This window comes from Pholis gunnellus (genome assembly GCF_910591455.1).
Source record: "Pholis gunnellus genome assembly, chromosome: 19".
Lineage (NCBI taxonomy): Eukaryota > Metazoa > Chordata > Actinopteri > Perciformes > Pholidae > Pholis > Pholis gunnellus.
In genome coordinates, this window is record NC_136546.1 from 2877839 (window position 1) to 2941162 (window position 63324).

At 42.7% G+C, this 63324-nt stretch overlaps 4 protein-coding genes across 5 annotated transcripts; 2 read left to right on the forward strand and 2 right to left on the reverse strand.

Annotated features, from left to right (window-relative positions):
- Positions 1-8056: 8056 nt before the first annotated feature.
- Positions 8057-9733, reverse strand: LOC306711526 (E3 ubiquitin/ISG15 ligase TRIM25-like; the record flags this gene model as incomplete). Its single annotated transcript, XM_079180499.1, has 2 exons — positions 8057-8270; positions 8405-9733. The coding sequence occupies 2 exons, from the start codon at positions 9731-9733 to the stop codon at positions 8163-8165; spliced, it is 1437 nt and encodes a 478-aa protein (XP_079036625.1). The 3' UTR covers positions 8057-8162.
- Positions 9734-15471: 5738 nt separating this feature from the next.
- LOC306711393 (uncharacterized protein) lies at positions 15472-20473 on the forward strand. Its single transcript, XM_079180331.1, has 5 exons — positions 15472-15603; positions 15845-15981; positions 17394-17433; positions 18806-18863; positions 18948-20473. The coding sequence occupies exons 2-5, from the start codon at positions 15857-15859 to the stop codon at positions 19028-19030; spliced, it is 306 nt and encodes a 101-aa protein (XP_079036457.1). The 5' UTR covers positions 15472-15603; positions 15845-15856; the 3' UTR covers positions 19031-20473.
- Positions 20474-23054: 2581 nt separating this feature from the next.
- Positions 23055-36712, forward strand: znf395b (zinc finger protein 395b). Of its 2 annotated transcripts, none has more exons than XM_079180462.1 (10): positions 23055-23157; positions 25301-25485; positions 26001-26191; positions 26282-26394; positions 27760-27959; positions 28104-28204; positions 29501-29867; positions 32908-33003; positions 33215-33321; positions 34490-36712. In XM_079180462.1, the coding sequence occupies exons 2-10, from the start codon at positions 25360-25362 to the stop codon at positions 34599-34601; spliced, it is 1413 nt and encodes a 470-aa protein (XP_079036588.1). In that variant the 5' UTR covers positions 23055-23157; positions 25301-25359; the 3' UTR covers positions 34602-36712. The 2 variants fall into 2 exon arrangements, with proteins under 2 accessions (XP_079036588.1, XP_079036589.1); XM_079180463.1 differs by having other exon boundaries at positions 26013-26191.
- A 2954-nt stretch (positions 36713-39666) lies between these two features.
- pnocb (prepronociceptin b) lies at positions 39667-46684 on the reverse strand (the record flags this gene model as incomplete). The annotated part of the gene is made up of 2 exons (XM_079180937.1): positions 39667-40323; positions 46547-46684. 2 exons carry the CDS (start codon positions 46682-46684, stop codon positions 39667-39669), a joined length of 795 nt encoding a protein of 264 aa, XP_079037063.1.
- Positions 46685-63324: the final 16640 nt, after the last annotated feature.

Consider the following 63324-nt stretch of genomic DNA (forward strand, 5'->3'; position numbering starts at 1 on the left):
AGAGTTTACAAAGTGCTTTGACAGACAAAGCAGCAAAAGCAAGGCAATAGTAACACTATACTGACCTCTTAAGGCATCTACAGACTGTCTGGTCTTCTTCAGGTATGTCCTCTTCTTTTTTCTCTTTGATCCTTCCTGATCATCATCGGCGGCGGCCTTCCTCTTACCGACTCTCACATCCTCCACAGATGTACTGCAGCTTTCTACAAAGGAGAAAAACACCCAGAGGAACATCAACTGTATGGTAATGTTGTGTTAGCTTTTTGTAAAGAAATATCATTTCTGTTGATGCTAATGAGTTCAGTTAAACTGGTCTGGGAGAAATTATCCAAACTATCTGCATAAATAGATACCATTAGACGGAAGGGATAATTTGTTTTCCTTGTAATTTAAGTGAACTGAAGTCTATTTAGATCAATCTACCAACACCCCAGTTGATGTACATTTCTGTAAGAGATCTGAGTACATCTTCCACCACTGTCTGAACCCCGTGTTTAGTAAACTGATGATTGGATACACTCCCAACAGCAGATTCACATGATCAGCTTACCTTTCTCAGAGTCCTTTGAGGAGGATGCCGACTCCTTGCCAAACAGGTTGAGGTCAAGTCTTCCCTCTTTCTCCTTCTTCTTCATTGGTGCTCCCTCTCCATCTTCTGTGGCTTTCCTCTTCACTCCTCTCGCACTGAAGCATTCCTTGGAGGTGGATGGGTAGTCACTTTGTGAAAGCCTTTTCCTTTTGTTGGGGGTTAAACTATCCGGACGGGTCTTTCTTTTAACCCCCCTAGTCGTGTCATCGTTTCCGTGAGCTGAACTTGTTGACGACATGCTGATATAGTTGTGAACTAATTATATGTAGAGATATATATATACGATAACTTCAGAGCAACCAGTGTGTCGAACCAATGCTTGAATCTAACTGAAAGAATGTGCCAATGTGTGTGTTCTTAATCCGTGGTGAATAGAATGTGGAACATGATGAGTTGTTCTAGCATGAAGAAAGTCAAAGTTCTATATGCAAATGAGTGTTTCGTGCTTTTATTTGAATTGTGTGTATATTCTTATCCACTGAAACAATGCATACAATGCATAAAATACACAAGCGTACAATGCTTGATATTGACTCCCTCTCAGTCAACTGGATGACTTTACCTATTGAAATGCCCTTAGGTTGTTTTTATGAACCATTCATATTGATCTAAAGTCAAACATTTTAAGGAATAAATGCAAAACTATTCTTTGCTTTCTGGTTGGCAATGTTGTTCAGTCTGTCAAGCCACCATTTTGGTCCAGACTGAAATATCTCAACAACTGTTGGATGGATTGAACTTTGGTTCTATCTATCCTACTGACTTTAGGTGATCACCTCATTTTTATCGAGCAACGCCAAGCGGTTGACATCTGTGGTTTTTGCATGTGAAGAAATACATTCCTGCCAATGTTATAACATTGATCTCTGATCATTAGATAACATTAATATGCCAAAACAATTATAAAGCTGCACTGTGCCAGCAAAAGGCAGGGAACAACACAGCTAGCAAGTGAAAATAAATAAAATTTAACAATGCATTTAAAAAAATATATATATATATAAAAGGGACATTTTTGTCCAGAGTGAGCTCTTGTCTGTAACTATTGCCAACTAGCTGGCCTTACTGTTTGCCCAAAACAACAAAGAAACATGAAATGCATCATTTCTGTGTGCCAAAAGGAAACATTTGAAATGAACACCAAAATGGAAAGTTTTCATTAAGTTTTTATTCATCTTTTTTCTTTCACATGAACTCAGCAACAGAGTGCATTTAAAATAAACGTTTGTTCCCCTAGTGGGGTCTGAGGATGGTCGTGTTAGCTGGTTGGTCAGTTTCTTTTTTAGCATATTCCTTATGGACATCAATTATCGTTGCAATAAAAACATTAAGCTAACAAAACGGACATTCAGACACACACACACACTTTTGTCCTGTATCTACATTGGCGTTTGGGAACAACATGTACTCAGTCCCAGCAGAGCGTGAATGTGTTCTCCGTCCTGCCCAGTCACAGATCATGCTGGTTGTCTGTGAGGAAAACAAAGCTTGAGACCCAAGATGAAGGCAGAGAAGGAGGCTCCTTCAAAAGCTAAAATAATTTCCAAGATGTTGATGCTCATGTGTCTCGGTTCCTTCAATTCAGGTCGGTCACATTTTCTGTTTCAGGATTTGCTAAAGGTTTGCCTGACAATGGTCACTTGCAGGTTTATGTAATTGGAAAAGCTTTAACTTTGTAAACGTTTACATTGTAGTAAATAAGGAACAGCATGAAGTCTGCTTTTTGTTTGTTGGTTTCAGAATGAGGGAATAAAAAAATGACAAGCTGCAGATATGTTAGTTATGCAATGTGAATCAACACCAACTTGCTGGATGAAACAATCCGAGGGTCCTTCCAGTAGCATATGCAACTAAACACTCACTCAGAGAACATGCTGGCAGCTTTTGTGGATGCATAAACCCAAAATATGTGTTGTTGTTGATGTGCAAATGAGTATATTTAATTAAGTGTGATCTTTGCTTTTCTTTTAAAATGTTTCCATGAGAGAAAACACCAAGAACGTGCAACTGCATTGCCTTAATATTGTAACCCCTGAAGTCTTTCAATTCTAGTATTTATTTGTGTTTCTTTCTAGGTCTTCTTGGTGCAGTTTGGGCATGGCTTGTTGCTTTATTTGACAAGATGATTTATGCTTTTGTGTTATTAATTTTTCTTGAATAGGTTAAAGACAGAGCTACAGATGTGATGAGGCCTTAAAATGCAGTAATAATTGATAGTTCTCATTAAGGCTTGAGATTTCCACATTTGAAACCCTTCGTTCTTGTGTTTGAAAAAGTTGTCATTTACACTTATATATATATATATATATATATATATATATATATATATATATATATATATATATATATATATATATATATATATTACTCTGAACCTAGATGAATCCACTTTTTGAGTTCCATTTTAACTGACCTTCATAATTCTGCCCCGTCAGTGGTGTTTTTACCTGGTAGTTAGAGATTTTAGACCATCATGAGACACGATTAGAAACCAAGCTAATGAAAGAGCTGAAGGTGAGTTAGTGGCGGGACAGTTTCATTACCTAAAAAGACTGAACCTGTAGAATAAATACAACATCTTGAGCTCCACTGTCAGTAGCTGGCTTTAGTTACATCACTCTAACACACACACACACACACACACACACACAGAGGCTCTGCCTGCCAATGCCCAATAGGCCCGGTCAGTAATGCATCCATGATTACAGTGAAAAGAAATCCAGTGAGGTGTTGAGTTGTGTTGAGCTTGAGTGTTTTCTCTGTGTGTGGCTGCGTATGTGACTGTTTTGCAGATGAGTGAATCCCTCGCTGGACCGTAGAATGGCTTCGGGACATGGCTTTGGGAAAAGGTACTGATTTACGAGTCAAGTCTTATTCAGCGTAGTAGGACCCGAGGGCCATAAAAGGACCTGTGATAATACAGGCGCGATGCATTTGAAAGTCTCTACTTGTATCCCGTGTCAGAGGTCCCGGTCAGCTACAGTTCTCTGGGAGCTGACGAGGCGAGGATTCGTTTTTCTCAAGGTGAGGCTTCGTTTGCTCAAGGACACTTCAGCACGGTGGACGCCGGCCAACGCGCAGCTTAATCCTGGAACGGCCGGTCTCCCATTCAAAAATAGCTTCACTCAGCTGTTTAAACACATCACTGACAGTGGCAGTCCATTTCAACAAAAGCCTTCAAAACCAACCATACAGAGCTTATAAAAAAAAAAAATCCAGAATTACCCAAGGCTTGCCTGTAATGTGTTGTTTTCCACACACTAATGTGTTGCACTATGCCCCCCTCCCCCCCCGGATTGTGTGCGCATGAATCTGAGCTGCAAACGAAGCCCATTTTTCCTCTTCTTTATTCTATTTTGTGTTTGTAACAAATGATGGACAGCAAGAGGTACAGGCCAGCTGTGAGGGATTTTGTCTTCTACGTTGTTACGTTTCTGCCGACTCCAGCAGCTTCAGCATCACAGCTCAGACTCTGCAGCTGTCAGTCCTGCACAAGCACCACCGGCCATACCGGAGGAAGAAAGTGAAACAACATATATCACACACACACACACACACACACACACACACACACAACTTGGGCAGGTAATCAAAGTCTTATTTATGCTCACTACTTCCCAAACACATACATTTTGGCTAAAACCTTACTATTTAAAGCACGTATGCATAGTAATGTGTAGCGTGCCTGTACACGCGCAAGACTGTTTAAGCAGAAGTGTTTTAAAAAGTAATCAGACGGCAACCTCCGGTTCTGAAAAGGGAAGCGAATGTGTAAGTGCCTTAAACTTGCATTCTCTCAAATGGCCAGGTCCTCTGGTTGCAAAAATAATCATTATGGAGGTGAGGTATTCCTTCAAGTGAAGGCATTCACACCTGCAGAAGTTCCAATGTACTTTCTAGTCTTGCGTTCATTTGTTCTCAACTGATTTGAGTGTGTGTGTGTGTGTGTGTGTGTGTGTGTGTGTGTGTGTGTGTGTGTGTGTGTGTGTGTGTGTGTGTGTGTGTGTGTGTGTGTGACTTTAACCAGATTTTGAAATCCTTTGTTTTCCACAACGGAGAATGGCCTCATGTCTGCGGCAATAAAGACCCCAATATATGTTGTCATAGCTTTAGCCCGGTCTGATTCTGCCACAAACTCTTTCTGAAATGCCTCGGTGGTTGTGGTGCGCCTTGGCCCCCATCACTGACAGACCGGGTTGGTGTCTCTTCATGTGTGTGGACATGCTCGATGTACTGTCGTTGTCGTCTTTCTCTATAAACAACGCCTATAGACAGTAACGCTTTCGTCCACCACCCTCATCCCGTCATTCTAAGTTACAGGCAAGACAAACGTGACTTTTTAAAATGACGCCAGAGCTTCTGAAGCGCCTCCGCGCGCCATGACTTTCACCGTTAAATGCTTTTAAGCTGCTCCGTTCACGTGAACACACTACTGCTTTATATCTGTCAGACTCACCCTGTGCTTCCATGTGCGGTTTAAGTTGAATGGGGACGATATTGTTGATTGACATTGTCTTCAACCAATCAGATCTTTAGTTTGAGATTCATGGACGCACCAGAGCGGTTTGCAGGCCTAGTTACGTCAGCATTACTGCAGCTCAGAGTCCAGATGCCTCTCTGCCGCAAGGGTGCAGAGTGTGCTGTGATTGGTCAGTGGGCGGGCACGTGACTATGTGCCCGTGAAACATATGCTTGCTAGCAGAGCTTTGGTTGTAGCAGACAGAGTTCAAGTGGAAATATTTGAAAGACATTTTACCTAGCTTTGTTTTTTTAATATGAAATGGCGGAAGGAGGAGAAACGGATTTAGTGGCGGAGTTACTGGGAACGCTTTTCTCAAGAAGGACATTTCTGAACAAACTGGTCAGTAAGAAACGACCCCACAGCTAGCAGCCCTGACCAGCCAGGAAAAGGATTTGTATGCAGCGTCGGAGAAGCGTTGCACATGTTATGGCTGTGAATGTGTTTCATTTTAACTGAGCGTCGGTACTTTTGGAGAGACTCGAGTGGATCTACAACTCAACGACCATGTTCGCAGGAAAACAGCTCCACAACCGCGGCCCGCCCTTCGTCGGTCCACGGCCGAAGACGACCACTGGTGGTGGAAGACTGATGAATCGAGAAGGACTTCTTACTGGAGCTGATGTACTGGGATTAAACTCTTTGTCAACAAAGAAAGGAGGATAGACAGCATTTGGTAAGTGAGCTTCGTTTGTTTACCTCTACCCAGTGAGCATTTTTCCGTTTTAAAAGACGTCTACGCCCACCGTTGAAAAGACGTTCAGAATTGGTTCAAAAGTGAAAGTTTTTTCGCCAACTATTCATAGATGGTGATTGAACGTTCATGCTTAGACCAGATTTCAACGGGATTTGCAATACTACAATTTATCGTCCTCTACATTGTGCTAATAGTATATCCTCATTTTAGATGCTTACTAAGAAACCACATCCACATTTATCAGTTGAAAGCCAGTATTGCAAATCCCGTTGAAATCTGGTCTAAACCTGAACGTTTAAACAACGACTATAAATAGTCGGCGAATAAACTTTCACTTTTGAACCAGTTTTAACATGATTTCACCTCGAAATGCTCTCAGATCAATATGTAGCAACTAAATACTTAAACATAGTAACACATCAGTTTATTGACAGGACAAAAGACCAAGTGAGACAGGCAACCGTTCATTTGTATTTATTAACTTCTTGCACCCGAGAGCCCCCTATAAATACACACAATATAATGCACAATATAAATAACGTTCTTTATATATATACAACCATCGTCTCCTTTTCCTGATTTAAATGTCGTTGTCAAAGCCGCACAGGAGCCGGTTTCAGAAGGTCTGCCGTATTTTCAACTTGGACATCTGTAAATAAAACAAGTATTAGAAAAACATATTGACTTTCAGACCAGTTGTGACATTGCTTTGTTTTACTCACGTCCTCCTCATCTAAACTGTGTACAGCCCCACTCGCTGTCCACCGTGTATTTTACATGTAAAATGTCCTAAATAATAATTGTATAACGCTGGGCTACAGCGACAGTCCACAAAGAGTCTTCAACGTTTACTAACACATGTTGCTAACGCTAACGCTACTCGCTAACATGCTAACGCTAGCTAGCCGTCTCGCCCGCATGGTCAGCATAACTTATTGTTGGTATTGTAATGATATTTAGGTTTACAATATTGGAATACAGTAGTTAAAGTACTTACAGAGTATGTCGTTGGCGTGAAGCATCGTTTATTCCGTCAGCTCGTTCACTTCACTCATCAACTCAGTAAGAGCTGCTCAAATCGTGGCGTGTCTCCAGACTTATTGTCTCCAACAAAAATAAACAGAGTCCGTGCGCATGCGTGTTACAGCACGTATTTTGCATGAACATACAAGACAGAATGTGCTCTTCTCTCATTACGACGTCCTGGGAGCTTCTTGTTGACAGCACAGAGTCTATAGTTCCATATTTATGACGTTTTATATGAAACATTGAATGTGTTGAAATCACGTCTTCCTGTAGACCACATATCAACGGCCAGCGTAATATCATTTTGGAGAAATAGGTTTAAAGTAACCAAAATCGCGTCTCTTTCAACCTACGACTGAACAAACCATCAATATTTTAAAAGAAATTGGTGTTTTGTGACGGTGAAAATAGGTCTAAGACGTTCAGACCCGATTTCAACGCGATTTAAACCAAATATCAACGTTGAAATCCGGGTTAGTGCTCACTGGGACTAGTGATGCAGAGAGGTGACAACAATAGCTTTGAACAAAGTTAATGTAATAACTTGTGTTTGATATTTGTCTTTGTTATTTTCTTTTAAAGTTTGATCTTTGATAGAGTAATGTGGGTTTATTAACCCTAAATTAAAATGATTTGTTATAATAACAGAAATGTGCTTTAACATTTATTTAACTGCATGTACAATATTTTTACACTTGAATAAACAATAATCAAATGCAGAGACAGTTATTTAGCAATATGTTGGGAGTTACATTTATACAGTCTTACATCCCTTTGAGGGAAACATGATGCTGATGTGACCCAGAATGAGTTTGACTCCCCTGATGTAAACCTTCAGTTTGTAGAATAATGAATGATTTCCTTATTGATTATGATTATAATAATTAGTTATATAATACATCATAGTACCTCTTTTCTATAACGATTAAGAAAACAACAAGAACATTTAATCTGTTCTAGAAAATAAACATAATTTCACTTAGAGAAATCTTTACAAAGAGTACTGAGAACTAAATATCTTTGATAAAAGAAGCTCTGGTGATTTCTCTCTTTAAGAGCCATGCAGTGGAAGAGAAACAACAACTAACAAATACATCAATACTAATATTTATCAAACATTTAAACCTCAGAGCAGTTTACATTTTCATGAAGAGAAAAAGACAAAATGAGTTTAAGGAGTAAAACACAAAAATGAATTTGCTGTTCCTTGAATCACTTCTGACTATTTTAGTTTACAGAACTCAGCAGTGGATGCAACACGAAAAATCAAAAGTCCAGCATAGAGAGGCTGAGTGAATGTGGTCTGGACTCTGTGGAGGAGAGTCATGGTTTCAGAGACGCTGTAGAAAGACAGAATACCTGCTCTGTGATCCAGGTACACTCCTACTCTGGAGGACCGAGGACCTGAGACGGGAGTATGGGTCTTGTTGTACCGAAATGTAAAACGTTTTTTTTTACAACATAACGCCCAAGATTTGTCATTCAATCCAAACACACTTTCATTAAAGCTCCCTGTTCTGCTGATATTCTTGTATGCGACTGCTTCAAAAACTTCTTCTCCTCTCCACTCCACCTCCCAGTAACAGCGTCCAGTCAGACCTTCTCTACTCAGGACCTGACAACGTGAAGTGAATCTGTCTGAGTGACTAGAATAAGACTGTTGTTCACCCATAACTGTTGCTTTTCTGTTCCCCTCAGATAATAACAGATCTGTGTGTGCTGTGTTTGGATCTATTGTGATTTCACGTGAATATCTTAAGAACTCAGCTCTGGTCTTGGGCTCTGCTTGTGAATGTGACAATAAAACGTCCACTTCAGTCACTGCCAGTGAGACGTTTGTCCACTTCTCTCTCAGAACGTCCTGTAGTTTATCTCTGACTTCTGACACAGCCGCCGTCACGTCCTCAAAGTAGCTCAGAGGACGGATATCGATGCCGGACGAGTCTGTAGATTCTCTGAGTGGTGACAGTGAGGGGTAGTTGTGTAGAAACTGGTTGTGATCCTCTGTGTGTGAGAGCAGCTTCAGCTCAGCTTCTTTCCTCTTCAGCTCAGAGATCTCCTGCTCCAGCTCCTCCTGAAGCTCTTTGACTCGACTCACTTCACTTTTCTGCTGGGATCTGACCTGCTGCTTCACATCGGAGCTTCTTTTCTCCATGAGACGGATCAGCTCAGTGAAGATCTTCTCGCTGTCCTTCACCGCTTCGTCGGCAGAGCGATTGACGGCCTCCACCTCCTGTTGAAGCAGCTTCACGTCTTTCTCTCTGTCCTGGATTCTCTGCTGGATGTTCAGTCGACTCACCTCCAGATCTCTCTGCCTCTCAGTGATTTCTGCTGCAGCTGAGACTGTGTCGTGGCCTTTGTGTTCATCCATTAAGCAGAGGTAACAGATACACTGCTGATCAGTACGGCAGAAAATCTTCATCACCTCATCGTGACGAGAGCAGATGTTCTCCTGGAGCTTCTTGGAGGGGTCCACCAGCTTGTGTTTTGTTAATGGAGTCGCGTCATAATGAGGCTGGAGGTGTTTCTCACAATAAGAGGCCAGACAGACGAGACAGGACTTGAAGGCTTTCCGTTTCCTCCCAGTGCAGACATCACAGGACACATCTTCAGGTCCAGCATAGCAGTGATCAGCAGGAGCAGCTTGGAGTCCAGTCTTCTTCAGCTCCTCCACTAAAACTGCTAACATGGTGTTTTTCAGCAGGACAGGCCTCGGTGTGAAGGTCTGCCTACACTGAGGGCAGCTGTGGAGTTTCTTCACATCCTCTTCATCCCAGAAGCTTTTAATACAGTTCATGCAGTAGCTGTGTCCACAGGGAGTAGTCACCGGATCCTTCAGTAGATCCAGACAGATGGAACAAGAGAAGGTTTCCCGATCCAGCTGAACTCCTTTCTGCGCCATTTCACCTCTCAGTAACGACTGTCTGAGTTTCACTTGACTAGAAGCGACTCTGCTTTGACTTCTGATCTGAACAACAAGTGTTTGTTCAGTGAATGGAGCCTGTCAGCTCTATCGCTTCACCACCATGTTGGTTACACCCATCTTTAAAACTGTAGAACTGAAGGGGAGGGAACAAGGAGATATGTGGACAGAGTGGAGCCAGCTGTGTTTGAGAGCAGCAGGAAGAAGGAGGAGTTATCAAGCTGTGGTTCATTCCAGCAAGAGGAGCAGCGCTGTGAATGTGAACTTTGTTTCCTCATTTACAAACAGAGCCTCGGTGAAAACCTGCTCCACGTTTGAAAACATTTCATTTCTTGAGCTGTTAATTATTTCTTGTCTCCTCAGAGGAAGAGTTATAGACAAACATGAAGCCACCAAAAGACTAATTCTGTTCAGTTTTCTTTTACTGCTTAAAAACAGCTGGCTGACAAAAGAGTTATCAAATTAAACTAATATGAAACGTTTAAATTGTCGTATTATACGTTTCTCTCACATTTAATGATCAACTTTTAAACATTTTGACAAAATGCATACCAGCCTCATGTGGGAGTGGACGACGCCATCATCTACCTGCTGCAACGAGCTCAGTCACACCTGGATGGAACCGGTGGCTCTGTGAGAATCACTTTCTTTGATTTCTCCAGTGCATTCAACACCATCCAACCACTGCTGCTGAGTGAGAAGCTGCGGGTGGTGGAGGTTAACGCGTTCACCGTCTCCTGGATCACTGACTACCTCACAGGCAGACCACAGTGTGTCCGACTGGACCGAGTGTGCTGTGTGAAACGGTGATCAGTGATACTGGAGCCCCACAGGGAAACTGTTCTGTCTCCCTCCCTGTTCACCTTACACCACTGACTTCCAGTACAACTCAGGGTCATGCCATCTGCAGAAGTTCTCTGAACACTCTGCAGTGGTCGGGTGTATAAGGGACGGACGGGAGGAGTACAGGCAGTGCAGTAGTGGATGACTTTGTGGAGTGGGCCAGTAGAAATCACCTGCTTCTGAACGTGGCCCCAGACCAGAGAGATGAAGATGACTGCTCCACAACCGCTGAGAGTTCTGGGAGAGGATGTGGACACGGTGGAGGAGTACAAGTTCCTCAGTTTCTCCATCGACAACAGACTGAACTGGAAGGCCAACATCAACGCTGTGTACAAGAAGGGGATGAGTCGACTCTTTCTCTTGAGGAAACTTCGATCCTTCGATGTGTGCAACAAGATGTTAAAGATGTTCTACCGTTTTTTCCTCGTTCCATCTTTGCCTTTCTTGCAGCAATGGTTTGTATTCTTGTGTCCATTTTTTCCAAAACAGATCAGCCAAATACTGAGTCTGACTCCATCTCATTTTTATTTACAGATCCCTTGTTTTCAAAAAGTCCAGGTGGCAAAACTGGGTTTCCTTTCATCAAGAGAATGTGATTTGGCGTCAATGGCTCAAGGTTTTTAGTATGAAGGTATATTTGTGTCTTTATTACCTCAAATGTTTTTAGAGAAAATTTCTCGCACTGCAATCAAAAATTAAGTTTGTAAGTGAAGATATATAAACTGAGAATTTATTATTTGTTAGTTTTGCTCATGAAACTAGAATCTTTGTCTGCAAATCAAAGACCTACGCTTTCAAAACGAAAAACTACGAGTTGAGTTTGTATGTAGTGGGCGGGGCTTAGGCTGCTGAATGAACCGGGAGTTTCTATTGGTGGGTTCAAGTACAAATAGAAATCTGTGGCACAATAAAAACATAATAATAACAGCAACAATAACACGTTCATTAAAGACCTCCAACAGTTCATGTTCAGTACTAAACAGTCAGTTTACAACAACAAATGTATTTCTATCACATTATGTAATAAACAAAGAGGCTGACTGAAAATAACATAACATTTCAAACTTAAATACTAATTCATGCACTTTAAAGCACAAAGTGTGAAGTGTGATGTAAGTAATGCCAATGTGAACTACATAGTTTGGTTTAGAGCGGGATACAAAGTACAGTACAGCAGAAATGATGAAAATAAACAACATAAACATCAGATTCACTTCTTCAGAGGAAAGCAAACAGTTTGGTCCAATCAGCTTTCTTCTTCTGCATCTCTTCTGTGACAGCAAAGCCTGTGAATGAGGACGTCTGAGTCAAAACAAAAATCCCATCTTTGAGCACAGAATTGAATCCTTCTAATATTCTTCAAGTAATGAGTTCAACGTGGTTAAATCGTGGCAACTTGATCCGAAATGACGGAGCAGAGATTGAATGTCTGATCCTGACCAACAGGGTTCTTGTATCAGAGCCAACAGGAAAGTGCTCTGTGAGGATCTGCTGGGCATCAGCTGGGCGACTACATTATGATGGTGACGGTGGAGAGAGACACGTTGAAGGTGGTGTTCTGCTGCGGTACGCTGTGGGGATGATGGGCATCAGGTGGCAGCGGTCACTTGGATTAACCTGGAAATGCAGCAGAGCAGCGTGTTAACAGATTACTGACCGATTCTCTGATCAAAGCATCAAATCCTGATCAGAGTCCCGCCAAGGCCTGACCCCGGGGTCCCAAACAGGATGGCTGAAGTCGCAGAACTCTCGCGGCTTCAACCCAGTGGGGACCGGCCACTCCCTGACACAAAACACAAGAATTTCATCTGCAACGTTTACAAAGTGTGCTGCTACATGCTGCTACATCTTCTAACAGGCATTTTATGTTGTTCCAGTAAATATGAAACTAACTGCACATCAAAAGGTGTTTCTCCCCAAAGCTCACCTCATATTTTACAACCACCAATCCAACACAGACTGTGAGAAATGGTTAGTGAGTCAACTGGTCAACAAACTCAAATGGGCCGCCTGTTCATGGGAACGAGGCATCAACTAGACCCATGGTCCAGTAAGGTGACCCGACTACAGCGGGTCTCAGTGACCTTCAGTAAACCCAACGGGAGAACTCACCACATGTTGTAGACCTTGAAGAACTCGGTCACCAGGGTGGAGGCCGTGGCGTCCGGGTACACCTGGTCAATTCTGGCTACCAGTACAGCCCACGACACGCCGCCCAAGAAGCCCAGCATGTTGGAGTAGATGTTACGTCCTGAAGAGAAACGTGAGGATGAGAAAAACCAAGATGAAGACTCCCAGAGCACAATGTGACCTGATGTTAACAACGGCTCTGGTTTTTAAATGTGTTGAATACAGTTTATTTTCACATTACTACAACTTCAATCTTTTGCTGATAAAACGTGTCAAATCGGGGAATATAAATATGTGGTAAAACATATTAGATAATAACACAAATCATCAGGTCAGTGTTACAAAGCAGGATGTCAAAGATCCTGTGAGACAGGAGAGAAATCCGTCCTCAGCTCCTTGATGACTGAAGCTCTCAATTTTGACTTGAATACAGTGAGATCGATGTTGTCTCTGCGTTCTATGAAATGACTCTACGTAGACTACAGTTCTATACAGCTCAGTAAACCTGTGCATTGGTTATTTCATTATTTATTATTATAAAACAGAGATTGGGCCGTGGCTGCCTATTACCAACAGGACAAACTCCCATCCATCCATGGCAACAGGAGACACTGAGTCCTCCATCATCCTCCTCCTATTCAGAGTCTCTTGAGCGACTAGCGAGCTGAACCGTCTGAGTGTGTGTTGAACTTAGTTTGGCCCACAGCTTGATGAAGCGGATGTGGGAAATAACAGGAACACAAACCAGTGATTGAGACGTGTGCAGACAGAGCTTTAAATGAGAGGTACTGCAGACGGTGTAGCCAAATGACCTCAATTCAGCTTGTCAACGAAGGAGGTGAAGAAGTCTTTCTTCTCCACTAATCCCGGTCCGACACAGAGGGCATCGATGTCAGCACCTGATCAAGTCATCGTCTCTGCAGATCCTCGCTAATAGGAGCGCTGATCCAGAACCACTTCGGGGTGGATGAGGATGGTGGAGCTTTGCTCTTCATTGGAATGAAATGGGACATTTGCATTTGAATGAACTAGTAGCAGTCCTGACACAACAAGTATGTATGTAACACACACAGCTGTACCAGAGGAGCAGAGGATGGAAGCTAGGCTAAAGTTGTTGCTCAGTGACAAGACCACCGGAGGAGGAGACCATTCGAACACCTTCCTCTGTGGGATTCAAGATGGAAAGCATCGCCCCAGAGCTGTACTGTAGGACCTGGTGCAGGTCAGGATCCACAAACCGGTGGGTCACCTCAGAGTTTCTTAAGTCTGGGGGGGCCTGTGATGAAATGTAATTCATATCATTTCAAACTATGTATATATTAGCAGAATGTGTCAACAGCACATCTATGCCGTTAATCCACTTACAACTTTGGATAATGCAGTTTACCTTTGAGCCACCAGAGGACACCAAATCATTATGAATACCATTAAATAAATGTTGAAAGAAGCAAAGCTTCATGGTGTATTTAGGTGTTTTTGTTGCTATTCTTCTGTTGTAATCTTCTTGAATATCCCCCGGGATTAATAAAGTTCTACCTTATTTTATTTGATCTTAACTGATTGTTACACACACTCAAAAAAAAAAATAAAGATTTATTTTATTATCATTAATAGCATGAGGTACATTTAAATTCTCTATATCACACACACACTCGTCTCTCTCTCATTTACCTTACAGTTGCTTGACAGACACACAAGCCCACCACAGCTGCCTCTCTCTGAATACCTCGGTTCATTCCCCAACATAAAGTGTGCTGTCTAAAGAGAAGGCTGGCTGGCTGGCTGGCTGGCAGTGGGATGATAGAGAACTCCAGCTTGGTCTTCTTCTCCAAGCAGACGCTCCATGAACAGGGAGGTGAAACCAGACCTGGTACCACCTGTGGTCAAACCAGGAATCCCCGAAGAGCGCTGCACTGGTCAGACTGAGGACAGAATGTGATTATATAGTTTAGATGACGGGTATTAGTTCATTAACTTGTGATTATATCATAGTAGTACATTCTGTACATTCAAAGACACTCTGCACACTCACCCGATACTGTAAACTGAACAGAAGATGGAGTCAAAGCTACAACCCAAGCTAGAGCATATAAACCTATGAATATGATGACTTGTAGTGTCATCAGGTTCTCTAAAGAGACGTCTATTATGTTTTTTATTAAGGTTTTTATTTTATTATTTTGTCCATAGCCGATATGACAAGTTCTGCTGGCGGATTTAATCAACTATATTAAATCTGTGAGCTATAGCCTAAAATAAATAATAAGGACACCAGTGCATAATAGAATACAATAGCAATAAGAGTAAGGTAAATAAATAAATAGAAACCTTTTTTTTAAAACATAGAAAAAGTAAACAAAGATTAATTACAGGAATATAAATACAAGTTGAACAAGAAGTGACACTAATACCAGTTTCTAATGGAAACTAAAATAGAAAAGTAACATCGAGCAAGATATTGAGAGAGAGAAAGTTTGTCATTGAAACATGTGATAACGTGAATTCAAACGGTAAGAATAATGTGAACGAGCTTCTTGTCTGGTACAGTTATCAGTTAACATCTGAAATTCTTGAAAGGTTTAACCGCTGATTCACTCCCCAGTGAACCACCCTCCCATTGATCTGAGGAGAACGCTGATAAAGGAAGTTGATCTCAGACATGGACTACTGTCGCTGGTTTGTTTGCTAGTGACAAAAAAAACACACAATGGCCCGTTTATGGGCTTGTTGTCGGCGCACCTCCTTCTCAACAGACAGCACACCAATGAGACGAGTCCCTCCCTGAGTCACCTGCTGCGAGCCACATTGAGCAACGGCAGCTGAATGACTGACAGCAGTAAGTGACAGAGCTACCACTGAGTCAAGCAGCATACAATGTAAGTAATGAACCCCGTGGTTTCTTTTGTTGCTATATTGTCTTTTTGAAAGAACATGGTTTTCTGAAAAAATGTGAGATGCTGCATGTTCACTGGACATCACCAGATTGTGCCTTATTGAAGAAATACATGTTAATTCCACATATTCGATAGACACTTTGGTTGCTCATGAGTTTTGCTTTGACGATGTAATCCTGTACTTTGTTGACACCTTTTGCTGCGTTTTTCCCTTCTTTTTCAGAACTCCAGGACAATGGCTCCAGTAGGGATGGTAGGCGCACTGGGTTGGCTTTCATCCCCAGAGGTGGGCGTCATCTCCCTCATCGTCTTCCTCATCCTCAGCGCCACTCTACTCACCCTCTGCGCACGCTGTCAAAGGTGAGGTGAAACATGTTTATTCAGGAAAAGTGATAATTAATTTGAGTCCTCCTCGAGCATACTGTAGAACATAAGCCCTGTTTGATCGATTGCTCTTCTCTGTGCTGTCACTCAAAGGGAGTGAAAGGAGTTAAGAGCAGTGTCACCCATGTGTGAGTAATGGTGACCGACGCTGCCGCCCAGAATAAAACAAGTCTTCTCCTGTTTGCCTCACAATGCACCGGCTGATTCATTTCTTTCCTCCCCCGGACATAAAAAGCCTTTAATAACTATTCATCACTTTTCCAGCAGCACGGAGCCGAAGACTCGTTGGACTCGATGTTGAATAGTTTTGATGAAGGGCGTTGCCTGTTTGAAGAGGAGAGAAGTTGCTGTCAGATGTCATTTTAATTTGAGGGCGTTGAGGCCAAATGGGCTGGGCTTGGATCATTAACCTTCAACGGCGCTGCACTTCCCAATAAGATCTTTGTGTGTGTGTGTGTGTGTGTGTGTGTGTGTGTGTGTGTGTGTGTGTGTGTGTGTGTGTGTGTGTGTGTGTGTGTGTGGGTGTGGGTGTGGGTGTGGGTGTGTGTTTGCATGCCCATTACTGCTGTTGTCCCGCCGAACATACCAGTGTCTTATCTTCTGCAGCCTGTTTCTGTGCATTCCATTGCTGGTTTGTCACTCAGAGGAATGAAACTCAGACGGCAGTGATGGACAGGTTTCATAAATAACCTGTCCATCACATAAATTGTTTGTTTAATTCAAGGAGGGGAACACAGCGCTGTCAACGTGTGTTGATTGAGTTAAGACACATGTTGCATCAAGGAATTCTTCGGTACATATCTTTTTTTCCTGAGAGTTTTGCTTTGACGATGTAATCCCAGACTTTGTTGACGCCTTTGGTTCTTTACAGAGAAGGAGGCCAATGGCTCCAGTAGGGATGGTAGGCACGCTGGGTTGGCTTTCATCCCCAGAGATGGGCATCATCTTCAGAGTAATGCAATGAAGACTTTAAGGTGACGGTAGTCTGACTTGAGATCTCACAAGTTCAACCTATAAGTGCTGGACACTTCGTTATAAACGAATAAGGCCAATGATTTATTCAGTGTGGCATTTTTTGGAAATGCGCAGGAGATGTTTTCAAGTCCTTCGAGTGGCTGACGGCAGAACTATAGGCACAAAGAGTTGTTGTAGCTAGAGCAGGGGACTGAGACCAGAGGGCCTGGTGAACCAGGATGTTATTAAGGATACAATATAAAAAGCCAGAGAGAAAACAGGTGGCAGACGGACAGCATTTTAAGGGTCTTGAGCCATAAATCAAATCCACATATGTAAATAGAACTGTATGCACCTTTGTCCTCTTAACTGACAGATGTGGCACATCATCGTAACACTTGATAGCCTCTCATTTTCTTCTTTGTTATCCACAGGAACTCTGGCAACGCCTACGACGTGAACCTCGGAATGACGGTAACTGTTTCTCAACTCTCTCTCTCTCTCTGTTTCCACTTCTTTCTGTCCATAACGATCTGTCACTTAACAGCTTGCTCCATTCTTGCAACATCACCTTCAACCTTCAATATCACAATGTAGTATCTGTTGCAGTTCAGTCGCTGCCAAATAAGAGCGGCTGATAATCAGGAGGACAGCTGAGGCTGTGGTACCGTAGCCACTTCTGGCCTTCTTAGATTCAAACCATGCAAACCCGTGGGACTAATGGAAATAGATTAGGCCATCAATTAAAATGTCTAATTATGTGAAACATTAGAAAGAATTGTATCAGGCTATTATGACTACATCATGGCCATTATTTCCTGGATATGATCAGCCTGAATGAAAAACGTTTTGGGTATGACGTATGGAATCAGCAGTAACATATTTCATATTGTGATTATGATACTTTTACTATTCGATTATTAAAGTTGTCCAACCTGAAAAACTCAGTCCAGTTTTGCCAACTCTATTCCAGTAAAAGTAGCTAGCAGCACTAGCGCCAAAAGTTGCTAAATCTAGCAAGAAAGTCATCAACACTGACGGCCCGTCCCATCAGGCCTCCCTCTAAAGCCGCTCCCCCAAAACGATCACAATGAACTCAAACAACCAACAGGCAGGTAGCCCGTCCAATCATTTCATTCAAGCCGAATGTGATGATTGGATAACTACAGTCTTGCAACAGCCACAGATACCAGATTTCTGTTTTTCTGTCAAAGCATTTGATTCATTGATTCCTAACAGGATGTACTGAGAATTTCAACAAAAGAATATCCAACATTTTACAGAAGATTACCTACCCTGCCTTTAAAATGTTAGAAATAATATGCTGTAATGCAATATCATGCCACAGCATGCGGTTTGACTCGAGCGTTGTCTAACTCATGTAAATAGCAGGAGTGCAGAGGGACAAACAACGAGAGACAAAGGGCAAAACCACCAAATCAGTATCTGTTGAGTCACCCGAAACCTAATCAAAGCTGCAAATTGTAGCCCTTCATCTTGACGCAGCGACGTGGAGCATACTCCCACTCAGTGAGACATCTAGATTCCTGAGAGTCTTTCTGATGTTGAGGAAATCAATTTGAGAAACATTGTTGGTTTGTTCGACTTCAGTTGTTACTGTCCTTTGCTTTTGCCAGGGACCTCACTTTGAGAGTTTAATATGTACAACCACACATCATGCGTAAAGCAAGCTCCAAAACGCCCCAAACGTACTGTTAGCCCTTGTTTCTGGTCTATATGGACCGGCAGCTTTGTAACCGGCAGCTCCATATTTACCTTACGGTCATACTGTTCACAAACTATGTCCCTATTGTCCTTGAACCTTTTCTGTCTTTCTCTTTGACAGACTGATGGAGGAGGAGGACCCGCCGGGACCACCGACACAAAGACAGGAGGATACGCCGGTGAGTTCCCTGTAGTTGGAAAACAAAATGTTCAATCAAACGTTAACGCGTCACTTACGTTTTTTTTCTCATCGACGTTTCCAGACCCAGGGGTGACATCACCATGGAGGGACCATAAAAGCATGCCTCCCAGCACACTAGACAGACCCAAAGCTCTGACCACCTAACCAACCAGTTCCAGTCCTGAACACTAACACACAGCACCACATGACACACACACACACACACACACACACACACACACACACACACACACACACACACACACACACACACACTTTCCAATCTTGACATTGTCCCAAATGGATAGATGGACAGAAAGTTGGCCTTGTCCTCTGCCAGCTCGAGCCACCAACCCCACCATGTCTTCATCACATCAGGCTTCACTCATCTGTATACATTCCTCAAGGAAGAAGTCTCTCATTCATGGATTCTGAATTCATCTGGGAAGAACTTTTCCTCTAAAGACTTTCTATCTTCTCTTCTGAGTATTTTAGCTTTAAGAGAGTATGGATTCCAATTTTTAAAATGTTGTTTGTTAGATTCTGAATTTGCCATGGAGCTGAGTAGAATGCAGTAGAAAATGTTTAAGGACAGAAACTTTTTGCTTTAGTGGAAATCATGTTGACTGATTAGGTCCACATTTGAGGAAATATGCTAATCGGCTTTCTTTCTGAGAGTTAAACGAGAAGATCGATACCACCTTCTATTAAATATGAAGCTACAGCTAGGAAAGGGTTAACCCCCCCCCCCCTTCCTTTTCCAATCTTTATGCTAAGCTAACAGTACTCACTTTAGCTTCACATTTAATAAACAGATATAATAGTGGTATCAATTTTCTCATCTAACTCTCGGCAAGAAGGTGATTAAACATGTTACCTTGAATATTTTTGCCAGCCTTATTTAAACTACTGCATTACTGTGGAGTTAATGATTATGGGATGTATTATTGATGTCACTACTGGCAGCCACTGGTTTCCACTAATGTACCATATACAAATAAATGAGCGGATCCTTGCGCCTGGCTTGAAGTTTGTAATCCATCACATCAATTCACGTCACGAAACTTAAAGCGACACTTTGCCGATTTATGACCAGCTGTGAGTCAATGCAGTGCGTGTGCAGCTGAACGGTGTTTGGCTTCTTTACATGATGCCAGCGCCCCGCGGCTCCCCGCCCATCGGCTGGTGACTTTGGGGGGAGGCCGGGCTGCGTTCTGGTGTTGTTCGTCTGCACACAGTGCGATGACACAGAGCTAGTTGAAAATCAGCAAAGTGTCCCTTTGAGCAGGTTTCAAGAGTCTGCTAACTGATTTTTGATACTGTAGGGAAATCAATGGAAACCATGGGCTGAGACAGTGAAACGAATGCATCCACAACTCTGAAACACAACTCCCCGGTGAGCAAAGTGGTCGCCGGAAATGTGAGGTGTACAGGATTTGTAATATAGGGGATATGTGTTGATAAGTTGTAATAAGAGGGGACAGCGAATAACTTTTGGTGAACTTTCATCATCAATGACATTTGTATTTGTACTTTTATTTCTGACGGTGGTGCAGGTTAAGTCTATGCTTTATTAATTATTTTGTTGTAAACGTTTATGACTTCCTTGATACTTGTGGGTCTGTTTGTCCTGGACACAAAGACAGTCTAAAAGCCATCCTTGCTAGTAGAGATGGGAGTGGCCCCTGAGCATTGAAAGTGAACCAAAGGTTAAAAAAGCTTCAAAGTAGGGTGGAGTTGTCGTTCTTGTCATACCAGTTTGTCGTGCCATGCACTGCCATATCAAGCTGCTATGCAAAATGTGACTGTGTATATCAGATTTCTTATGAAATATGCTTCCTGTACCAGTACATATTCTTTTCAGTAACTAGCTGGTATAGGGGCTCTGACACTTTCTGTTTTAGGGATGGCAACATCAGTCGATCGATTACTTTGGACCAGACTGAATTCTTAACTATTGGATGGATTGCTTTGAAATGTTCAGGTTCCCAGAGGATGAACCAGACTGACTTTAGTGATCCCCTGATTGTCCTCTGGCTCCACCATGAGGTTGACAGAGTTGTTTTTTCGTCTCAACAATTATTGGATGAAATGTCGTCACATTTGGACCATGTACATATGTTCATGGTTCCCTGATGTGATGAATCTGGCTTGAATCTGCCTTTTTGTGATCCCTTGCCTTTGCCTCAAGCGCCACTGTGAGGTTTAAATATTTGGGTTTGATTGTAACATCTCAGCTACTGGACCAATTATCGTGGAATTGATACAAACATTCACATTCCCCTCAGGCTTAATTGAATCACTTTGGCAATCCACCGACTTCATCATCGTGTCAAATCTTTAATGTGTTCTCATACCGAGAAAACTAATGACAATCCCATCAGGAACAGCTGTACTTTGTTTTTAGGACTAATTAACACATGTTAGCACGCTAACATGCTAAACAAAGATGGTGAATATGGAAAACATGTCAGCAAAGTCATCCTGTAGTTTACACTGTATGGTACATCAAGACTCGACTCCACTCGCTTGGAACCATTTCTTTCGTGATTTCCATTAGCAAACGTTGTGAGTAGTACCGGGTATTTTTAGTTTGGTTTTCGGCTGGAGTTAAAACACTGCAGACCACTGATTGGGAATCACACTAGAATCCTCATTTGATTAGCAGGCCGCAACTTTTTTAAATTCACTCAACCCAGATTTTTTAAAATGTCAGCCCTCAAAACCACGGAGAAGTACGCTGCAGACGCTTGGCTGCCGATGAGAGGATCCAGTGAGCGAACCTGTTGTGTTTTTGTCACGTTTGTGTCGCGTTGAAGATGATCTTCTCCTTGCCTTGCTATGACGATCAGTTAAGAATCTCGCGTATACGTTGAGAGTAGGCGGGATTAATACCAATGAGAGAATATCTCAATTTGTACTGTCCTAAAATTTGACTCCATCTAAACTGTAGGCAACACTACCACCCATCTAAACCGACATTTGTCCGCTAACCACTAGTCTTAAAATCATTACACCTATTGTACAATGGCATATTAATGTCTTATCAAAACTGCTGCTGTGAACAATCATGATCTGTTTATCATTTCAATCTCAGTCTGTCTCACCAGTCAGCGCAGTTGCCAGAAGACCTGAGGAAAGCTTACATGGTGTCAGTAATGTATGAAATATTCTGACTGGTTTAGGAATCAGATTGGGACTAGGATTGGGTTACTGCCCGTCTCTCTCTGTGTCTGACTGTGTCGGTGCTCAGACCCTAAAATCCCTGCTGACTGGATGTCTGGTGGAGAGGGTTGCAGACAGCCGGCACTAATCCGGTCTCTCGAACACACACGGAAACACACACACACACAGGCACGGGCTATGCAACACACACACACACACACACACACACACACACACACACACACACACACACACACACACATTGGAATCACACATGCAAATTGTGTTTGATCTCCATGCAGGCATTTTATCATGTGATGTTGGGGGTTGATACACACTGTATAAACGGTGGTGTCAGCAGTTTTATTAGTTTTGAGCTATTGGATTAAAACTTGTAATGATGCATGAAAGGTTTTCATCACTCATCTGTGTTTTTTTTTATAAAATCATATAATATAGTTATTTCACTGCGTCATATTAGTAGCAGCATTACACTGCAGTTATTCCTTAGTATATACCACTATTATGATATTTCTATTGGCACTTCTACTGCTGAATGTCTGAGTGATCGTGTGGTAGTTTGTGGTATATTCTATATAAAACAAATAGAAATTGTGTGGGGGAAATAAATACACTGAACCCTTCTGTGTATTTTCAATACAATGCATTTCATGTTGAAATATTTAATTTTGCACACTTGTTTTTCTTATTAAGGACAGAATCCAAACCGTCAACCCAATTTCTAAAGCTCAGATTTGTATGTGCTTAAGGGAGACAGACAGACAGACAGACAGACAGAGAGACAGACCGAGAGTGAGGATGCTGTCTGCTGCTGCTGCTGCTCTGGTAACCCCTCACCTACATCATCCTTTTGTGCACGGCGCGCTCGTGGTTGATGTCTCTGCGCAGCTGCCACCGCGCCGGCATTGGTTCGCCAAACAGACGCACGTAAGGCGCGTATCCGACCGACCAACCCCCTTTTTCCTCCAACCCCCACCCACCCCCACCCCACCACCCCCAGGATAGACTGGAGAGCCGGCAAGCGGCGGGACAGCCAGCCAAGCAGCAACGACCGGCTTCTGTAGCTCAGTGACGGGACGGACAGAACCGAGGTCTCCACCGAACGAGTAAGAAAAAAGATACATTGTGGTTAATGTTCAAAGCGGATATGTTTTGGTGCGTTGCAGCGAAGCAGCGTACAAAATATTGTTTTCCTTCAGCGGCTGAGCTGGGGGAGGGAAGGGAGGGGGGGCGGGGGGAGGGGGGTTTCTCCTGATCTCAATCTGCGATGCCGGGTGGAGATCAGTGTTGTAGTTGACGGATGATAAAACTCGGACTTATATTCAAGTGAGTATCATAAAGCGCATCATAACCACCGCTATAGAAAAAATAACAAGGCTGTATTTGTTTGGGAAAGTGCAAATTGCGTCATTTAAAGCTCTGTCACCGCGTGCAACTCACAGCACATTTGCAATAACCCATGTTATAACGTCATTATTTTTAATCTTCTAATCTTAAAATGCGTGTAAGCTCTTATTACGCGTCCATAAATTGATCGCATCCGCCTCCACTGAATCAGTAGGAGGGGGTGACGTTATTGTTTTTGTGTTCATTTTAGCAGCACACTACATTTTCATCCCTTCTGTCGACCTCCTTCTCCTGTTGCATGATGGGTCGCGAGTGTAATTTGACCGTGCTGTGTTTTTATTTATTTTGTTTGACGTTCAAAAGTGCGGTTATTTGCAGCAGTGGTCCCCCGTCCGGCTCACAGTCCCCCCGGCGAAACTCGTGTCCGCACACGTTGTCAGAAAGGAGGTGTGTGCCTGAAACGCAGAGCTCAGCCAATGAGCGGCGGCTCCCCCGCCCAGACTGTGGCACTTGTTTACTACCGAAGCCCGACGCTGATTGGTGCAAATGTGGAGGGGGAAATCGGGCTTTGTGCTGCGTTCTTGTGCACAGAAGATAATGGGGTAGGTGAGCTTTACTCGTTGAAAACAGTCTGACGACGGTCTAATGAGAGGTAAACAACGTGCAGTGTATGAACATGAACGACTGTGTACACTATTCACTTTGTGACACGGCCACATTGATATAATATTACACAGTATCAGGACTATTTCAGAGTTATTTGACAGTGATATCGTCGTGTTTGGTGTTTTTTAATGTATTTTAATCATTACATTCATATTAATAACAAATACTGTAAGTATGTATAAATATTGAAAACAAACAGATAATCATGGTCATTTTCATAATCACCAAAATAAACATTATTATTTTTATTATCTGTATTATTATCTGTTAGTAGCAAGTCTGCAAAGTTTTTTGTTTTATATTTAATTCACAACAATATAAAACTGAAAAAGCCTCACGAGAAACCAAAACTATTTGGCATCTTTGCCAGGGATTGAATAATTACTTCATCTTTTCTTCCAATTTATTTGCTGTAACTTGAGCTCAAATGTGTCTCCAGTCATTGAGTTTGATAGCTTTAAAGTGACATAATACTCCATGCATAGTACATTTTTTAGTAAAAGTTTTGAGCCATTCAACCATTTCATCAGCATTATTCCAACGTGCCCTGAATGCAGCATTACCCCATTTTACCTCTCTGGGCTTCAGGTCACAGTGAAGCCTCCGGAACTCCTTATCAGTCGCATACTTTATCAGAATAGACAACAAAACTACAGCATCAGCTCAACACCCACAAGTCTGTGTTCACTTCAAATGTTTGCAATCATTTTCAAAATCAGTGTTTTTACTCTGCGCTGTCAGGCAGAGACATCCAAGACTCACTACTCACCTTCTAGATCAACATGTTCATTCATCAGAGAAGGCCTAACGGTTATCATTTGGTGCCGTGGTTCTTCCTGTTTGGAAAGAACCTTTAACCTTCAAGGCTTAATGCTTTTAAGAGGGAAGTTGTTCAAATATAAAGTGGATTTAAACACAGTTTAAAGGGGCACTTTCACACATGAATGTCACGTGGTGTGGGCTTCGAAAGAAGTGGACATCTAGGAGGCGGAGAGGTTTGAATGAAAGATGCTATGGAGTTGCATTGTGGGAAATGTAGGATCCAGTGATTTTGAAGCTAGTGGAGCCAGTCAGGATATCTCAACCTCTGCTGTGCATACTTTTTTAAAATCTGCCTTGAGTACCCGAACGTAATAGAAGTGCAACACTAACTTCAATAAAACATTTAATGCATATTGCAGTCAGATATTTTGCACTGGTTCTAATCTCATGTTGTACCTGGTGTCTCGTCTGCAGGGAGGTGTGACATCGAGCTGAGTCCCCCCTCATTTGTGTGCGACAGCACCGTGGCAGCTATGGGACCCGAGGACAGAGCCGGAGCAGGGCCCGGCGGGACGGCAGTCAGCCCGGCGGGAACGCAGGCCCGCGCCTCGCCAACGACGCGCGGCGGCGGCAGCGGGCCCGACACGCAGCGGACCCTGGTGAGTGGACGGAGAGAGGGACTCCCAATTCACTTCACTTCCAACCCCTCTATCTTGTCATTTGTTTACATTTGTGGATAAACACATGTAAATATAGCCGTCACCAGGAGGCAATATGTTGGTTATGACTCACATTTTGATGACGGGAGGACATCTCAGTAAGCCACAGAAAAAGAAAAGCGCATCCTCAAATGGATGATGATTTCTTCCTCCTGCGTTATGTGTAATGCACCGCCTGGTCAGAACCTGGCACCCACATCCCTTTCCCACTGTCATACTGCCTGATTGTGCTGTCTGCAGGCAGGGCGCCACAGATGGACAGGAAATATTCCCTAAACTGCTTTATTCATGGTCAACAGAGAGACTCGTTTAAACCCAATAAGGCTGGAAGAGAGTCTGGGTTACTCACTGTCTGTCTCCATTCATTTACTGCCTGGGTGTGTAGTGTTGGAACAAAAAGCTGCTGCAGTTTTTTTTAACTAGGAGCTCTTTATTTTCATTACTTCTAACCAAAGGTGGGCACACAGTGGTGTTCGCAGGTGGAGAAAGCGTTCGCGGAGAGCCGGCATCGCAAGAACACGACATCAGTCCAGCTGCCGCAGAGGGAGGCCGAGCGAGGCTGGAGCAACCGGGCTGCCTCCTCGCAAGCCGCGGCACCCACGATTCACCTCAGCAACGGGCCGGCGACCCGAGAGGCCCCGTACTGGTGAGCGATGCAGGTGACGGTGTGTGATGGGCTGCACCTCGTCACACGCCGGAGTCTAAAGGAGACTTTTCTTTTGTGTGCTGCGTCCAGTTTCCGCAGCCCAGAGTCGGTGGAGATGGACGAGATCATGGCGGCCATGGTTCTGACCAGTCTGTCCTGCAGCCCGGTGGTCCAGGGCCCTCCACAGACAGATCCCGGACCAGGTCTGTCTCACCTCATACCAACACACAGCCTCGCCAGTGTCCAGCTGTTTACACTTTCTAATAAAGCATCTGTCACTGATGACTATATTAATGGTAAACATCATCATCATTAGATCATTTATAAGCCATAGCCAAGAAAGATATTGGGTTGCCAGGTTGGTTATCATCCTCTATTTGATAATAATGCACTTATAGGGTCCTTATTGTTAGTTAGTATTACCTGGCTAAAGCTGTATTCAGTATGTGCTCTGTTAGCAAAGCCAGATTTCAAAAGAAGCGGTAAGTAACAAAAGCAGTATATAACAAAAAGAAAAAAATAGATAAAAGAATATTTGTGCAGCTGCTGCGTGCAGTAAAACCAACAGTGGACTAAAGCAAATAGAAGCTTATTTGCAAAATGTTCCTTATTATCAGACCCAGAAAACATTCGTTGAGCAAAAGACATGTTTAGATGTTAATCTCTCTGCTGTTTTAAAACGAGACTTTGTAACTTTAGATGCACAATGTTACTTGTTGCATTTGTAATATAATGTTGAATGCTAAATTGTTGTCTTAAGTCATAGTTTTTAATGCACCAGTACATTTTGCTTCCATAACATCCAAAATACCCTCTCCTAAATGCAATTGTTATATATAATATATATTCATGATTACTTTGAATAAAAAAAGAATTGTCTTAATATAAGTTATCAACTGGGGAAGTTTAATGGTGATACCGATCAGTTCATTTCTACCCTATTCACCTGTCGTCTCTCCTCTTCAGTAGAAAAGAGTTCTAAAGCCAGTGAACAACGGCATCTGTCTAAAGTTTGCTAACATTAGCCGCCATAAGCTGCTGGTCATACCAGACCAAGATACCACGAAAACCCCTGAGTGGATTGAATCGAGCAAGGTGTGTTTTATCGCTTATGAATATTGAAATATGAAAACTCCGTCTCACTACGAGGAATTGCTTGTGAAAATCCCTGCTGTGCTTCCAATAGATAGAAGATGAATAAAGAAACATGCAGGACGGATATAGTAGCTGCTACTGGGTCTACCTTCCCTTTAAAACCTTGATTAAAGTCAAAAATAGTCACAAATAGATTTCTTGCAATTAAAGATTTTTTGGCAAGGTGAAAAACAAAATAGCAGTAAAACATGGAACAGAGCATTTAAAGACACCTGCTGTCTCCTGTCCCTAATGCACAGCTTCTATTTCACACCATATCTGATTCCTAACCCGGAGAGTATGTTTTGCTGAGGATCAGGCAGGAACACGATGGTGGCGTGTTTAGATGTATTCACATCTTTATAGTGTTGAGAGGTCACTCGTTAAGATTTTTAAAAAAGGAGTTTCTGAGAACGGACTTCCTGCTTTTCCAGCTGGCTCGTCTTCCTCCGCCGACATGGAGTGTGGCGGCGGCGAGCTCTCCGACAGCGGCAGCAGCGGCTACTGGAGCTGGGACCACGGCAACGTGAGTCCCGCCCCCTCGCCGTCCGTCACGGAGATGGACAGCAGCCCCGACGAAGGCCTGCAAATGGAGCTGGAGCAGGGAGAGGAGCTCAATGCCAAGAAGCCAAAGGTACGCAGCTGCATACGCTGGTCACAGCTGAAGTTTCACCCTTAGAACCAGCAAAGGCAGCATGTGATGGAAGACTTTGAGTCTTTCTGTGCATTTCTCTTGATTTCCTGTCCGTGTACTTCACCTGTGTTCTCTCTCTCTCAGAGCTCTTTCAGAGGTGTGTACAGGTGTCTGTGGCCCAGCTGTGGCAAGGTGCTCACGTCTTCAGTTGGAATAAAAAGACACATCCGTGTGCTGCATCTGGGGTGAGTTGGATTTACGCGTATACAGTCAGTTTGCATGCCCATTAGAGATGGATGCTGGGAATGTTTCCATACTGGTGCTGCTGCAGTGCCTGAGTTCAGGTACAGATACCAAAATGATACTTTTTTGATAACTTAGGGACTGTCAGAAAACTGTCTGGGGGCTGAACCTTATGTTTCACTGAAAAACAAGAAAATAATCCTAGTCGCTGCAACGGTGGCGCCCGCTCTCGTCCCCGAGGGAGTCGTCTCCCAGCGGCAGAGAGAGGCGGAGGGACCGCGGGTGTAATTCTTGTCTCATTAGGGCTCTAACAGTAAATTCATCAAATTCAGTTCCCCCATGCCATATCGCTGGTTTCCAGGTTTTGTTGCAGCTGTCACGTTTGCGACGTTGCGTCGTGGTTCGCGTCATACGGGCCCCATCCCCCAAATATCTTCAAATAATGAAAAAAATGTACACAAAAGTGTGTGTCCTGTTTATTCCAGCCGCTTTCTATCTTTTAGCTAAAACTTACTAAAATAACTACTGAACTACTACAATGTTTTGGCTCCACCTCAACACCATGAACCATGCCATGGCACATAGGAAAGAGGATTCAATGCAACAATTCTTTAACTATAAATATATATATTTAAGCACTGAATCTTTCAATTGGCTGGAATTAAATATATTGTTTATCTGGGTTAAGGAAAACGTACTCGCTACCTGGTAATGATCGTACAGTCCCTGCTTTGAGAAAACCTTTTCCACCAAATCCATTTTTTCATTGAACAAAAGAAGCCAAAGTTCTCAAATGTTAAACAAGAACAAAAGATATAAGTCTATTAGAATGAATGTAGATGTATTCATCGGTTCAAGATTACAAGATTACAAGCTAAGTACTTGACAGTTTTACAGACACATTTCAGTCTGTACCAAAAAAAAGAGGTTTGATTTCCATCACTATTACTAAAATGTAATGTTTTAATCACGTTTAAATCGCCACATTGTTGTCTTTAGTTTAGAATACAATATAATAATAATAGTAATAATCCAGGTGTATCTATTACTACAGAGGGAGGAATATGACATACAGGGTTTCAGCCACTCCTCCATTGTAGGTTTAGTGTAGACCAGACAGTTCAGCTGTTTAGAACATTTCTGAGCTGCAAAACAACATTAAAAAAACAAGAGGGAATCAAATGTTCAGGTTGTGGGAGTGCTCTGACTTAGTTACAGGAAGTGTTCTGGGCCACAGCAAGTGCTGCATTCAGTAAAGGTCCAAGTTAACAACTCTCACCTCCACCTGCCACACACAGCAGTGGGTCAGATCAGTCCCAGAGAGAGGAGGACTTCTACTACACCAAGATCTCCTGTGAGGCCGTGGACGCCAGCTCTACTCCAGCTCCAGCTCCAGCTCCAGCTCCAGGTCCGGCTCCAGCTCCAAGTCCGGCTCCAGCTCCAGTTCCAGGTCCGGCTCCTTCCCAGCAAGCTCTGGGCCAGTCCTCGTCCTCCCATCTCAGCTGGGCCTCCTGCGGTTCCCCTCCTCCCTCTGGGCTCCAGATCCCCCCAGCTCACAGACCCAGGTCCAACTCCAGCTCCGGGGCCGGCCCGAGCAGGCCCAGTCCGCTCAGCCAGTCGGCCCCCAGCAGCTTCTGGCAGATCCACTCAGAGCATCTCTATCAGGTGGGTGCAGCCGCGTCGCTCTGTGGTCTCCGAGGAGTTTTGGCCAGCTGACTGTGATGGCTGTCAAGTACTGGCAGGAAAAGTGGGTCCACAAGGGAAATGAATAAGTTCTTCTGAGCCAATAAGTCTTCCTGACTGACCGGGATCGTTCGGAAATTACACTATTTCTACAAAAGGTCAAGAAATTTAATAGAAATACCAAAAATATATCTTTTAAAAGTGTACAGTGATTAAAACTACAGTCCATGTTTTAAAAAAAATGTGAATACTAAGAGTGTTTTGACATTTCAATAACGAGAGCGGTTACAAGTTATCGTAGCTTAGCATAAAGACTAGGAAAGAGTGAGAAGCTTGCCAGGCTCTGTCTAGAGGTGACGAAAGCCGTCTACCAGCTCTAAACCCTAAAATACTCCCTGATTAATAACCGCCTTCACACCACAACATGTGATTCTTTTTCACCTCCGTTTTTGTGCAAATATAACATATTAATCCGTAGCTGGATGCAGTTTCAGGAAATTGTTACAACAGTTATATTTTCCTTTCTTTGAAATGGATCATTATGTGGATTATTTTCAAAAAACACAATATTAAGATACCGTCACATCTAGCTAATAACAGATGACATAGGTTCCTACCAGACCACAGCTGGTAAATATGGTTTTAAATATTCCTTTTCCCTTTCATATGACTGAGCAGATGATTGATCAGTGCAGTGTCGGAGCTTAACCAGCCATAAATAACGTAATTAGTCCCAATTTGAATGGGGATTTTACAAGGCTTTGTTAATGTTAAAAGCTGTTTGCAGGCTGAAATGTATTCTAATAAGACACTCAATCCATCTAATATGAGAGATTTATTTTCGGTCAATTTGAGTTTTGGCACAAAGTACCTGTTTGAGCATTGGCATTTAAGATCCCTAACTTTAATAAATAATTGTTTACTTCCCAGAGTTCTTCTCTACAAGCGAGCAATGTTTTGTGGGCGGCGATAGTTCTGAGAGCGACTAAAAGGAGACAGCCCAGCTCTTGTTAGCATGAATTATTCAATGTCAGACATGGATGCACGTGCGAATACAGGAATTTGTATTCTGTCGCCCAAATTCAGTCATCTTTTCCATGAAATCAGGCTGCAAATGAAAACAGAAACGGATGTGTGTGGATTTTCTCCTGCTAAATACAAATATCTCAAAGGACGTTCTCTAAATTTTACAGGAGTTTCTGTGCAGCGGTTTTTTTATGCTGCGTGGTTGTCGTGTTGTTTCATAGGTCCTTCTTGCCCAGCGCCTTCCCCACCCCCTCCAACGAGCCAATGAGCTACTACTTTGTTTATGCATCACAAAGCAGCACATTTAGCTGGTGACCCGCATTTACCCTGTACCGCCGAGTCTGTAAATGGATGCTTTGTGACAGTGAGAGAGTAAGCTGTCTCCCCCAAGGAGACGAGACTCTCTCCAGCCTGTAAAAGGCAGAAAAACACGACATGGACTCTCCCAGTGTGGTTGTGTGCAGCGGTTAGGACCAGATGTACACGTGAGCCCACTTTGGACTGACTCGACCTGCAAACTTTTTAAAAGATGTGCATGTTTTTTTGTGGTACAGATGTAAAACTCTGTCCATTCTTTGGACCACATTTGTCTTTAATTTCTTCAGGGATGCAGGATTCTGGAGGGGAGGTCCTGCCGAGGGTTGAATTGTGGGTCAGTGCTGCTAATGGAGCAGCGCTTGTGTTTGCGTGGGTGTCATGGCTGCTGGAGGATTGCTGGAGGATTGTGGTTTGAAATGCCTTACCACGCCGGTTGAACTCACACTGGCACGTTTTTATTTTTTTCTGATCGATGCAACCATGTAACTCCAGTAGATGTTCACTATCACCAGGTTTTCTTGTGTAGATATTAGTGAAATTTCAACAAATGTTTTCGCCCTACGCTGTGGGACGGGGTGCTAGGAATGCAGCAGCACGGCTTAGTGAGAGTTGCTGCACAGGGAGGAGGAATAGGACGGAGGGAAATGGCAACACGTTTGCAGGAAAAGATGATTTAATGTGTGGCATTTTGGATGCTGCTTGTTCCAGCAACTGGGTAGAAAAGCCATGAGTTGATTCGTTGTGACAATTTAGCAATTACGTCTGCAAACAGCTGGCAGAGCACAAGCAAACACAACTCCATGAAGCATCGAAGACGACAACAGAAGAACCGAGGTGGGGTAATAGTCACTGACTACTTGGGGAAGTGAGCATCGGGTGAGCATGAGGTGAGGCTGGTGCAGGACTAATGAGGGACAGGTGAAACTGATCGGGGCAGGGCAGACAACCAAACAGGCGGGAAAACAGTCAGACACAGCAGGTAAAACTACACACCACACAAAAGAAAACAACAAAACAGACTCCAAGAAAAATACCAGGACCAAAGTTTAGGAATTTGTTCCACTGACAAACCTTTTATAATTTAAGGGGTTCATCTTGAAACCATCCAGAGGGTTCTGCAGAGAACCCTTTATGATATAATGGTTGAATCTTAAACCTGTCCAGGGGGGTTCTACTAGGAACCTCTTCATATCCAGGGTTTCATCTTGAACCAATTCAGGGGGTTCTACAGAGAACCCTTTATAGTTCAAGGGTTTCATCTTGAACCCAACCAGGAGGTTCTACAGAGAACCCTTTATGATTTAAGGGTTTTATCTTGAACACATTCAGGGGGTTCTATCGAGAACCCCTTTATATTCAAAGGGTTTGATCAAGAACCCTAAAACAATCAACAAGCATGTTCCACAATCACAGTTTTTGAGTGGGTCTGGGCTTGAAATAAACATGCTTTAAACGATCCTTTAAGAACTCTTTCTACCAGAAAGGGTTCTTCGGAGGAAAGGCGTTATTAATGGAATCATTAGTCTTACAAAGAACCCTTGAAACCCCCTTTCTTCAAAAAAGGGTTTTCCTGAAGCAAATGGTTCTGGGTAGAACCTCAGCCCATCAGGAAGAAGCTTTCGGCACCCTTATTTCTAAGATGAATCATGTGTTGCCTCCTCTCTTCTGCTCCATCCAGGCCTGTAGCCCCGTCCAGGTATCTGCGGCCCCCAGAAGCCCCGGCTGCCAGGGTTGGACCCCCTCCACCTCCGTCACTGGCCACAGTAACACTCCAGTGGGTCTTCTGTCCCGTTATGTCTTCATATGTGTCTGTTTGTATACCTGCCCGACAGCCTGGCTTGACTAATCTAAAGAACATAGCCAAGAATACTTGTGTAGCAATCATGCCGGCCACAGGGAAATGAAATGACCACATTTGATGCCTCTTTCATGACTTATTCTCCATTCTGCTTTTGTACTTTATCTGTGGTTGTGTGTCTCTTTAGGTGGTCAAACCTCGCTGTCGGTCTGTCAGTGTCGGGGAACAGTGGCTCCAACAGAACAGGCTGCAGCCAATAAGTGTGTCTCCCTCCCGCACTCACTGCTCCTTCAGGTGAGTCTTTGTTCCTGCTCAAGGTCTTGACTTTTAACTCTTTTATTTTTTGACCTGCTTTTAGAATTCAAACACCACAAAGAGTCTACAGCCATGCGTGTGTCTCTGTGCCGTACTTTGTTAGGCAGAGCACTGATTTGAGCTACATGCTAACATTCCCTTATTTAGCGGCAGGCTTGTTAGCTAGCTAAACTTACTAACTCCCCCATGCTTTCATGCTACACTGGTTACAGGAAATGATCCGAACAAAGTTGTCACTCATCTGGTGACAGCAAAGTGCTTTCCTACGCTGTGACGAGAGTGTGTGGATGAAGCGTGAAGTTGTTTCATATTTAATCAATTTAGCGGCTGGCTAGTTAGCTATCTAGCTTGCTAATCCCACTTTCATGCCACACTGGTGAGAGAAATTGAGCACAAGTGGGAGAGGTTTGCCCAGCCATAAATCTCCTTAACTTGGTCCGGTTTAGGAAAAGATCATGGGTCAGGTTATAAATACATAAATAGAAAAAGAGGAGAAGTTACCCTTGAAAGCAAACTCGTTAAACTTCCAGAAAACAAGAGCAACATAAATGTGTTGTCCAATTCAAGTCTATGTATCAAAATGATTATTTTCATTCTTGATTTATCTGCAATCAATCAATCAATCAATCAATCAATCAATCAATCAATCAATCAATCAATCAATCAATCAATCATTTGGTTTTCTGAGGATTGGCTAATTGATTTATCACCAGATTTCTTCAGCTATAGTAATGAGACCTGATCAGTTCAGTGGTGAGGTGATGCTGTTGTTAATGTCCATATTATTTTACAGTTCCGATGTAGAAGACCGCTATCAAGAAGGTTCCATATATTTTGAACATGGAGTGTAAATAATCTATATTGATCTGGGTCCTCACATCCTTCTGCTGCTTTCTGTTTTGATTCCAGCATCTGTCCACTATCTTTCACCTCCTGGTTGTCATTTTATCGCCCACTGTCACATTTCCATGACATGGCCAGAAAATTGATTCAATCGTCTCTTCATTATTATTAATTTGTTATTTCCCCTGAGTCTCATGTTTTTATAGAGATTGCTCACATCAAGCGTGCGTCTCAGCGCCCTCTCCTTTCCTTTGCCCTCTCTCATCACTTCTCATCCACATGATTTGTGTCTCTGCATCTGCAGGAAGGGTCGCGGGGAGGCCAAAAAGTGCCGCAAGGTGTACGGAGTGGAGCGCAAGGATCAGTGGTGCACCGCCTGTCGCTGGAAAAAGGCCTGCCAGCGCTTCCTCGACTAAAGACTGCTGCGTGACGGAGAGAGAGAGAGAGCGAGAGAGAGCGAGCATGAGAAACAAAGATGTGGATGGATGGATGGATGGATGAGTGGTAAAAAAAAAAGACTTTTATCAAAAAGAGGATATAAATCAGGGCCTGAGAGCCATCGAGAAAAACAACACTTGTGGTTTTCAGGCTACATCCACACCATTACGTTTTGAAATGCATAACTTCTGCTACGTTTTACGCTTGGTTACATTTACATCCACGCTACTCCCACCCTATCAAATTGCTAAAATGGAGCATTTTGAAAGCGCAGACAGATTCACTTCCTGATTGGGTCTTATCAGTCACGATGTGTCCTTCCCTGATTGGTCACCTGTACAGTGTAAATCTCTCTCTGTCGTTTTATTTCTGTCTGTGGATCGCTGCCGTAAGTAAACCCGGCCGGAGGTGCGCGGCGAGCTCGATCACGTGAATGTGACAAATAGTTCAGATAAAAGCACTATTTACATGTCATGGGATTATACAAAGGACATTTCTTTTAAATGCTTTAGAAACAGGAGGTCTTAAACATCTTCATTTGAGTCTATATTTTGCAGCCAAATCAAATAGTTTACAGGATATTCAACTTACGTTTCTTTATAAGGCTTTTAATACTTGTCTTCTTTCTTTACAGGGTTTGTACAAAGGCATTAAAGGAGTCCCTGAATATCAGATATGAGTTTACAGATAATTGCAATCCCTCATCTGCAGGTGGAGGTTGATTTATGGCTGTATGCCGGTTACACATTCAGTCTATTGGCGAATCTCTGCGTTACACTCGTGGTCTCTTTGATACAGTTTGTACACCCTCTGGCATTTCAGAAAATAATGCACCGCATAGAGTATAAACGGCTCCGTACATACTCCGTATAACCGTATAAACACAGCTTTAGTAACCGTGTTTAGTTACACGGCTTTAGTAACCGTGTTTAGTTACCCCCCCCCCCCGATTTACCCGTTTTCATTTCACAGCACAAACACATTTGCTTAGCTGTAATCATGTGATCATTTTTGACTTTTATGCAGCGAGAGGTAGCCTACCGGATCCACGCAAATAGGTATTGACACACAGGCGGTGGAAAAAGGGAGAAGTCCCGGATCCTGGTCTGACGAGATCCGGCACAAATTAAGCCGTGCACGTGACCCGTTTCCAGAAGAAAATGAACGGCGTGCGCTTGGCAACAACTCACCCTATCTATGTTTTCCACCACCTTGACCGCCTTGTGTACGTAGTCATTGGCGTCACCTAGTGGTGAGGTTGCAGATTGCAACCGACTGAAACTTCTCTCCCGTCTGCCAAATGTCTGGAACTACGGTGGCCAAAGCAACGTGAAACAGTATCTTTGGTTTGTCCATTCTGAGCTACTCTGCATATAGAGATAAACGGCTAATTTTAAGGAAAAAAAACCCACATTGATTCTTATTGTTCAGTTGATACTTATTACATACTTATTAACATTGGATCCTCCTCAACGCTCCTTTTAACAGGTCCAAGCTAAGAAATCTCTTACTCTTCGCCATCGCTGTTCTTCACACCGCAGAGTAGACAGTCTGCTTCCTGTTTACACCGGTACGCATACGCCGAGCGTGCGTGAAAGTTCATGAACTATGTGTTTCCGTGCGTGTTAGTATGGACGGAGATCACTTCTAGAAACGGTGCTAAAACGCTCGTGGGCATGGAGGTATTAGTGTGGATGTAGTCTCAACCTTTTTGTTTCCTTTCCTAAATAAATGCAAATGGACTTTTCTGTATCTTTGTAACTTGATCCTGAAAACTGAAGTCTGCGATGGTGCTAACTGTTGACTGACTTTTAACCATGTGATGTGCTAAGCCTACAATACTCTCCTACTTTATCCAAAGGTTCATGTTACTGCCCCTGTAGCTCCACTGTATTAGACTGCTACTTGGCTGTTTTCTTTATTCCAATCCTCTCTTCCAGTGGTTACACAGTGGTTATGATGTACATTATATTGTGTGCTTTGAGTTACGTACAAGTATTTTATACTTCTTTTTTTTAATCGTCTTGTTCCACCCGTGTATTGGGCAGATTCTTTTTTTTTTTTATTCATGTTTTTTGGCACTTTGTTGGAATATAAACTCACAAGAATAAGCTACATTTGGTTCGACTCAACCAAGTTCCTATTTCCTTCCTGCCCGTGTGTTGGCATACGACCAGTGTTAATGGTTTTTAAGCTATGGAGTCATGGCAGTGGGACTAGCATTAGGGAAATGAGTTTGTAAAAGCAATACAAAAAATACAATAAAAAAAAGAGGAAATATATTGTCAAACACAAATTAAAAAGCACTGAGAATTTGAAAAGTGTTTGGTAGTTGTTGTTTTTTCCTTCTGCAAGACAGTCCACAAAAGAAATAGCAAACTGTTTTATTGTAGTTTTCTCTATACACATTTTGTATGAAGACTCAGAACAATGGTATAATGTTAGAAATGTAGTCTGAAATGTACACTGTATTCACAAATTCCATTTTTTTTTGTGTTGGGTTGACAGAGAATCGCACACATGCACGTGCACAGTCACACTGCAATCACCCACGCACTCATACGCATACGTTATTACACCTCGTAATTGAAACACTAATAAACACTTAAAACGCTATTAAGATGCAAAAGAATGGATGTGACCTGCAAGTGGAGGGAAATGTGTTGATGGGCAGGACAAATTAACATGTTTTCACCCAAGCAGAAATGTGTTATTCTGTATAATAATGACCACAGCTGACATGCACTTTTCACTTCACCCACCCCCCCCCTCCCCTCCTCCTCCTCCTCCCTGCTCTTAAATGGGACATTAGGAGGGTGGTTTCCAGGGCGGGTGTCGCTTAGACCTCCTTTCTCATCCAATAGTGCGATACACACCCAGCGGCCCTGCCAGTTTCCAGCTTCATGCACTTCTGGACTACAGTGACATGACCAAGTGTCCCGGGGTGGAGGGAGGTTACGCCTCCGGCTCACTTTTAACTTTTGCTCCCTTATTTCTAGAGTTGCAGGGTAAGTTAGGGACTGTACGAAAATGATTAGATGAAATAGAATTGGAATATTTGGAATCTGCGCGCGGGGAGGATTTGCAATTTATAAAACAACTCCGGAACTTTGAAGGTGCAAATTCATGGCTGTAAGATTATTGCTATAATCATATATTATGGGTTAAATCTAGATACACTGAATTGTCCTACAACTGACCTGACGCTAAGCCCCGCCCCCTGCTGTTACGCTGTCGAGCTGTCAGAGTTATCATGGTGCCCACACTGTCACTAACTGCACTCCATGAAGACAGAGTCCAGTTTTTTTAAAACAAAGAAATTGATTTCCTAGAGAAGCAGACTGAAGGGTCTACACTGTGTTTGAAGGATCCAGGATGTCAAACTGATTCAGCAGTGAAAACAGGTTAAAAAGATAAAGATGGAAGCTAAAGCTACAGATCACAGAGTTAAAGTGAACCACCACATCTGGAGATCCAGACAGAACAACACTGTTCCTATAAAGCCTAGTAAGTCTTTATTCACTGTTACATTCATTAAAAAGCTAAAGCAGCCTGTGTATACATTCAGTATAGCTTCTGTACGTTAGCTCCACAGGGTTTTATGTAGAAATCTCCTTCCAACCGCCCCGGGTAACTAATATCACTATTATACAACATTTAACCAGGAGGAGCTCCAAATCCACTTAACCAGCTTTAACAACATGACAAACATTTGAAACCACGCTACGTTATGATTAGCCAGTTGGCGTTTGAGGGCGGGACTTAGCGAAGAGTCAATCCTCCACACTTTACCTAAGTTTTGTTCTTAATAGTGAAATTAACTGTACTAATTCAATTGCTTTGGAGGCTTTGCTTTTATGAAAGGGGAACTATAAGGTTCAGCCCTCATCCACACAAATCATGTTTGTACAGTCCCTTAGATGGTTGGCTGGCAGACACACTAATACTGTCAGAATGAGGGATAATACGTTTCTGTCTTTCAGAAACTTTCTTTCAGTTCGACTGGGAAGGACATATCAGCCATAAATCAAGTGTATCTGTATGTTTGATATCTTATGTGTGTTATCATTTCACTGTAATTGCAGACAAATCCAAAGAATTACATGAAATCGTACTGAGGACATGGCAGTCAGTATCCAAACGAACACTAGAGGGCAGTATTGCTCCACTGAGAGGAGCCCGAGTGAGCCTGCCAACCTGCTGCTTCCTGGAAGAGAAACTCATCACTTGCCAGCTTTACATTATTATCCCCTCATCAAATGGTGCAGAATTAGAATACAATAGAAAGGAAAAATACATTTTTTTTGGTCAAATCTCAGAATGAAGCAATGGGAACAATACTTCTTTTTAAGAGAGATCCAGAGTTTTAGTGAGTTTTAAAATAAAAAAAATTAAAAATTCCCATCCATTGTGTTTAATTAATGAAGTTCCTTAAGCAGAAAATTAGATTCCTTTATCAGTAATTAACAGTTTGTGCTTCAGCAGTGTCCAACCATCTGACTGAACAATCTGAAATTATAATAATGATAATAATAATTGTTTGTGATTTGTTTCGTCCCAAAATACCATTTAAAAAGGGGAAACCTATGTAGTAACACACAGGTCCATCACATGAGAGCTGGACATTAGTAACAGCTCACATAACACGGAGTGCAAAACAAAGCATCCATCCACACATGCATGAAAGTGCATTCAGCGTGAATTTAAATGTCCCGCCCTCAGCTCTCACCTCTGGTGAAAAGCTGGCGGTGAACCACTTTTCCAATCTCATTTGGCCCTTTTTCTTTATTATGCCGACACACAAAAATATATATTCGATTGCACTTCTCTAATTCTTTTATTTCACAGAATGGCATGAACATGTGCTTGATAAGAAGGACATCACGGTCAAAAAACATTCCTCGTTACTTAGAGACACAGAGAGAGGTGCGGCAAGATGGCGGAGTCTGTTCCTCTGGTGACGTTGCTCTTCAAAGTGTGAGTGAGCTAATGAAAATGTGATTGGTTGAGGTAACTGGGGTGGCGAGGTCAAACGGAAACACATTACAGTCGGTTTTGCCTCCAAACCCGAGTTACGGGGGCGTTGTTGAGCCTGCCGCTGCGGCCGCTCCTCATGCCCAGGTACTGCCTGAGCAGCTGGTTCACCCGTTTCTGACTGTTCCACTTGCGGGCGGATTTCCGGACGCCTATGAACCCGCCGTAGCGCTTTTGTAGGGGCCTCATGGGCGAACCGATCAGCTTCCTGTAGCCGTGGCGCCCCCTCTGAAAGCCGCCGAAGCGTTTGGACAAGGTGACGGCCTCCGAGCCCTCATCCTCGCTCAACCCTTCCTGCTGGCCGTCACTCCCCACGTTCCTCTGCTCCCTTGGCTTCCTCTCGCCGTCTGCCAGACTCAGATCTGGGCCCAGCAGGCCCTCTCCCTCCTCGGAGGATTCCAGCAGCGATGAGTCATACTGGACGCTGCGCTGCTCAAAGGGCGCCTCGTCCCGCTGCCCCTCCGCGAAGCGCTCTGTGGCTGCGGACTGCAGCAGCTCTCTGTCAGAGTTCAGGTCGAGAGAGGTCAGCTCCAGCTCTTCTCCCATTCTCTTGAACAGAGCGCCCCCCTCAGACAGTGTGGGATGGTGGGACAGCTTCACGGCACGTTGACACACCTCCCATGTAAGTGAGGAGGAGACGTGACCCTCACACTCCAACAAACACACCTGCAGAGGGAGAAGAGAGAGGGACGGGTCAAGGCAGTGCATGCAAGGATCCACTTGAATTTATCAATCCAGAGAACGATCACAAATTCAGATTGTTGAAATTGTTTCTAGCCGTGTCATTGGTGGAGAGTTTGAAGAGGAACCAGTTATAAGGCCTGAGAAGCAATTGAAGACCTAAAGAAACACAAGGTGGCCATAGTGGCCATGGCAAGTAGGCCTACTCCATGTTAGTGAGGCTTAAACTGTCACTAGCCAGGAATACATCATTTTTATTCCTTAGAAGCATAAATCCATTACAGGATCCCCAAAAGACTCATGATACAAGTGATTGGACACAGACAGACTTTATACATCACCAAGATACTGCATAACAGGCCATGGCAGCATCGTAGCCTATTGAGAGTGATCAGTTCATTATCAAATAGATTTTATTATAGTTGTCAACGTTAGTATTATCTTGGTTGAATGTAGATCATTAAAGCTGAATTAATCAGTTTTTTTAAGTCCACTTTGGGACTAAACTCAACAAAAAGCTGAATATAACAGACGTTTGACGCAGTACACTCTTATAAAGTTACTATTAGCACGTTTTTCCAGCCTTGTCACACATACAGCAGACATGTAGCAGCATTAGCATCCATTTGGAGTTTCGGCTACCTGGTGAATGTAAGTGTGTAATGTAATATGTGCTCTCCTGTTAGCTCTGTTTTGGTCTTCACCATTTTTTGAGAAACTGTCTCTTTAGCGGCTAAATGCTCCACCAATGCCTCCCTTCCACTGCATAGTTCAGCTCCACTTGACTCACTTGTACCATGGTGCTTTTCTCTAGTTCATTTCCCACTGCAGATAGTAACCTCTCAGGGTAGGTGGGATCCTACGATAGCTGACAATCGTAGCATTGCCAATGTCAAACTGCAGTGACATCATCGTCAACGCAAAACTCTGTGCTGGATCGTTTCATCATCAACCAGACAGAGGAACCCCCCTACATAGTGTACGTACTGTACACCGTGGACAACAGAGTATTGTACGGTGAAGTTTTGCGGGCGGCCATTTTCGTAAAACTCTGGGTTGAGTAAATAAAGAATTACCTTTGCTATTGCTGGTAGCTTGGGTGTTTGGAATGGGACAATTCTCTTTGATCTCCACCTTCTAGTATCGGCTCAGCTCACTTGGAACCCCGACCGAGGTCCAGGTTCCAGGTACTATCCACAACTTCTTCTAATGGAAACCCAAGGTCAGTGTCGTACAATGTAGCGGCAACGCAGCTCATGTTCAATATCTAGTCACTGACTTTGTTTGCTGTTCAGTACATTGAAGGTTTAACAGATCTTGCAATTAGAAGTGTGGCTGATGGGAGCCCAGGGACTGAACCAAAGGTTTTTGGGCCGGAAAACCCAAACAATTAGCTGAAAGTTGCTAAAATGCTACTTGGAGCTGAGGTAGTTTGCAGAGTTCAGTATTATTTCTCTGTGGGTTTGTCATTATTATTGCCATTTATGAACATATTGTCCAAGGTCAGCATATCATTCATGGCATGCAGTTCCTTTTTTTTAAATGAACTTTCTTTCGAAAAGTGTGACTACTTTGCCGCAGGCTACAACCAGACCCACCAGAGTCGTCTCCTGACCTGGATGGCCTACGTGTCATGGGAGTTACCGGGCGTTGTTCCCGCTGTGTTCGGCTTATATATGAAAATTTGTACGTCCATCATTTTGTAAATGTGACATCCAGTTCTGCAAAAATGATTGACAGTACATAATTGGAAGAAATTGCAAATCAGTTTGAAGGACAGCAGGTAAATTATGTCCAATCTTTTTCAGTTCAGCTCTTCAATTTCTGGTCATGATATATTTGCTCTTAAAATGACATATATGGTATTTTTTATGTAGAATGGACTTGTCAAAGCTGAATCACTGACTCTCTGCAGTTCTAATGACCTTCCTGTCTTATTATCATCACACCTGTCAGTTGGGCGTCATGCCTGAACACTCACAGTCCTATACCAGTGAGGAGGTAAGGACGTATGAAGAACATTTAAAGTTTGTTTAATCAGTGATCTGGTTTTTATTTTTGTGATTGTCTTTTTCACCTGCTGACTCAATTCAAATATGACTGAATTGATCATTTATGCCCTTAATAGAAAACCACAATGCACCACTTTCTCTTCAGACAGGGTAAACAGGCTGCAGCTTATGCACACACATCTCTCCTTACTCCATTTTCTTGAACTCCCGTGCCCTCCGAGTTAAATTTCAGTTTGAGGTAAGAAGCAAATCCCATTTACTCGTCAAATCTTCCACCAATGAGATAAATTGCATTGTTATCGGAAAACCTGCTCACATCAAAGGACTGGGAGAAGAGGGAGTTCCGCTGTGAATCTATCAGCGGAAATTAATTATCCATCGTAAATGAAATGAGCACACCAGGGGATTCTCCACGTCAGATCAATGGAGCAATCTAAAGGAGTTTATGGGTGAGACGAGATGTGTGTGTGTGTGTGTGTGTGTGTGTGTGTGTGTGTGTGTGTGTGTGTGTGGTGTACGCACAAAGTGATGTATTTATATACTTGTGAGGGCCAGAGGATGAATAGGCTGTGAGAATCCTCCGTAGTGAGGAAGCTTCAAAGGCTTTATCTTGTCAGGAGAGTTAGGTTCAGGGCTGGTACTTAAATATAATGTCACGGTTAGACTCCTTACATCAAGTCTTGAGAGGGACCTTTGTCACACGTTCTGCCATCCGTCAAATAAAGTCATTCAGTTGTTGGGTTAAGGTGAAGAAACTCCTCACTTTACAGGGCTGTATCTAGGTAGTGGCTAGAACAGGAGGGGAGCTTACCGGCCACCCCTTGGTGCCATCTAGAAGTCTGTACACGTGAATGAATGATGGCCATGTTAATGCTGCAACCGTCAGCACGTTATCTTACAAGACCATCTGAGATACTTTGATGATACTTGAACAAACACACATATGGTAAACTCCCAATTACTTTTAGGTAGCCTAAAAAACTTCTAACGTCTGTACGAGACACACTTTTAACTAACTTCAATATAAAACCATCTGCGTCATTATTTGACGGTCAGAGCTACTGACAGAGTATAAAGAGTGTGGAGGTCCGCGTAGTGAGGGTGTAAGGGGAGGTCCAATGGCTCAAACAAACACAGGACTTTCACCTGAGAGACTGCTGTGAAACCAAGTCAATGTTGATTTGGTTTACCTTGGTCTTGTTATTTAACTTATATACTTAAGTAACGCACGTTACATAAACACACGTGTAACATGTCTGTCATGCAGGACTCTTTTACGTTTACCTCCCATCACATGCCGACAATTAGCATTTGCCTTTACAGCCTCTACAACAATCCTTTCCTACCCTCAACCAAGTGTTGCAGTAACTTTACCCCAACCATACTTTGTCATAACCACTATACTGTAGTTCCCATCCCTGTGGATATGGTAGACAGCGGGAACTCTAAAGACGTTGGCAGTGGACTGCAGTGCCACCACCCCATATGAAGGGCAGATGAGATGGTTTGGCACCAGAAAACTTTGAAACAGAGTGTTGAAGAACCCAGTTGATAAGTATTGCCTAGGATTTGAACTTCTCAGCCTCACCTAAATAGAATTTATCACCAACCCAGATATGCAAGTATATGGTGGGCTAAACCAAGCAGAATGTCATTTATTACAGAATTACAATAACGATATCCTACATCTCAACAGTGCCTAACCGTCCCCCACTAAGAGGACATAATTAGGCAAATCTGTTCACACTCTTCGATTGAGCAGCCGAGCAGAACCACAACATCCAAGGCAGTACAACAAAAAATTCCATGAACCCATGAAACAAACTAACTAAACTTGTATACCCATTAATTGACAATGTATCAAATGAACTAAAACATCGGGCTGAAATTAATATTCAAGCACATACAAAAACAACATGGCCAAGTAAAAAGGATAAAATAACATGATTTTTGCAAAATCGTCCAGTTTTGAATATTTTTGTCTGGACTGATCAGTATGTAACAAAAAGAACCCAAACATCTGGGATTAATGACAAAAAATAAGAAGTATGTGTGATAAAGTGGCAGCACACGCTTGAGAATTTAACTTGGATGTACTTAACCAAAATGGCGACGGCCAGAAACCAAGATGGTGGCAATCAAATACCAAGATGGCACTGGCCGAAAACCAAGATGGCGACCGCAAACGGTGACATCACGGTGACTACAGTATGTGCTCTTCTTGTATACTGTCCTATTGTCGAATAGTATGTAGGTCCCCAAAAAATGCTCAGACTCTATATTTAAAACGACACATTTGACTGTACTTACTATTTATCAGGTTGTATCATAGCTGCTTTACGTGTTGTGTCTACAAGGAGTGCTTGCACAACAGACAGTATTGTGTAATGCCAAAGGGCCTCTACAGAAAGTAAGAAAATTCATATATATACAAAGACAACATGCAGAAGCTGCTCAGAATTATGTAAATAATAGCTGTAGCACAGATGATTAGCACAAATGTAAACAAAAGTTGGCATTTACCCTTAATATTAGCATTACGCAATGAGTGTAGTCATTGGAAGGGATGATGCTATGAAATGCTCCGTGTGTGTGTGTATGTCTGGGTGCATGTGTGGACGCGTTCACGAGTGTGTAGGTGTGTGCACTAATAAATCAATGAGTCCTGACATTATAACACACACCGGTGGCTTCACACACACACTCTTGCGGTCTGGAGAGGGAAACAATGGAATTGCTCAGTGGATTCCATCTGTGGCTCAATGGGAAAGCGGCAAACACAATGAGGAACTGATAAAATGTGTCAGTCACCAATGTAAGCCTGGGCTGATGATACTGAGCAGCAGTCAATTATAGAGTTCTATTACAACTCCCCAAAAGGTCCCAGCTGTCTTTCTCTGCATCATTATCAGCTAAATTAGCCATCCTACATCTATTCATGGGCGTCCACAGACTATTTTTACCCGCTGTGTCTCGCACTGTTTGGAAATGAGATTGTGGGCTGCACTGGGGTTTCGGTTCGAGTTCGGAGAGCAATCGCACTCTCTCAGTGCCGAGGCTGGTATCTTTATGTTAATCACGAAGCATTGCACAAGTGCCGTAGGTACTTACACATGCAAATAATCCCCTCTTCCACTATGAAACAGAAATATCACCAATTTTGTCTGGTTGAAATGTAAATGCCAACTGTTGGGCAGCTCAGTATTTTTTTTGTTTTAGCTCAACCCCCTTTCCCTGAAAATCAAGCTTAAGGACTTTTTGGATCCCCTGACATTTCCTCTAGTGTCACGATGAGTTTTAAAAAACGTTTTTTAGTACAATGTCTCCCCAAATGTAGGCCTGACCAACGGTGTTGTCGCAGAAGCGTAGCGCTCACCTTATGGTTCCCACTCAGGTAAACGCTAGCTGTTAGCTCTGTTAGCACATTTGTCGTAGTTTGAACTCTTAGCACTGTTAGCTGCTTGCTAGCCGTAGCCACGTGGAGGCAGATATGCTCCAAATCCCGTACATTGCACCTTTAAACATTGCACTTGATAAACACAGGATTGTATGTATTGTCATTGTGAGCATGTTAGCATTTAGCTCAAAGCACCACTGTGAACAGCCTCACAGAGCTGCTAGCATGGCTGTTCAATCAAACCAACTTTAACGAAGGCTGCTCTATCATTCATTGAAATGTCAGTTCACTCAAGTTTTCCTACTATACTATCCTAGTATGGAACATTTTATTTATTTATATTCTAGTGGAAAGATATTCCCTTTATTATGTATAATTTTACTGTTATTTTATTTTTATTTTCTTCTTTTATTACATTTTTCAGGTCCTTTCTAGTTTGGAAGTTTAAAACCTGAAAATATATTTTTTAAGATTTGTTGAGAGGCTTTTTGGCTTAATTGACAGTAAGTGTTTACTTGTTAAAATGTTTAGGCCTTCCATCAACATGACACATGCACAAGAAAATCATTCTACCCTCATATTAACTCCCTAATACACAGGCCAACAAAGTGCACAACAACAAATTAAGCAGAAGCTCTTATTGTGCCTTAAAATAACTCAGAGAATCACAAACACACCTCCATCAGGGTGACACTGTACCCACATTGGCACACACACTACAAGGCGGATGCTCTTATCAACAGTGACTCACAACAACAAACAATGACACACACACACACACACACACACAAATACTCACCATGGTGTTGAAGACTTGCTGCAGCTGCTGCTGCTGCAGGAGCACACCGCAGGCCACACATTCCCCCTGGCAGTCGCTGCGTCCAGGGGTGAAGAGACTTGCCAGCAGCACAACCAGGCACCACAGAGGAATCTTCATCGCTCAGCACAGCCAGACGGGCAGGGACTCCAGCAGGTACAAGGGAAGAGTCTAAAACAAAGGGTCACCAGCTGGAGAATCTGGAAGATAAAGCCTTTGGGATGTGGGTCCAGCCTACAGGGAGAAAGCAGACGGAGTGACAGGAGCATTGCATCAGTTCCAGTTTATAGGAATCATCAGCTGGATTTGGGCGGTCAGCTAAAGCGTTGGTGGTGGGAGCCAACATCAGGGGATGGACAATGTGGGTGGGTTAGAGAGAGAGTACAACCTGAGGCAATACATGAGAAAAATGGGTATTTTCCAGTGGGCAGGAATCAAGCCACTACAGGCTGCAGCGTTGTATCACTGCTGGAAATCAGACAGCAGAAATGAGCAGATCTGTGCTCGAAAACATCATAGACACGGGACATGGGTCATGCCCTGTATCAACAGAAAACGCTTGGTATGGGGGCTGAAAAGCTGTGAACCAGGTGCACGGTGTTTGGTGCCTGGCCTCCACTCCCTGACCCCCATCTATCCTGTCACTCACCCCAGTATCATCCCATAACACAGAGATAACAAAGAATCAACAGCCACTCAGAACATAACAGATTGCTCCTGCCCACAGACTGCTGCCTCACCAGAAACATACGGCCTCTGCATGTTTATGAGCCAAGACCGTGGCTGAGATGTATCAACATATTCATGTCCTTTATGTACAGGTATTTAACAATTATTAAGTAACTCTAAGGCTCCTACCAATGGTGTCACACTGATTAACAGGTGGTGAAATACCAGGGCAGGATATGCGGCAATGTGCCAGCAGAGGAAGTGAATAAAAAGACCGCATGTAAACAAAGCTGTATCTAAAATACTTTACCTGCAAATGTTTAACAAAGAGGGAAATGCATTTGAGACGGTTGGTGGAGCTCAAGGATACACTGAATGCATTTTGGTGAGTAATAATGGATAAAAGCATCATTTTTGTTTGTTTTCAAGAAAACTGTAGACTCTTAGAAATAAGGGCTCCAAACAGGTTCTCACTCAAGGCCTGAGGTTCTACCAAGAACCATTTGCTTCTGAAGAACCCTTTTTTGATGAAAGGGTTTTCCAAGGGTTCTTTGTAAGACTAAGGGTTTGATTAAGAACCATTTTCATTCGAAGAACTCATTGTGAGGGAACGCCCACACCCCACTAAAAGCTGTGATTGTGACCCACGATTGTTTAGGTTTGCGCTGCATCACATCATTCCCGGGCCTTTGGGGTTATGGATGAAAGCTTTGGAACACAAAAAAAGTTACCGGTAGAACCCCATGGATGGGTTCCAGATGTAACCCTTTGACTATATAAGAGTTCTTGGTGAAACCCAGAGTATAGAATGGGACCCCGGTAGAACCCTCTGGGTGTGTTCTTGATGCAGGTGGAAAAGTTCAGGATGGAACTTTCAGAGAGGGTTCTAGGCGGAACCATTACACCATAGGAGGGTTGTCTGTAGAACCATTAATAGATGGTTCTAGGTATAACCCTTTCTAGGTATAACCAAAAATGGTTCTCCTATGAGGACAAGCCAAAGAACCCTTTATGATTCTAGTTAGCAGCTTTATTTCTAAGAGTGTACAGGGCACCTTTAAACCTGCTTTACATTATTTCTTTGGCCACATGGGAGCAGCGGAAATAAGCTGTTGTATTATCGTCTTCTAAATTGATATGGCTAACTTGTTAGCAAACAGTTGCCAAATCCAACACATCTAACACACACATGAAGATGAAAGAAAGCTTTCAACGTCCTGTTGACCCACACAAGCACCAATCCGGTCAAATGGAAATGTTTTCACAGGCTTGATGAAGACAGGGCCATGTGGTAGCAGTCACAGCTAGTGACAACCCAGTCCCATGGTGGAGACCTCAGATTGATGAGAGTGAATGGAAATCTTTTACAAAACACAGAGCGGGTGTCGTATCGACGGGTACACTGAGGTAAAAATAAGTAAAAACTAGCACACCGTGACCATTTCCACTGTACCACATTACCACTCGTAGTCAATAGCATATGAAACAGGTCGTGTGTGACCCCGGCTCATCTGGAAATATAAAAACGTCTTTATGGGAAGTCATTAGAGGGACCTGTTTATATGCCTTGCAGGGATGTTTTGAGCAATGATCATTTCCTAGCCTGCTGACTAAGTCTATTTGATATTGTTATGTGCTCCCTTAAGTGGCCCCTACTAAGTGAGTTGAACAAATGAGTAAACCAGCGCACCATCAGTGATGGTGTAGGCCCTGGATACGCTCCCGCATTACAAAGATGTGGCTCTCACACATTAATAATATTCTACCAGAGTGTGTTAATATGAGCTTTTTTGTCAACACTGCTATTAATGAAAAGTCCTGCAATGTCCGTCAGAAGCTTTATAATTAGACAAAGGATGTCCATTTGTTTGCGTTCACACATTCAGAGGCTCATATTAGAATATTGGGATTTGGTTATTTTGCTAAACAATTTTTGGACAGCATCGGATCATCTGAGGTACAACAGCACATTATCAGTATAGCTTTCATTTTCATTTTACAAAAGAGCTTTTCAGTATTTTGTTACATTAGTTTCTTCAGTTATTTTTAAGGATGATTCGATGAAGACATGCATAAGACAACACTTTCTAACTGACTTTGAGTGTACCTTTTTTAAAGCTGTGTCGAAGCAATTTATCCAGTTTTGAAGGGATTTTTACAAAATTTCCATAAAGAGTGAAGTTGCATTTATTGATTCATTTCACGTAGCCCGCAGAGAAGGGAAGGAGTTACCGAGCCACCGACTGCTGCCAGCTCTCGTTTGAATGGAAGTCATCCCAATTGACAAGGATATTAAGTGTTAATGAGCTACTTTGTCATCGATCTGTGGCCTCACAATGTTTAAAGTGGGTATAGTATTGAGCTGGTAGTAGTGATTTGTGTTGGTCAAGTCGTTGACACAGCATGGGTTAAGGCTGACTGCACTTGCTCAATGTATTATTTACTACATAATCAAATCTGTTTGCACACCTTTTGTACCCACACTGCGGGTCACACTTTTTAACGTTTGACTCCATTTTGAGATCAAATCACCAGCACGCCTCAGTGGATGTTTCCGGCGAATACAGATTCAGTGCAGCCGACTGGAAAAGCACACGGAGCCGAGCAATGACGTGAGCTGCTTTCTTTTCTCCAACAGAGAGTTAATGAACATATTAGAAGCTGACTAAAGCGAAAAATATACTGAATCTCTGCTTTTACAACCATGTGATCAATCAAATGAGGAGAAGAAACCACAATCATATACACATGTAAAAGGCACATCTGTATATCTTTTACTACTGAAATATTGCTTTTGAAGGGACACTCCACTTATTTTACACATTAGGTTCAGTTTACTGGTTATGAGGAGCACAATGCCCCTCCCACAGCAGCCATTTTCACATGTCATAGCGGTAAACACAGGTGTGACTGATCAAATCAATTATGGTCCTGTTCTTTTTAGTGTGTCACAGCCATTGAAGAAAGCCTGCATGCACAAAGGCCCACCTACATTGAACAGGGCCATAATTAATGTTATCAATTATTTATCCATAGTTTACCCAGCAATGACATTTTAAAATGGCTGCTTGTGAAAACTGTTTAATAGTATATACGTGGCAGTGGAGGAGTTCCCAAATAACACCATGGTTATCGCAGCTGGGGCTTGACAAGAGACGGGAGATGTGGGTTTTGAAAGAAGGGCATTTAGGAGGCAGGGAGGATCTAATAAATGAAGATGTTCAGTTGCATTATGTCAGGGTTTCATGTATTAAAGCTTGACCCACACTAAGGACTAATAGTCAGGCTATCTCAACCTCTGCTGCTTAAATTTTAACAAATCTCTTGCTAATCTGACATTTGCAAGTCTCCCAACTTTATTAAAGTGCAACACTAAATTGCTGGAGTTCACCTGTAATTGACTGCTTTTTATTCAATGAAGAGCAGCCAAGGCCAGAGGATATTATGTATACTTTAAAAATATCACCTGCAGAAATATGCAAGTCAAGCACAGTTTAGTTCTTAAAAAAACTACAGATGAGGAGCATTTGGTCGTCATTGTAAAGGTCAGGTTAGGTATGGCGATGTAGGTCGGTCAGTCAGTCCACCACTTTGGTCCAGTCTGAAATATTTCATACCTACAAGCATTCATGGTTCTCGCTCAGAGGACTTTGGTGAACTTTTCCTCTCGTGCCACCGTGAGGGGGATATGGATGCTTTTGAATGAAATGTCTCAACAACCGTTGGATGGATTGTCATGAAGTGGGGCACTGTCCCATGCTGGCAGGCCAAACTAAGAGGGTGAACACATTACTACTGGGCCAATCAAAATGTTCATTGTGCATGTTAGCATGCTAGTTAGTGTCAAAGCTTAAGTTAGCTTAGTCTTCTTAAGTCAGAATGCTACTTACATTTTACATGTCATCATGTCTATACAACCTATTTTGGAGCTTTCTCCATTCTCTTAAGAGCAGAATACTAAATACTAAATAAATACTAATAACTAAATACCGTATGCTACAATCACAGTCTCTAAAGAAAGAAAACATTTTGGGATCATGACAACGTTGGCAAGGTTAAGAATAACAAGATAGTGTTACGAGATCGCCAATTATTTGATGTCAAATGGTCATTTGTAATAGAAACACTTCTTAAAAGGAGTAACATATGACATTCAGAGCATTAATATAGCAGCAAACAACTATTTGCTAAGTAAGTTGCTATCATATCGCGTGTGAGTGTGCCCCACTGGTTAGCTCACCGCTGCTCTCATACGCAGGTTACAGCTGATAACCCACCCTTCCGGCTCCCCCTCCAGATAACACCGTTAGCACTGTGCACCATTAGCACTGTTTGCACCGTTAGCACTGTGCACCGTTAGCACTGTGCACCGTTAGCTAAGCCGTCGGCTCAGGCGTCGCCATGTTGAGAGCCGTTGAGAGGTTTACTCACCTTTAAATGGAGATACAGTGATCTGACTACTAAAAGTTATATCTTATTGACCACTTTTTACCACTCCAGTAAATAAGAATCATTTTGGTAATTTATTTTGTACCCTCATGTCTTGGTTATCATGCTTTCCATGGCATGCGTGGATTATTGTTGCCAACAGCTGCTGACAGAAAGAAAGAGTACCAATTTGACCATAATCTCAATAACTTCAAATTGAATCTGTGCCCTTCACATCTGAGACACTTTGAGCCATGAACCTCCACACTCGTCTCTCTGTTCTATTCCAGTAATGACACAGCTCTTGGTCTTGATATTGCCACTGGTCCATTTTCGCCACCCTTCCCTGCACATTTGCATACTATTTCAGCTATCCTTAACTTTTCATATCATTTGCATAATCTATCTGACAGAGCTAGCACTCGACTGGATGCAGGGAGCTGATATATGATGCACTGAACACGGATAAAGCGGCCGAGGGGGAAAGGGAAAGCCACTGAACGCCAGGCTTTCCCCCTGATAGAAACAAGACAGCACAATCCGCCCAGGAGCCTGGGAAGAGCTGCAATTTGAAAACATATCTCCATCATTCACAAATACAAACAACCTCGCCCTCTAAAATTAACGCTGGCATGAAAGCAAAAAGAAAGTGGACCGTAACGAAGGGCTTGATGTCCCTCTACTTTTAGATTAGTCTTTCCATCTTGCACAAATGAATGCTTTTAGCCGGTTCTTTCCAAAACAAATACACTCTTTTATGCTTCCATTAGAGTTAACTAAGACCCTGAAAATGTTTTCGAGAGAAAATGTTCTCCCCTTTCAATCACGCAGGAAGCAATCAGAGCATTCATTAAAGGACCACCCGTCTCATGCATTTTGTTTTTCTGGGAACAGTTTTTTGTCTGAGCCTGAAATACATAAGAATATCTGGAGTAATGCTGAGTGGCTGGAATTTTTCTTTGTCAAAAATATATTCGGCCTCATGCAAGAAGCACTCTTACGAACAGGTCCGTTCTTAAAGGTGCAGTATTTGGTTGCATCTAGCCGTGAGGTTGCGGAATGCAGCAGACTGAAATGTCAGGCGTGGAGGACGGTGGCCGACACGATAACATGAAAATGCAAATGTCCACTAGGACACTACTAGGGTCAGTGTGTGGTTTGTCCGTTCTGGGCTACTGTAGAAACATGGCAGCGGGCTCCGTGAAGAGGACCCGCTCCGTATGTAGATATAAACGGCTCATCATAAGATAACAAAAATACAACGATTCTTATTTTCAAGTGATTATACGCTAAAGAAAAAGACAATATTATTATAATACTAAATGCTTCACACTGGCCCTTTAAGTGGCTTACACAAGTGATTTAAGATAACGTTCTTCAATAATGGATTATATATTTCATTACTTTGAAGCAGTTTTGAGTTTAAAAATCCTATATTTTAATACACTTAATAACTATGTCGACATTATCCTGTTCGACTCCGCATTTCGAATTATAATATGATTCTAAATGTATTCATACAGCCTAACGATATCATCATTCATTTCCATTTGCTGTTAATGCAATTGTAAAACACTGCAATCTCCATATGTATATATATATCCAAGTGTATTAATAGAGTTACCGCTGGGATAAATCAACATTAGTGTCTGTAATGGACGGTGGAGAGGGGGCCACGGTGTCACGAATGTGAGACGGGGGGGAGGGAGAAGAAAAGCTTGGCGCTGGTCTCGACAAAGCTCTGCCTCCCTCTATCTCATCCATTAGTCGCCTGCATGAAGCTGGAAAACACAAAGGACAGATAACTTAGAGGACTCTCTCTGCTTCCTGTTGCATCCACTTTCCCATTATTACCTCAACACTCCCCTTTTCTTCCTCCACTCATCTCCATTTCCACATCTGTGGATTGTGGCTTTCATGCCATATTGCTGAGGTTTCCAGTCTCTTCCAGCTGTGCGTAGATCTCAACTCCCCTTAAATAAGGCCCAGCTGAAGCCAGGACAAGCAAAGATGGCTGGCGTGAAGATGTGGTCATTTTGTATGAAGGGAAAACGATTACAATTCCTGTTCTACCTCTTACTTCTTGCAGGGCCATTAATGGTGCCTGATTAATTCTTTATAACCTGAGGAGATTCATGAGTGTTTTATCGCCTCACACTCGCTTAAAATCGCTTGTTGAAAACGCGTTGATGTGGGATTACGGGCCAATAAAGTGAAGTTCAGTGTGTGAGTAGAGAGTGGGGGAAAGACAAAGACGGGCTTCATGACACTGATTTAAAATTCATAGTTTTCTCCAGTCTGGTTCTGATACATTTCTCCAGACGCCCGTGTGAAATCAATACAGTCTATTATTTTAAAGGGTTAGTCTACTCAAATGAAAAATGTAATCCCTAGTGGTTTGGAGATAGTTTTCCTTGTCCAGGTTTTAAATAACAGTCTCTGGGATTTCTCCTTCAATTCTAATACAATGTTAGAATGCAGGTAAGGCTGTGAAAGCTCATAAAAAAGAAAGAATCAACACTGTCCCAAACTGTTGATACCAATTCTCATTTTTAAATGCTGTGAGTGCGACAAATGCGTCTAAAAGGTTCACCTCCATTGTACTAAGGTCGAGGAAGAACTGGCAGAGACAGACATCTCAAAACCTGAGCACATCAGACCTAATCTATCAGCATGCTCGGCCGTACACCACCAGAGGTAGATCAGAACATATGTTGGGTTTTATTGTAATTTGACTCTATTTCACCTGAGATTACAGTTTTAGTGCTATTATACAACAGCAAATGCATTTAGACTGAAATGTAAGGCATGTTTTTTTTTTATCAACATAATGAGGAGAAACTAAACGTTTCAGTCATATGTTCATTTGTTCCTCCCACAATGTCTACTCTTGCAATACAATATTCGCTCATAGCAACTATCAGTTTAATACCGAAAAGACTTAAGACATCCAACGCTTTGGTGCCTGAACCTAACCACAGACAGGATGGGAACCCTGGTTAGTGTCATAGTCCTGCATTTCCTATGCACAACTTCTTTGCCATGCAGTTCAAAAATAAAGCTCTTCATCATCATCATACAAAAACAGTTATACAAGCATAATATCTAGGAGACAACAGAACACAATATTAAATAAGGACTACTTCTTTGGTATAATGTAGTTCAGTGAGTGGAAACTGATTTTCCAGATAAACAGGGACATTCACCCCTACACTATTGTTTAAGGGTAGAGTCAGACATATCTGAGGCAGATATCTCAGAGCCTGCATGAAATAAAACCACCACACTCTGCTCGGGTAGATACACTAAAAGTAAATGAGAAAATACGTTCTTTTGTAATTTGGGGCGCAGCGACCCTTTAATGTACATTAGGCTTTTAGATGGTTTAGAAAATGGAAGGATCTGTAGAAAACAGCACACAGAAATAAGAATTATAAAATAATTCCACTCCCACGTTAACTGTAATTGTTAAATCAACATTGAAGAGGGCTGTTAACCTTAAATGAGTGACGTCTTCTGAACCAGGCTCCCTGCAACAGGCTCCTCACATGGTGACTCATCAGGCCAGCCTCTTAACATGAGATAGTGTATCTCTCATAGGTCATTGATTGCCTGCAATTAGACTGTACTCAATAAACTCATTTAAAAGTCCATCCCTAATGGAATAATTTCCAGATTGGATTTTGGTTATTCTGCTCTTCCCAAAGCGTACGGAGGACATTTCTGTTTTCACGTTGTTATTCAAATAACCAAGGGCCTGATTTCCACTGGGGATGAAGGTCCATATGTCCCCCTCACTTTTATAGTTTTAGGTCGATTTTCAAACTAAAACCTCTCTGGACATTGGACCTCATGCAAGACCACTTTGGTAAGAAGTATGGTTGTATAGAGAATGACTCTACTTCTCTCTTGATTTATTACCTCAGTAAACATTGTAAACATGAGTTTATGGTCTCAATCTCTAGTTTCAAGTCTTCTTCAATACAGCATGATGTTCATTTAGTAGATGATGGTCCATTTAGAGTCAAATAGACCATAAAGCAGAGTATGCTTTAGGATGGGGCTACCTTGTGATTGACAGGTCTCTACCATGGCGTTGTCCGGTCTGGGAGTTGTCTGTGTTTTCGTCTTAGAACTTAAACCCTTTCACATTGTGTTTTCAGTTAGTGCGTTAGTTAGTGGTTCCAACGACCAAAATGCCAAACTCGAAGATTCAAAACTGTAGTCCACAAACCAATGGGTGAGTACAACCACTTCTTATCTATGGTTGAGTCTATGGTTGTCGGGGTGATATGAAACCTGAAAGGAACCCTTGCAGACAGTCCTTAGGACTGAAAAGGGGACTCTGATTTGTTTTCAGGTAATATTTTTATCTACACTTTATTGTTCTAAAAAGACTCAAATCAGTCAAAAACAAGAAATTAAAGCACAGAGCTCTTTGTATTTAACATGGAAAAACATCATGATAACTAAAAAGGATCTCTCTTCTGAAACCACTCCTATGTCCTTACTCACTTGGCATCACCTTCTTCCTTGAACTCAAAACTCACATCCACAGAAGCCCAAAGAAAACAACAGAAGTCGTGCAGTACCACAGAAAATCAACACCAAACTTTGACCACTGTCGTCCTGTCCAAACAGATAACAAGTTACTCTTTCAAAAACCTTCAGTTTGAGGAGGATTTACACAGACACACACACACACACACACACACACACACACACACACACATACACACACACACAGCCACGGAATCATCTCACAGTGTAAATCCAGCCTGCACAGCCTCAGATAAACAGTGCGTGACTCAGTGGGCAGTTCAGACGACCGGGAGCGGGAGAAGGTGCGCTTGCAGTTGTGCCCTTCCTTCGCGTTCAGGACGGGTTCCTGAAATGACTCATCTGAGAGAATGTGCTTAATCCCATTTAGACGTGTCCGCCACAGTCGCACCAGATTTTCACGAGTGGACCAGATTACCTGACCCGTCACAGCACAGAAACCTGGTTATCGTCAACGCAGAAGGGGAATTGACGAACTGTGAGCATCGTGGAGGGGGGGGAGAGGTCAAACGTGAAGGTCATCGAGGTTGCGATGATGTTGCAATTACATGCAACAGAGACACGTTTTGTCTCAGGAATTCTCTTTGTCTTATTGCCATCACATCTGCTGATAGAATCAGACTTCCTGGTCATCTTGCTTTAGGAACTCTTATCTCATGCAGGCCGTGGAACGCACAGGTTGATTGGAAATGTGATAAACTGCCTCTGATTCCCACCTCATATCCCACATAGCCTATAACGCTCTCCCAAACGCATATTAAGTGGAAACGCGCTACTCTTCATACTCCTTCATATTCCTTTCGAGGCACCATCATATCAGATCAATTGAGCATATCATTGCTATTGTTTCCATCAGTTGCACTCGCAGGGTTTCTTTTAATTGGGGAACATATTTGCACCTGAGGGAAGATCCTCCCCAGCATCAGATAGAATGTCTTTCACAGGGGGAACTCGCACCAACAATCATCTCATTCAGTCCACATGGAGTCTGTCTTTTATAGCTCTGAAATAAAACTCTCCCCGTGCAGTTCAACTTTCAATTTGGCTGATAAACTGTCTCACGGCATATTCTTTAAGAGACAAACGGCGGACGCTGTTCGCAGAGAGCTGCATTCACATGGATCTTGAGTCTTTGTATTAAAGTTACAGAGGGTTGTTTTGCTATTCTTTTTTTAAACTTCGAAGAGACCAGAAAAGAAGGTGACATGCACTGTGTGTGTGTGTGTGTGTGTGTGTGTGTGTGTGTGTGTGTGTGTGTGTGTGTGCGTGTGTGTGTGTGTGTGTGTGTGTGTGTGTGTGTGTGTGTGTGCGTGCTGACATCAAGCACAACCACAGAGACTACATTTTAAAAAGTGAAAGTGTCAATGGTCAAAGCAGAATAGCAGAATAGACTTTTGGAAAACAAAAGGTTATTAACACAACAGGGACATTGCGCCCTTAATGATGCACTCGGTCCCCAGACTGCGTGGCTGGAATTGTGCAGAGTGTTAGCTGACAGGGTGTCATCACTGATCTGGTTGCTGTTAAGCTGCGTTGACACCTGCACTAATCCATTGGACATGGAGCCGGAGGGCGAAAGCAATCTAGCACAGCCAGACAAGATCGCCACTTTTATCAAGGTGAGGACAGTGAAGCCGGAGAAAAAAGTGATGGACTGCAAAAGTACTCGCTCATGACGGGAGAGGGGGCGACAGATACGGGGAATATCTGGCTAACTTTGCCTGGTTTCCCGCAGTAGATAATTCTGTGATCACGAAGAGGATTTGTGTTTGTGAAACACTGCAAGCAGTCGTAATGAATGTTGACTCAGAGTCTAAAGAATCCTGTAATCAGTTCAATCATAGCGCAGGCAGCAGCAATCCTAAAAGCGTTTATTAGCTGATTAGAGAGACAATGCTCATCATACTGGCAAACCACCAAGGCGGAATAATAAATTGCTAATTAAAACATGACATTCTTTGGAAGCAGTGTGAGGTTAACCAATTTTAGATTTATATGATATGTATTTACAAAAATCTTAGTATTTACTATGGATCTTTGCAAGATCTATTTTCAATTGTTTCAAATATCAGATATTGAGAGGCCTCTCTGGTAGATAAATATAGATCTTACAATAATAAGACAATGAGCCAAAGTAGCCTACATTGTTACACAAAATGAACACAAATCTCATAAATTGGTTGACTCCAAACACTTAACATACTGAAATAAATGATTCCGGTCAGTCCGGTAAAATGTCTGACTCTGTCCTGTAAGCGCGTTCTAGTCCTCATGAAGCATTTCCCCGTGTGAAGTCATCTATCTGTGAATGGCACATTAACCACCCATTTACTCTCCCGTCTGCGCCACTATCGCCTTTACTGATAATGGGAAAAGATTATGCACATTCATTACCATTATCATTAAAATCATCATTATCATGCGCTTGGCATAATAACAGCGTTCAACTGGTTCACTTCTCCAGCTTTTCTTTTTTTCTATCCTACTGGGGCTGCTTTAGGTAGAATAAAATAGCTTTTGTCAACGCTACTTTGAAGCCTCTGTGATGTATTTAATGTGACATATAATACTCCATGATCTATCAAAAGGGCAAACCATGAATAAGCTGCTTTTGGAGAGGCATTCTCTGACTTATAACAATGCAGTTTTGATCAATTTAGCTTTGATATTAGTGAAAGCTATTTGCTTTATATATTTTTTTTTTATTTTTATATATTAACTTTTTTTACTATCAATGTAGCTTTTTCTTATTTGTGGATAAAATGTATTTATATGTACACTCTACTTGTGTTAGATTAAAGTCAGGTACACCTTAGCCAAATGCAAAGTGCAATTAAGTGTCTCTCTGCTCTCTCAGCACGACTTGGGACTTTCTCTCCTGTTAATTAAGTCAGAATCAGGTGCGATGTGGGTACTGCCGACGGTGACTGTGGTACCTTCAGAGCCGCAGGGACACGATCAGAGTAATGGAAAAAAAAAGATGACTGCAGGGGAGGAGGGTTATTTACAGGAGGCATCTCCTGAGATCAAAATCCCAAATATACAAAGCCAGAAACAGACAAACGCAGAAAACTCAGTTAAAAAAAAAGGGGGGAGACATGAAAGAGGGAGAATCCTAACAGTGGTTGCCCTACACCGACGTTCCCCCAGGATCTATTAGCCGCTGGTTTGTGCATACACCAGACAACAAGTCCTCTCCTAATTAACTGCTCTCTCCTCTCCGAACAAGCGTCTTTCTATCAGCTCTTGAACTGGTCTCTCCGCGCAGGTAGACTCATGCTCCTATGAACAAACAAAAAAGTCACACTTGAGCACTTCCTTACCTGTGTCTGTGACGTAAAGGTCTTCTGTCCTCCTTCTGCTGCTTACAGGACAGTTTTGGTGGCTCAGCTCGTATCCTTAGGCTAAGGCTTTCAACAACTGAACGCATGCCTCCTCTGAGGCTTCTTATAATGGCACACCCCTTCCCTCCTGGCTCAACCCTCCAGTCCCCCCCCCCACCACAACCACCACCGTCACCATCCCCCCTCCCTTCCCCTGTATATCACCATTCACATAGAGGAGGGCTAGAGAGACAGAGAGAGAGAGAGAGAGAGGGGTGGATTCCCCTCATTCTGTTACGCACAAAAACCCCACACAACCCGTGACCCCTCCGGCACTGACGTAGCGAGGCGTCGCCTACGCCACCGGTTTCGTCTTCATCGAGCCAGCTAATGGGGCTCTAAAAGTATGCATCATCCACCGTGAGATTGATCCAGGGTTCCTGTGTGTTAGGTGTCCATAAAAACCCAGCAACCTAGAGGCCAAACCAGCTGCCAAGGCCAGGGGGGAACAATAGCGTATTGAACTGGATGTTTACCCTGGAAGATCAAGTTGAGAACAAGTGAGGAAAGCAGTGCCGTGGAGATGATCACGGGTCGATACGGTTGTTTGTGCCGGGGAGGGGGGGTTTCGCTGGTGGCGATGGCACCCCACCTGAGTAGGAGACTTTATTGTTCTTGTGAATGAAAGAGTGAACAATGTAAAGCAGTCGATGGACAGAGTACGCAACCAGTCTGGGGTCTGTGTGAGTCACGCAGGAGGTTTGGGGATGCAAAGCAAGACGTGTCCCGAGAGCTTTCTCTGTAGTGATACAAGTTGATTGTTCAGTTGAGGAGATCCACAGATATATTAAACAGGAAAGACAGGGACATAACAATTATCACGTGAAGGTGCATGTTTAGCCGTCCGGCCCACAGCTTTACCGTTTTGGTTGAAAAACAGAAAATGTGCTCATATACTCAGAATATGCAGTGTCATTGCCTATGGAGCAGCTCCAAACTTTATTCCTGATGACCTTTGCAAAATTGAGGGGCGACAACTGTTCAGGCCACTAATATGTTTGGACTGTCTTAGAATGATTTGTGAAAATGGGCCTGGTTCCCCTTTAATGACTCATCACAGATATTTTCTTGATAGGGACATGATTGTCATATTTCATGGAAATCCATCAAATAATTGTCTAGTCCTTTGACTCAAACCACAAATATCTGGGGATCATCAAAGTCATTAGTATACGTAGAGTGGTGCAGGGATGATGTGTTTAACAGAAGTTAGCATTTCACTGGGTCACTCGACAAAAAGCCAATTGTATTGTATTTTGGATTATTGCAAAAAACAAACTCTATGGTGAACCAACAATTCTGACATTTAAACTTCTTGTTTATCAAGATAATCTTAACAAATTAATGAATTTTTGAAGCGCGAATGCAATCGGCAGAAGTAAAAAGCTAATGTTAGGCTATATACAGATTACACCACGGTCACGGTCAGTGCGAGTAAACACAATGAGGCTGTGAAGGTGGACGAGTCGGCGTGATGACGTCTATGATTTGAATGCTTTGTTCTAAAATATAGAATACGTTAGTAAATATGGTGAATTTTGAAGGACAAAACAATAAAATCTCAAAAGCACCTGAGATTCACATTGGATGTCAGGGCAAAATGTTGTGCCAATCCAACTAGATTTAAATATATTTCACTGGATAAGTAAAAGCTTTGACCTGCTGGTGGCGCTAGAATCAGGAAACCACCAGAGTCATGAGGATTTATCCTCTGGGGACCATGAATGTCTGTAAAACGTGTATAATTCATCCAATAATTGTTACAAGTTTTGGAACGACCGACCGTGGCTACCAGCACAGTAGCAATCAGTTGTTACATGCGATGGAACTATCATAATGATTGTGTTTCTGTTAAATACAATAGCCACAGCAAAACCCCCACTTTTTAGGGTGTTGAAGTCACACTTCAAATTGGACTCCCTCTTCGTGGTGATCTGGCATTAGCTTTAGCCCCCTGTGAAAAGTGTGAATGCCGGCCCTGAACCTGTGTGTGGTCTGATAGTGATGGATGAATTGGGTACATAGACAGAGCCCTCGGTGCGGCTGAGATAAGGAGCCAAGAAGAACAAGCAGCCGTCGCGGGGGCCTGTCTGTCATTGATATCGCCGTTATCCACCGGCTGTCCAGTGTACACACACACTTCCTCTGGTGGCCAAGAGGCAGTGATTACCTCGATGACGGAGAAGGTCGAGCTTAACTTGGCACCGCGTCATGTTAGTCCAGTTTTAGTAGGGATGGATTTTGTACATCCTCTTGTAGATGTATGAAGCTGCGGAATCATGTATTGTCTCAAAATGTGAGGTAATTTATCTGAAAATATTGGGTTTTCTACAATTCATAGTGTTTCACATGGTCTGTCAAATTAATTTTAGAGGACAATATTATTAATTCCACAGATAATCTTTCAAAAGTATTTATTTCTGGCATGGAGAGCCCAACCCGTTCCCAGTGTTTAAAAAATAAAAACCTTTCATCATTCCCTGATTCTCCACGAGGATTAGAAACGCAAATATCCTTCTGTAGAAATGTGGAATTGGTTTCCAAACGGGCATAATACAACATTAAAGCTGTAGAGGGTTCATAATAAGAAATGTATCGATTTTTATCAATGGAAACATGCTAAATAATTGAACCAGAGAATGATAACTAAAATGCTTTAAGGAGAAAGAAACATTGCAAGTTGTTTTATATGCCCCATTGTGGTGAAATCAGAGAGAGTGATGGCTGACATAAAAGCTGGACTTATTATGCAATCAGCTTAAATGTATTATCTGTCCCAAGACAGCTCCCTATAATGAACTCTATTTTCCAATAAACAGACATAAGCACTTGGCGGTATTTCCCTGAATTTGAATTGACATACATTTGCATATACAGTGCATTGCAGTGTTTTGGCTTAGTCGCCAAGTTAGACGTTAACTTCCTACTTTAACAACTAGATTTAGGAGATTCATTTCAAGAGCCCAAAGCGGTCGTTGGGCTTCCGGTCAGTTGGGCTCCCGGCCACAACTGACCGGTATTGGGATCATATCCGAACTCCTCGTCTCCTCTCCATCCAATCCAGTGTTTATCCCTCCTAACCCCAATGACGAGAAGCTGTGGATTGCATGGCATCTCTGGGCTTTCCCCTTGTCAAGACACAAGTAATTGATATTAACAGCAGGGCCGAAAATTACCTTTTTTTTGCACGGAAGAAGATTTGCACCCACCGCCCTGAAAACCTGCCGCGTCAGCCACCGAAAGACTCCGGGAAAGTTTGATTCCGGAGCATAAGCATTCGGGAAGCCACACGGCAGTATTTCATGTGTTTTATACATCGATCTCATTGCGTAACCTCCTTCGGGTCCCTTTTTGGGGGGCATCTGAAACCAGAAAAAAACCCTCTCTCTCTCTTATAGAAAATAATGCGATGTAAGGACACTGGGCTCTGCACAATCAAGACACTGAAGCTGCCTTACTGAGGAACAAAACCATCGTTTGTAAAAATAAAGAGTGACTGCTGTGAAATTAAGTGTGCGACGCCGAGGAGTTGTTTACTCTTTGCGCGGGGACCTCTGGATTAAATGCAAGGGGTTCTGACCTCAATCAAGGAAATAATTACTGTTGCCCCTCCTGTTGGTGGACTCTATAATTAGCAAGCAAAGCCCCCACAGAAACACAATTAGTCTGAAAACAGAGGTGATTAAAACTATAATTCTTATATACTCGTTAACATGTTTT

Excerpts from the sequence above, each read along its gene's own strand:
- LOC306711393 (XM_079180331.1), top strand. The coding sequence starts at position 15,857 with ATGGCTCCAGTAGGGATGGTAGGCGCACTGGGTTGGCTTTCATCCCCA. Across the intron at positions 15,982-17,393 it reads CTCTGCGCACGCTGTCAAAG|GAACTCTGGCAACGCCTACG; the intron begins GTGAGGTGAAAC and ends TGTTATCCACAG. Across the intron at positions 17,434-18,805 it reads ACGTGAACCTCGGAATGACG|ACTGATGGAGGAGGAGGACC; the intron begins GTAACTGTTTCT and ends TCTCTTTGACAG.
- znf395b (XM_079180462.1), top strand. The coding sequence starts at position 25,360 with ATGGGACCCGAGGACAGAGCCGGAGCAGGGCCCGGCGGGACGGCAGTC. Across the intron at positions 25,486-26,000 it reads CCGACACGCAGCGGACCCTG|GTGGGCACACAGTGGTGTTC; the intron begins GTGAGTGGACGG and ends TTCTAACCAAAG. Across the intron at positions 26,395-27,759 it reads ACAGACAGATCCCGGACCAG|CTGGCTCGTCTTCCTCCGCC; the intron begins GTCTGTCTCACC and ends CTGCTTTTCCAG.